Genomic DNA, 72,089 nt, shown 5'->3' with positions numbered 1-72,089 from the left:
GTGCCCTCATCTGTCCTGAACCAGCTTCTTGCTTTTGCTTCTCCTTCTGCTAGTCAAGTAATGTTTGCCACCAGCTCTGCTCCACTTTTCAGCGAGGATGAGCTTTGTGAGAACAGTCAGCAGTTACAGGCCAGCAAAGACTTGAAGGAGAGGTCCGCTGCAGACTCCTCTAGTCGTAGCAACTACCTATGATGACAGGTCAGGGACGTCCACAAGAGACAAGTAAGGGTGACACAAGTGATGACAAAACAGCTGTAGATGATGATGTAGCCATGTGGTAACCTGGTGAAGAGGTATCATCGTTATTAACAGAGGTTGAGGGTGGCAGCGTGCACGTGAGACCACTGGGTGGCAGCAGTGGGAGATCTGAAGTCAAACGCAGGAGGGTTACACCATCTGCTACTCAGGAGACTACTTATGAGGAACACACTAGCAGTGCAATCAGCGGCAAGCAAGCATCAAGCATGGTGGAGGGAAAATACCATACTTGGCAATGTGGGAATTTTTCACCAAGTCGCTGGGGGATGTTAGTATGGCACTATTCAGGATGAGTGGGCAAAAGGTAAGGCATAGCCACGGTGCTAGTGTTGGCATGACAGCCCTGCATCAACACATGGAGCAACACCCTAAAGTGGTATGGGAAAACCATGCCACTAATTTAGTGTTACAGCCTGATGCAGCAAACGCTGCATCTCCCACCAGCCCACAGTCCCTCTCCAGCAGTCAGGGCTTACCAACATCAGCAGAAATAAGCTGTTGTTCCTTCCCATCGACTTCAATGTCGTCTATTGCTCCTGATGCTCCTCCTACTCCTGTCACTTGTTTCGACAGCAAAGGCAAAATGCTCTTAACCAACATCGCCTGATAGGCAAATTTTCCATCCAATGGAACTCCACATTCCATATGTTAGACCACCTGTATCAGCAGAGGAAGGCGGTCACCAATTTCTTAATGCTTCAGATGGACAGGTCTACTTCCAAGTGTAACTTCCATGTTACAGCTCATACGTGACACATGCCGTTTGCTCGGGCCCTTTGGGGAGGTCACTTTATTTGTCAGTCGGCAGAACTACGGGATGAATTATGTTATTTCAGTCCACATCTTGGAAGGGAAGCTGGGATGCTAACAAATCTGATTGGTGAGGGGACAGAAGAAATGATAGGATGAACTGGCAGAGAAGGAGGAGGACATAAACACCCAGAAATTTTATACACAACAGGTGGTTTGTCTGCCCAAGCAACAGCAGAGGAGTAGGAGTAGCATAAGGAGCTGGAGGACGATGATGAAGACTATGCAGATGACCCTAATAGGTCATGGAAATATGTCGTGAAAATGGACGCAGAGAGTCCCCCCGAATCCCTGTTAACTAGAGCTGAGCGGACACGTGGATATTCAGGTTCGGCAGGTTCGGCCGAACTTGAAAAAAAAGTTTGGGTTCGGGACCCGAACTTGACCCGAACTTGAACCCGAACCCCATTGAAGTCAATGGGGACCCGAACTTTTGGCCACTAAAATGGCTCTAAAATATCCCTGGAAATAGCTAGAGGGCTGCAAAAGTCAGCAAAATGTGCTTAAGAGCATGGCAATTGCTCTGCAAACAAATGTGGATAGGTAAATGAATAAAAAAAAAACATAAAAGACCTAAAAAAAATTAATTGGATTGATGTAGGAGGAAGAGGTTGAGGAGGCGGTAAATGGGTGGATGTGGCGGTGTAGGCTCACGTGGCGGTCTAGGTGGAAGCGGCGGCGAATAAGGAATAGGTAGCCAACACAGATGTGTGTTATTTTTCATTTTTACATAGGGGTATCCCCCAAAATATTGGGACATATAAAAAAAAAATGGAATAAGTGCACTTGAGTACAAGGATGGATGGTTGAGGCTGTTAGAACTGTCAATTCTGCACAAGGTACAGACAAGTCTTGTGGGATCCAGGCCTGGTTCATTTTAATGTTGGCTGTGGACAGGCCGCTGCGTCTGTCTGTAATGACGCCTCCTGCCGTGCTAAATACACGTTCAGAGAGTACACTGGCTGCAGGGCAGGCCAGCACCTCCAAGGCATACAGGGCAAGCTCTGGCCATGTGGACAATTTGGAGACCCAGAAGTTGAATGGGGCAGAACCATCAGTCAGTACGTGTAGGCGTGTGCACAGGTACTGTTCCACCATGTTGTTCAAATGCTGCCTCCTGCTAACACGCTCCATATCAGCAGTTGGGGCCAGTTTTTGCGGCGAGGTGACAAAGCTTTTCCACATGTCGGCCATGCTAACCCTGCCTTCTGAGGTGCTGGCGCTGACACAGCTGCGTTGGCGACCTCTTCTCCTCCCCTGTCTTCGCCTTGTGCTTCCACCTGTCTCCCGGCGTCAGTCGGGAATGCTCTCAGGAGCACGTCTACCAGCATGCGCCTGTAGTCGCGCATCTTCCGATCATGCTCCAGTGAGGGAATTAAGGACGGCACATTGTCTTTGTAATGGGGATCCAGCAGGGTGGCCACCCAGTAGTCAGCACACGTTAAAATGTGGGCAACTCTGCTGTCGTTGCGCAGGCACTGCAGCATGTAGTCGCTCATGTGTGCCAGGCTGCCCAGAGGTAAGGACAAGCTGTCCTCTGTGGGAGGCGTCTCGTCTGCGTCCTCCGTATCCCCCCAGCCACGCACCAGTGATGGGCCCGAGCTGCGTTAGGTGCCACCCCGCTGTGAACATGCTTCATCCTCATCCTCCTCCTCCTCGTCCTCCAGTAGTGGGCCCTGGCTGGCCACATTTGTACCTGGCCTCTGCTGTTGCAAAAAATCTCCCTCTGAGCCACTTCTAAAAGACTGGCCTGAAAGTGTTAGAAATGACCCCTCTTCCTCCTCCTCCTCGTCCTGAGCCACATCCTCTTCCATCATCGCCCTAATTGTTTTCTCAAGGAGGCATAGAAGTGGTATTGTAATGCTGATAACGGCGTCATCGCCACTGGCCATGTTGGTGGAGTACTCAAAACAGCGCAACAGGGCACACAGGTCTCGCATGGAGGCCCAGTCATTGGTGGTGAAGTGGTGCTGTTTCGCAGTGTGACTCAGCCGTGCGTGCTGCAGCTGAAACTCCACTATGGCCTGCTGCTGCTTGCACAGTCTCCAGAATTTGTAAGGTGGAATTCCACCTGGTGGGCACGTCGCATATGAGGCGGTGAGCGGGAAGGCCGAAGTTATGCTGTAGAGCAGACAGCCGAGCGGTGGCAGGATGAGAACGTCGGAAGCGCACACAGATGGCCGGCACTTTTTGCATCAGCTCTGACATGTCGGGATAGTTGTGAATGAATTTCTGCACCACCAAATTCAGCGCATGCGCCAGGCAAGGGATGTGTGTCAAACCGGCTAGTCCCAGAGCTGCAACGAGTTTTCACCCATTATCACACACCACCAGGCCGGGCTTGAGGCTCACTGGCAGCAACCACTCGTCGGTCTGTTGTTCTATACCTCGCCACAACTCCTGCGCAGTGTGGGGCCTGTCCCCCAAACACATCAGTTTCAGAAAGGCCTGCTGAAGTTTACCCCTGGCTGTGCTGAAGTTGGTGGTGAAGGTCTGTGGAGGTGGTAGAAGAGGAGGAGGAAGCCGAGTAGGAAGAGGAGGCAACAGGAGGCAAATAATGATGCCCTGCGATCCTTGGCAGTGGAAGGACGTGCGCCAAACAGCTCTCAGCCTGGGGCCCAGTCGCCACCACATTTACCCAGTGTGCAGTTAGGGAGATATAGCGTCCCTGGCCATGCTTACTGGTCCACGTATCTGTGGTTAGGTGGACCTTGCCACAGATGGCGTTGCGCAGTGCACACTTGATTTTATCCAATACTTGGTTGTGCAGGGAAGGCACGGCTCTCCTGGAGAAGTAGTGGCGGCTGGGAACAATGTACTGTGGGACAGCAAGCGACATGAGCTGTTTGATGCTCTCCGTCTCGACCAGCCTGAATGACAGCATTTCAAAGGCCAGTAGTTTAGAAATGCTGGCATTCAGGGCCAGGGATCGAGGGTGGCTAGGTGGGAATTTACGCTTTCTCTCCAAGGTTTGTGAGATGGAGGGCTGAACGCTTCAATGTGACATGGTGGAGATGCTTGGTGACGGAGGTGCTGGTGTTGGTGGCATATCCTCTGTTTGCTGGGCGGCATGTGCCAACGTTCCTCCAGAGGCGGAGGAAGAGGCCGAGGCAGCAGCAGAAGAGGGAGCAGGAGGGGCCTGAGCCCTTTCTTTGTTTTGAAGGTGCTTACTCCACTGCAGCCCGTGTCTCGCATGTAGATGCCTGGTCATGCAGGTTGTGCTAAGGTTCAGAACGTTAATGCCTCGCTTCAGGCTGTGATGGCACAGCATGCAAACCACTCGGGTCTTGTCGTCAGCACATTGTGTGAAGAAGTGCCATTCCAGGGAACTCCTTGAAGCTGCCTTTGGTGTGCTCGGTCCCTGGTGGCGTGGCCAGTAGCAGGCAAACTATTTTGGTGATGGCTGCTCTGCTCTTGTACCCTGCTCCCTCTTTTGCTACGCTGTTGGCTCGGTCTCACCACTACCTCTTCCTCCGAACTCTGAAAGTCAGTGGCACAACCTTCATTTTATGTGGGGTCTAGGATCTCATCGTCCCCTGCATCGTCTTCCACCTAGTCTTCCTCCCTGACCTCCTTTTCGGTCTGCACACTGCAGAAAGACGCAGCAGTTGGCATCTGTGTTTTGTCATCATCAGAGACGTGCTGAGGTGGTATTCCCATGTCCTCATCAGGAAACATAAGTGGTTGTGCGTCAGTGCATTATATGTCTTCCACCCCTGGGGAAGGGCTAGGTGGATTCCCTTGGGAAACCCTGCCAGCAGAGTCTTCAAACAGCATAAGAGACTGCTGCATGACTTGAGGCTCAGACAGGTTCCCCGATATGCACGGCGGTGATGTGACAGACTGATGGGCATGGGTTTCATGCGCCACCTGTGCGCTTTCTGCAGAAGACTGGGTGGGAGATAATGTGAACGTGCTGGATCCACTGTCGCCACCCAATCGACTAGCGACTGTACTTGCTCAGGCCTTACCATCCTTAGAACGGCATTAGGCCTGACCAATTATCGCTGTCGATTCTGGCGGCTACTGGGACCTGAGGTAGTAGGTTCAGTAGGACGTGTAGCTGTGGCAGAACGGCCACGTCCTCTCCCTGCACCAGAGGCTCCACCAACACCACGACCATGACCGAGTCCCTTATTAGATGTTTCCCTCATAGTTAGCGTTCACCAAGCAAAGTAAAAAGGGGTTGAGTATGTTAAAAATAATTATCCGCAATAAAACCCTGATGTAGGGTATTGCGCTCTTTTTTTTTTTTTTTAACTCTATATGACAGCAGTATTTGTGGCCTAAATTTCACAGTAATTTATGCACCTCTAATCCCAGATGTGCAGTATATCAGAGTTTTTTTTTTAACCCCAGTACGCAAAAGCCGTATTTGTGGCAAAAATTCACAGTAACTTATGCACCTAGAATCACAGATGTGCAGTATATAAAACACAGTGTTTTTTCTACCCCGGGTATGCAAAAGCCGTATTTCTGTCCTAAAATGAACAGTCCCTTATGCACCTGTAATCCTAGATGTGCACTATATGAAATAGAGGGATTTTTTTCACCCAGTATGCCCCAGTATGCCAAAGCCGTATTTCTGGCCTAAATGTAACACTCACTTTTGGACCTATAATCCTAGATGCGCACTATGTGATACAGATTTTTTTTTTTTCACCCAGTATGCCCCAGTATGCTAAATCCGTATTTCTGTCCAAAATGTAACACTCACTTATGCACCTATAATCACAGATGTGCACTATATAAAACAGAGTGTTTTTTTTTTCACCCCAGTATGCCCCAGTATGAGAATGCCGTATTTCTGGCCTAAATTGAACAGTCCCTTATGCACCTATAATCCTAGATGTGCACTATATGAAACAGAGGGATTTTTTTCACCCAGTATGCCCCAGTATGCAAAAGCCGTATTTCTGGCCTAAATGTAACACTCACTTTTGGACCTATAATCCTAGATGCGCACTATATGATACAGATTATTTTTTTTTCACCCAGTATGCCCCAGTATGCCAAAGCCGTATTTCTGGCCTAAAAGTAACACTAACTTATGCACCTATAATCACAGATGTGCACTATATGAAACAGAGTTGTTGTTTTTTTCACCCAGTATGCCTCAGTATATTAAAGCCGTATTTCTGGCCTAAATTAAACAGTCACCTATGCACCGATAATCCTAGATGTGCACTATATGAAACAGAGTTTTTTTTTTTCACCCAGTATGCCCCAGTATGCCAAAGCCGTATTTGTGGCCTAAATTTCACAGTAACTTACGCACCTATAATCACAGATGTGCACTATATGAAACAGAGTTGTTTTTTTTTCACCCAGTATGCCAAAGCCGCATTTCTGGCCTAAATGTAACACTCACTTATGCACCTAGAATCACAGATGTGCACTATATGAAACAGAGTTGTTGTTTTTTTACCCAGTATGCCCCAGTATGTCAAATCCGTATTTCTGGCCTAAATGTAACACTCACTTATGCACCTATAATCGCAGATGTGCACTATATGAAACAGAGTTGTTGTTTTTTTACCCAGTATGCCCCTGTATGTCAAATCCGTATTTCTGGCCTAAATGTAACACTCACTTATGCACCTATAATCACAGATGTGCACTATATGAAACAGAGGTTTTTTTTTCACCCCAGTATGCCCCAGTATGAAAAAGCCAAATTTCTGGCCTAAATTGAACAGTCCCTTATGCACCTATAATCCTAGATGTGCACTATATGAAACAGAGTTTTTTTTTTCACCCAGTATTAGGGTTGAGCGAACCCGAACTATAAAGTTCGGGTTCGTACCGAACTATCAAGTTCGGGTTCGTACCGAACTTTTGGATTTTTGGACCCCGGACCCGAACATTTCTGTAAAAGTTCGGGTTCGGGTTCGGTGTTCTGCACTTTCTTGGCTCTTTTTGAAAGGCTGCACAGCAGCCAATCTACAAGCGGCATACTACTTGCCCCAAGAGGCCATCACAGCCATGCCTACTAATAGCATGGCTGTGATTGGCCAGAGCAGCATGTGACCCAGGCTCTATATAAGCTTGAGTCACGTAGCGCTGCACGTCACTCTGCTGTTACAAGTGTAGGGAGAGGATGCTGCTGGACTTGTGATTTCAGGGAGAGCATAGGAGAGAATCTAACTCAGCGATCTAAAGACAAATAGTTGTGTGGGTGCAGGGCACTATTGTTTTACTTTGCCCTGAGCTCATTGATCAAAAAATACTAACTTTTAGAATCTGTTAGTTAGGTGGGTGGCGGCGGCTGCCATTTTATGCATGCTCAGTGCACTAGCACTGCATCTGAGCTTTTGGGACATTGCAAATCACCATTTTTTGGGGGCAAACTACAACATTTGGATTAATCAGTGTGCAATTTAAGGTGGAAATACACCCATCATTTTCTGGATTATGAAAAACACACTTTTTTTCCCCCAAAAACAGTATTTTCCAGACCTGCAAGTGTTAAATTCAAGTTTAATATATACAGCTTTCATATTCTGTTAGCAAAAATAGACTTTTTTTGGCAATCTACAACATCTGTATTAGTCAGTGTGCAATTTAAGGTAGAAATACACCCATCATTTTCTGGGGTTATAAAAACACAATTTTTTTTTCTTTCAAAAAACTGTATTTTCCAGATCTGCAAGTGTTAAATTCAAGTTTAATATATATAGCGTTCATATTCTGTTAGCAAAAAAATTCTTTTTTGGCAATCTACAACATCTGTATTAGTCAGTGTGCAATTTAAGGTAGAAATACACCCATAATTTTCTGGGGTTATAAAAACACAATTTTTTTCAAAAAACTGTATTTTCCAGATCTGCAAGTGTTAAATTCAAGTTTAATATATACAGCTTTCATATTCTGTTAGCAAAAAAAATACTTTTTTGGCAATCTACAACATCTGTATTAGCCAGTGTGCAATTTAAGGTAGAAATACACCCATCATTTTCTGGGGTTTTCAAAACACACTTTTTTTTTCTTTCAAAAAACAGTATTTTCCAGATCTGCAAGTGTTAAATTCAAGTTTAATATATATAGCTTTCATATTCTGTTAGCAAAAAAATTATTTTTTGGCAATCTACAACATCTGTATTAGTCAGTGTGCAATTTAAGGTAGAAATACACCCATCATTTTCTGGGGTTTGAAAAACACACTCTTTTGACAAAAACACTATTTTCAGGTCTTGCAGCATCAGCACGTGTGAAATTACAGGCTTATATACTGCTTTCAAATTCAGTTTTTAAGCAAACACTCATTTGGGCACAAAAAATTTAGTTGGCAGCCTTTGATGCAGATGTCATTATGAGATACACCCTTAATACATTAGCGTTACATTCAGAGATTTTAAATACCACCATTTGGTGCACCAATATTGAATTCAGGCCTACAGAGGTTCAGGCCCTGTGAGATACCACCTCTACATACAGGGGTTTGAATTAGGCATTTGAAATTCAGCCATTTGAAATACAGCCTTTTCGTGCAAAGATATATTTACTTCAGGCCTACAGAGGTTCAGGCCCTGTGAGATACCACCTCTACATACAGGGGTTTGAATTAGGCATTTGAAATACAGCCATTTGAAATACAGCCTTTTTGTGCAAAGATATATTTACTTCAGGCCTACAGAGGTTCAGGCCCTGTGAGATACCACCTCTACATACAGGGGTTTGACTTAGACATTTGAAATACAGCCATTTGAAATACAGCCATTTTGTGCAAAGATATATTTACTTCAGGCCTACAGAGGTTCAGGCCCTCTGAGATACCACCTCTACATACAGGGGTTTGAATTAGGCATTTGAAATACAGCCATTTTAAATACAGCCCTTTTGTGCAAAGATATATTTACTTCAGGCCTACAGAGGTTCAGGCCCTCTGAGATACCACCTCTACATACAGGGGTTTGAATTAGGCATTTGAAATACAGCCATTTGAAATACAGCCTTTTTGTGCAAAGATATTTACTTCAGGCCTACAGAGGTTCAGGCCCTCTGAGATACTACCTCTACATACAGGGGTTTGAATTAGGCATTTGAAATACAGCCATTTGAAATATAGCCTTTTCGTGCAAAGATATATTTACTTCAGGCCTACAGAGGTTCAGGCCCTGTGAGATACCACCTCTACATACAGGGGTTTGAATTAGGCATTTGAAATACAGCCATTTGAAATACAGCCTTTTTGTGCAAAGATATTTACTTCAGGCCTACAGAGGTTCAGGCCCTCTGAGATACTGCCTCTACATACAGGGGTTTGAATTAGGCATTTGAAATACAGCCATTTGAAATACAGCCTTTTTGTGCAAAGATATATTTACTTCAGGCCTACAGAGGTTCAGGCCCTGTGAGATACCACCTCTACATACAGGGGTTTGAATTAGACATTTGAAATACAGCCATTTGAAATACAGCCATTTTGTGCAAAGATATATTTACTTCAGGCCTACAGAGGTTCAGGCCCTCTGAGATACCACCTCTACATACAGGGGTTTGAATTAGGCATTTGAAATACAGCCATTTTAAATACAGCCCTTTTGTGCACAGATATATTTACTTCAGGCCTACAGAGGTTCAGGCCCTCTGAGATACCACCTCTACATACAGGGGTTTGAATTAGGCATTTGAAATACAGCCATTTGAAATACAGCCTTTTTGTGCAAAGATATTTACTTCAGGCCTACAGAGGTTCAGGCCCTCTGAGATACTACCTCTACATACAGGGGTTTGAATTAGGCATTTGAAATACAGCCATTTGAAATACAGCCTTTTTGTGCAAAGATATATTTACTTCAGGCCTACAGAGGTTCAGGCCCTGTGAGATACCACCTCTACATACAGGGGTTTGAATTAGACATTTGAAATACAGCCATTTGAAATACAGCCATTTTGTGCAAATATATATTTACTTCAGGCCTACAGAGGCTCAGGCCCTCTGAGATACCACCTCTACATACAGGGGTTTGAATTAGGCATTTGAAATACAGCCATTTTAAATACAGCCCTTTTGTGCAAAGATATATTTACTTCAGGCATACAGAGGTTCAGGCCCTCTGAGATACCACCTCTACATACAGGGGTTTGAATTAGGCATTTGAAATACAGCCATTTGAAATACAGCCTTTTTGTGCAAAGATATTTACTTCAGGCCTACAGAGGTTCAGGCCCTCTGAGATACTACCTCTACATACAGGGGTTTGAATTAGGCATTTGAAATACAGCCATTTGAAATATCGCCTTTTCGTGCAAAGATATATTTACTTCAGGCCTACAGAGGTTCAGGCCCTGTGAGATACCACCTCTACATACAGGGGTTTTGAATTAGGCATTTGAAATACAGCCATTTGAAATACAGCCTTTTTGTGCAAAGATATTTACTTCAGGCCTACAGAGGTTCAGGCCCTCTGAGATACTACCTCTACATACAGGGGTTTGAATTAGGCATTTGAAATACAGCCATTTGAAATACAGCCTTTTCGTGCAAATATATATTTACTTCAGGCCTACAGAGGTTCAGGCCCTGTGAGATACCACTTCTACATACAGGGGTCTGAATTAGGCATTTGAAATACAGCCATTTGAAATACAGCCTTTTTGTGCAAATATATTTACTTCAGGCCTACAGAGGTTCAGGCCCTCTGAGATACTACCTCTACATACAGGGGTTTGAATTAGGCATTTGAAATACAGCCATTTGAAATACAGCATTTTCGTGCAAAGATATATTTACTTCAGGCCTACAGAGGTTCAGGCCCTGTGAGATACCACCTCTACATACAGGGGTTTGAATTAGGCATTTGAAATACAGCCATTTGAAATACAGCCTTTTTGTGCAAAGATATATTTACTTCAGGCCTACAGAGGTTCAGGCCCTGTGAGATACCACCTCTACATACAGGGGTTTGAATTAGACATTTGAAATACAGCCATTTGAAATACAGCCATTTTGTGCAAAGATATATTTACTTCAGGCCTACAGAGGTTCAGGCCCTCTGAGATACCACCTCTACATACAGGGGTTTGAATTAGGCATTTGAAATACAGCCATTTGAAATACAGCCTTTTTGTGCAAAGATATTTACTTCAGGCCTACAGAGGTTCAGGCCCTCTGAGATACTACCTCTACATACAGGGGCTTGAATTAGGCATTTGAAATATAGCCATTTGAAATACAGCCTTTTCGTGCAAAGATATATTTACTTCAGGCCTACAGAGGTTCAGGCCCTCTGAGATACTACCTCTACATACAAGGGTTTAAATTAGGCATTTGAAATAAACATTTTAAGCAAACACTCATTTGGGCACAAAAAATTTAGTTGGCAGCCATTGATGCAGATGTCATTGTGAGATACACCCTTAATACATTAGGGTTACATTCAGAGATTTTAAATACCACCATTTGGTGCACCAATATTGAATTCAGGCCTACACTGGTTCAGGCCCTGTGAGATACCACCTCTACATACAGGAGTTTGAATTAGGCATTTGAAATACAGCCATTTGAAATACAGCCTTTTTGTGCAAAGATATATTTACTTTAGGCCTACAGAGGTTCAGGCCCTGTGAGATACCACCTCTACATACAGGGGTTTGAATTAGGCATTTGAAATACAGCCATTTGAAATATAGTCTTTTTGTGCAAAGATATATTTACTTCAGGCCTACAGAGGTTCAGGCCCTCTGAGATACCACCTCTACATACAGGAGTTTGAATTAGGCATTTGAAATACAGCCATTTTAAATACAGCCCTTTTGTGCAAAGATATATTTACTTCAGGCCTACAGAGGTTCAGGCCCTCTGAGATACCACCTCTACATACAGGGGTTTGAATTAGGCATTTGAAATACAGCCATTTGAAATACAGCCTTTTTGTGCAAAGATATTTACTTCAGGCCTACAGAGGTTCAGGCCCTCTGAGATACTACCTCTACATACAGGGGTTTGAATTAGGCATTTGAAATACAGCCATTTGAAATACAGCCTTTTCGTGCAAAGATATATTTACTTCAGGCCTACAGAGGTTCAGGCCCTGTGAGATACCACCTCTACATACAGGGGTTTGAATTAGGCATTTGAAATACAGCCATTTGAAATACAGCCTTTTTGTGCAAAGATATATTTACTTCAGGCCTACAGAGGTTCAGGCCCTGTGAGATACCACCTCTACACACAGGGGTTTGAATTAGACATTTGAAATACAGCCATTTGAAATACAGCCATTTTGTGCAAAGATATATTTACTTCAGGCCTACAGAGGTTCAGGCCCTCTGAGATACCACCTCTACATACAGGGGTTTGAATTAGGCATTTGAAATACAGCCATTTTAAATACAGCCCTTTTGTGCAAAGATATATTTACTTCAGGCCTACAGAGGTTCAGGCCCTCTGAGATACCACCTCTACATACAGGGGTTTGAATTAGGCATTTGAAATACAGCCATTTGAAATACAGCCTTTTTGTGCAAAGATATTTACTTCAGGCCTACAGAGGTTCAGGCCCTCTGAGATACTACCTCTACATACAGGGGCTTGAATTAGGCATTTGAAATACAGCCATTTGAAATACAGCCTTTTCGTGCAAAGATATATTTACTTCAGGCCTACAGAGGTTCAGGCCCTGTGAGATACCACCTCTACATACAGGGGTTTGAATTAGGCATTTGAAATACAGCCATTTGAAATACAGCCTTTTTGTGCAAAGATATATTTACTTCAGGCCTACAGAGGTTCAGGCCCTGTGAGATACCACCTCTACACACAGGGGTTTGAATTAGACATTTGAAATACAGCCATTTGAAATACAGCCATTTTGTGCAAAGATATATTTACTTCAGGCCTACAGAGGTTCAGGCCCTCTGAGATACCACCTCTACATACAGGGGTTTGAATTAGGCATTTGAAATACAGCCATTTTAAATACAGCCCTTTTGTGCAAAGATATATTTACTTCAGGCCTACAGAGGTTCAGGCCCTCTGAGATACCACCTCTACATGCAGGGGTTTGAATTAGGCATTTGAAATACAGCCATTTGAAATACAGCCTTTTTGTGCAAAGATATTTACTTCAGGCCTACAGAGGTTCAGGCCCTCTGAGATACTACCTCTACATACAGGGGCTTGAATTAGGCATTTGAAATACAGCCATTTGAAATACAGCCTTTTCGTGCAAAGATATATTTACTTCAGGCCTACAGAGGTTCAGGCCCTGTGAGATACCACCTCTACATACAGGGGTTTGAATTAGGCATTTGAAATACAGCCATTTGAAATTCAGCCTTTTTGTGTAAAGATATATTTACTTCAGGCCTACAGAGGTTCAGGCCCTGTGAGATACCACCTCTACATACAGGGGTTTGTATAAGGCATTTGAAATACAGCCATTTGAAATTCAGCCTTTTTGTGCAAAGATATATTTACTTCAGGCCTACAGAGGTTCAGGCCCTCTGAGATACCACCTCTTCATACAGGGGTTTGAATTAGGCATTTGAAATACAGCCTTTTTGTGCAAAGATATATTTATTTTAGGCCTACAGAGGTTCAGGCCCTGTGAGATACTACCTCTACATACAGGGGTTTGAATTAGGCATTTGAAATACAGCCATTTTGGGCAAAAAAATAATTTATTGAGGCCTAGTCTGGTTCAGGCTGTGTGAGATACACCCTTTACATACTGTCGTTCTATTCTACTATTAATTAAACACCCATTTAGGGCAAGATCCTAAATTTAAAAAATATGAGGAGCGCGTCAAATAAGGGGCGTGGCCCAGGTCGTGGTGCTGCTGGTGGAGCTCCTGTTGCAGGGAGAGGACCTGATCGATCTGTGCCAGCTACTCGCACAAGTGAAACCCCTTCCTCAGGTGCGAGTAGGCGACAAAACCTACAGCGGTATTTGGTCGGGCCTAATGCTGCTCTACGAATGGTGAGGCCTGAACAAGTACAGGCAATAGTAGATTGGGTTGCTGACAGTGGATCCAGTTCCTTCACATTGTCTCCCACCCAGTCTCCTGCTGAAAGACCACAGTTGGCACCTGCAGCCCATGTCCATCAGTCTTTCACCTCACCCCCTTGCAAATCAGCCAAGCAGTCTGAGCCCCAAGTCATGCAGCAGTCTCTTCTGCTTTTTGTTGACTCTGTTAGCAGGGTTTCCCAGGCCCATCCACCTAGCCCTGCCCCAGAAGTGGAAGAGATTGAGTGCACCGATGCCCAACCACTTATCTTTCAAGATGAGTACATGGGAGGAACATCGCAGCACGGATGATGACGAAACACAGGTGCAAACTGCTGGGGCTTTCGAAAGTATGTAGACCGACAAGGAAGGCAGGGGTGAAGACTGGGTGGAAGATGATTTGGGGGACGATGAGGTCCTCGACCCCACATGGAATCAAGGTCATGCGAGTTACCTATGTAGTTCGGAGGAAGAGGCGGTGGTCGCACAGAGCCACCAGCACAGCAGAAGAGGGAGCAGGGTGCAAAAGCGGAGCGGCCGTCCTCTAGACAGTATACTTCCTACTGCCCACCGCAGCAAGAGACCGAGCACACCAAAGCCAGCTCCAAGGAGTTCCCTGGCGTGGCAGTTTTTCAGGCAAGTTCCCTGGCGTGGCAGTTTTTCAGACAATGTGCTGACGACAAGACACGAGTGGTTTATACGCTGTGCAATCAGAGCCTTATAACTTGCTTGGCCTCTCTCTGCCTAATCTTGTAGATTTCCTTATCTTCATTGCTCTGTTTTTTTTTATAATTACAAAATGCTAGCTTTTTATTTTTAATGATTTGGGCCACTTCTGCTGAGTACCACAGTGGTCTCCTCCTTTTTTTGCTTTTACTGACAGTAGATCAAGATACTCAATTTGGGACCTACTGATAGAACTGGTAAAGTGTAAATTTCTATCATTTATGTTAATCTCTTGTAAGAATTCTTCTAGAGCCGTGTCGGAATCTCTCCAAATGAAAATGACGTCATCAATATAACGTCGCCAGAGCAAGAGACTTGTCCCCAGCTTGGATTGCATGGTATCTTCTTCCCATTGCGCCATAAACAAATTGGCGTAGCTGGGGGAAAATCTGGTGCACATGGATGTACCCTGCTTCTGTACAAAAAAATCAGACTCAAATGAAAAATAATTATGATGGAGGATGTAATCAACCCCTTCCAATAGGAAAGTTATTTGATCCTTATGGAGGCCACTATAGTTGTTTAATTGTTTTTCTAGGGCCGACATGCCTTGTGTGTTTTCTATACTAGTGTATAGGGCAGTTACATCTATGGTGCCTAGAATCCAGTGGTCCTCAAATGTGATATCCCCAAGAGTTATAAAAAAATATCCGTTGTGTCTTTTATAAAGGATGGGATTTTTCTAACTGTAGGTTGTAGGAGTCTGTCAATATATTGTGATACGTTTGAGGAGATGGAGTCTATGCCTGATATAATTGGCCTTCCTGGTGTATTAATGAGGCTTTTGTGTATCTTGGGGATACAGTAGAAGACCGGAATCCGCTTTTGGGTCTCAATGATATATATCGACTCATTGATAGACAGGATCTCTTTATCCAAACCTCCTTTACATAGACAGGTCAGTTGTTGGTGATATTCCAAAGCTGGATCTGATGGAAGTTTATTATATGTCACTGTATCCATAAGTTGTGGCTTACACTCTTTTTCATAGTCTGTAGTGTTTAAGATCACCAAGGCCCCACCTTTGTCAGCAGGTCTTATTGTTAAATTTTGCCTAGACTGTAATTGTTTAATAGCCTCAACAAACCACACAACGCGCAGGAGCTGTGGACGGGCCTTGAACAACAGACCGTTGAGTGGCTTGTGCCAGTCAGCCTCAAGCCCGGCCTGGTGGTGTGCGATAATGGGCAAAATCTCGTAGCAGCTCTGGGACTAGCCGGTTTGACGCACATCCCTTGCCTTGCTGAATTTGGTGGTGCAGAGATTCCTTAAAAATTACCCCGACATGTCAGAGCTGCTGCATAAAGTGCGGGCCATCTGTGCGCGCTTTAGGCGTTCTCACCCCGCTGCTGCTCGCCTGTCAGCGCTGCAGCGTAACTTCAGCCTTCCCGCTCACCGCCTCATATGCGACGTGCCCACAAGGTGGAACTCCACCTTGCACATGCTGGCCAGACTGTGCGAGCAGCAGCCGGCGATAGGGGAGTTTCAGCTGCAGCACGCACGGGTGAGTCGCTCGGCGGAACAGCACCACTTCACCACCAATGACTGGGCCTCCATGCGAGACCTATGTTCCTTGTTACGCTGTTTCGAGTACTCCACCAACATGGCCAGTGCCGATAACGCCGTTCTCAGCGTTACTATCCCACTTCTATGCCTTCTTGAAAAAACGCTCTTGGCGATGATGGAAGAAGATGTGGCACAGGAGGAGGAGGAGGAGGAAGAGGGATCATTTCGTAGGGTTTCCAGCCAGTCATTCCCAAGTGGCTCCGAGGGTGGGTTCCTGCACTCACAAACCCAAGGTACACAATTGTCCAGCCAGGGCACAGTTCTGGAGGATGAGGAGGTGGAGGATGAGGAGGAGGAGATGGAGGAGGAAAAACCATGTTCACAGCAGGGTGGCACCCAGACCAGCTCATGGCCATCACTGGTGCATGGATGGGGGGATACAGAGGACACAGACGATACACCTCCCACAGAGGACAGCTTTTCGTTGCCTCTGAGCAGCCTGGCACACATGAGCGATTACATGCTGCAGTGTCTCCGCAACGACCGCCGAGTTGCCCACATTCTAACTTGTGCTGATGGATCCCCGTTACAAAGACAATGTGTCTTCCTTAATTCCCTCACTGGAGCTTGATCGGAAGATGCGCGACTACAGGCGCACGCTGGTAGACGCGCTGCTGGTGGCATTCCCACCTGACAGCGGGGGCACAGTGGAAGCACAATGCGAAGGCAGAGGAAGAGGTCGCCAACGCAGCTGGGGCACTGCCAGCACCTCAGAAGGCAGGGTTAGCATGGCTGACATGTGGAAAAGCTTTGTCAGCACGCCACAACAACCAGCACCACCAGCTGATATGGAACGTCTTAGCAGGAGGCAGCATTTCACCAACATGGTGGAGCAGTATGTGTGCACACGCCTACACGTACTGAATGACGGGTCTGCCCCCTTCACTTCTGGGTCTCCAAATTGGGCACATGGCCTGAGCTTGCCCTTTACGCCTTGGAGGTGCTGGCCTGCCCTGCAGCCAGTGTATTATCTGAACGTGTGTTTAGCACTGCAGGGGGCGTCATCACAGAAAAGCGCTGCCGCCTGTCCACAGCCAATGTGGACAAGCTCACGTTCATTAAAATGAACCAGGCATGGATCCCTCAGGACTTGTCCGTACCTTGTGCAGAATAGACATGTATACCGGCACTAAGCAGCCATTGTTATACTGCAGCACAATTGCTCATGTTTGTATTTTAGATATTTCACACTCTTTTGGAGTGTACCTTAATTTTACTAAATTAAATTAAAACCAAAAACCTGTGTTGGCTATCTCGTCCTCCTCCACCGCCGCTTCCACCTACTCCGCTACGTCCACGGCCTCCTCAAACTCCTACTCCATATGGAACTCCACCTCATAAATCCATTTTTTTTTTTGCACGTGTTTTATTTTATATAATTTCACTACTTTGTTATTTACATTTTCTGGTGGAATTCACCAATTTTTGGGTGTATAGTACCACTGCTCTACCTAGTAGGCCGGTTAAAATAAATAAATAAATTTGTATTAACATTTTCGGGTGAAATTCACCAATTTTTGGGTGAATAGTACCACTGCTATACCTAGTAGACGGGTTAAACAATAAAAACATTTTTTTCTTTTCTTTTTAAAATCTTTTTATTGATTTTATCACAGAAATGGGGGTGAACAAACAATATTGCAGACAGGCAAATTCTGCAAAGGTATACTAGTAAGTCCGCACAGAAGGTTTACAGCAATTGGACAAGGGTACAATTTGATACATTAGAACACAGCCTGGCCGACTAAGGCAGGTAGAGCATACTAAATTGCATAAAACAGTCATTATTGATAAGTTAACCATTACAACCTGCTCTGCTGGCCTCACTTCGTCCAATAAATCAAGGCTATTTCAAACAGTCTTTCCTGAACTGGGACGCGCGAGACCAAGATCCCTTTTTATTTCAAAGAAAGCCCTTGCCCGGATGGTGCAAGGAGCCGAGCGGACAGTACGTAGGCTTCTGACAATAAGAATAATAATATCAAGTGAAGTAAAACCAGAAAGGAAGAGAATAATCAAAAGGAAACTATAAATGAAATTGGGAGAAAAAGAAAAAACTGAACAATCAAGTAGGAAGGGGGGGGAAGGGGGGGGGGGGACGTGGCGGGTTGGCCTTCATTTACCACCGATATGAAGGCGGAAGACTAAACCTGCGGGTTATAGTATAAAACCAGTAATCCGTGAGCTATCTGGAGTGACCAGGCATCTCGTCGACACTGCGTGAGAAGTTGGTGTCAAGCATCCCACCAAAGGTAACGCACTGAGCTTAGGGTAATTGTGAGGTGGAACCTCATGAGCGGGGACTACAGAGAGGGAGTATCAAGTTCAGTAATCTGTTGAGTGGTGATGTAATCAGTATGATCTTTCCAGGGAGACCAGATTTTCATGTATTTATGATGCGAGCGTGTTTCCCAGTGTGACAACTCCTCTAGTCTGGCTAAAGCTTCTACTTTACTTTTCCACTGTGATATTGACGGTGTATGAGTTGACTTCCAGTTATGAGCGATTAGAAGTCTGGCTGCGGCCAGTAGGATGCTCAGAAGTGCTTTTTTTGGGTTATCTAAGGGATGCGTTAAAAGGGACAGAAGGGCAGTCTTAGGGCAAGTCGGGAGAGAGACTATACTTAGTCCCAGTATGACTCTAATTAACTTAAAGATTTTATCCCAATATGTCTGAATATATGGGCATGTCCACCAGATGTGTAGGAAGGATCCTTTCTCTACCAAACATCTCCAGCACCTGTCAGAAGAACTGCTATACATCAGGCTCAGTCTTACAGGGGTTAAGTACCACCTGGTGAGTACTTTATATGCATTTTCTTGTATTGTGACACATCTAGAAGACAGTAAAAACATTTTTTTTAATAAATTTATCTCCCTTAAATTTGGTCTCTATTTCTCACGCTCCCTCTCCGGCCTGGAACCCTGATTCCCCGCCATCCGTAATCACCATGGTAGGCGCATAAAAGAACATCGAAAGTTGATAGAGCAGATATCAAATTGGATTGTGAACATCACGGGGACGTGCGACATGGTGGGTGGGGCAGTAAGCATGCACACGCCTACACAAACTAACTGACAGGGGTCAGCCCCTGCAACTTCTGGGTCTCCAAATTGGGCACATTGCCTGAGCTTGCCCTTTACGCCTTGGAGGTGCTGGCCTGCCCTGCAGCCTGTGTATTGTCTGAACGTGTGTTTAGCACGACTGGAGGGTTATAATTCCCAATGTTTTGGGGTGTACCCTAATTTAAAAAAATAAATAAAAAATTAAAACAAAAACGCAGTGTAGGCTACCTCCTCCTCCTCCACCGCCACATCCACCGCCTCCTCAACCTCCTTCTCCATATGGACCTGGTCCTCCTAGATCAAGGTTATTATTTTTTATTTTTACGTATTTTGTGTTATTTTAAGTCATTTCCCTATCCACACTTGCCATGCTCTTAACCACATTTTGCTGGCATTTGCAGCCCTCTAGCCCTTTCCATGACATTTTTACAGACATTTTAGTGCTCAAAACTTCGGGTCCCCATTGACTTCAATGGGGTTCGGGGTCAAGTTCGGTTCAAGTTCGGGTCCCAAACTTGAACTTTTTTCCAAAGTTCGGCCGAACCCGTCGAACCCGAACATCCAGATGTCCGCTCAACTCTACCCAGCATGCCCCAGTATGCCAAAGCCGTATTTCTGGCCTAAATGTAACACTCACTTATGCACCTATAATCCTAGATGTGCACTATATTAAAATAAAGTTTTTTTTTTCCACCCAGTATGCCCCAGTATGCCAAAGCCGTATTTCTGGCCTAAATGTAACACTCACTTTTGCACCTATAATCCTAGATGTGCACTATATTAAAATAAAGTGTTTTTTTTTCACCCAGTATGCCAAAGCCGTATTTCTGGCCTAAATATAACACTCACTTATGCACCTATAATCACAGATGTGCACTATATGAAACAGAGTTTTTTTTTAACCCCAGTATGAGAAAGCCATATTTCTGGCCTAAATTGAACAGTCACTTATGCAGCGATAATCCTAGATGTGCACTATATGAAACTGAGTTGTTTTTTTCACCCGGTATGCCCCAGTATATTAAAACCGTATTTCTGGCCTAAATGTAACACTCACTTAGGCCGAATGCACATGGCCGTGTTCCGTGTCCGTGAATGGTCCGTGGTATGCCGGCCTGGATTCCTGCTGACAGCAGGAGCGCAAGGCGTCATTGGTTGCTATGACGCCGTGCGCTTCATGCCGCCGCTGCACTACAGTAATACACTCGTATGATCTATGAGACCTATACTAAGACCTTTACAGTAGAAGTCTCATTTTATCTTAGTGACTGGCTATGGAGCTATATAGTGTAGTGGTTAAAGTTCTGGGCTGTGATGCAGAAACTGTGAGTTCAAATATTGTCACAAACTTTTTCAGAAAAAGAGGCTAAACTATATATATATATATATATATATATATATATATACATATGTATATATTTAGTAATTACACATTTATTTTGTGCCATGCATTTTTTACAATTACTCCAAAAAATATAAAATATAAAAATCTAATTTAACCTGTATTTCTGAAAAAGTTTGTGATAGGATTTGCTGTGTGCCCGTACAGCAGTTTACAACCACAAATCAGGGTAATAAATATTGCATTTTGTTTAGCTGTTAACCCTTGCTTTGTTACTTGAAAAAAAATGGATTAAAATGGTAAATCTGCCAAAAATGTGAAATTTGGAAATGTCATCTACATTTTCCTTTATTTCTTGTGAAATACCTAAAGTGTTAACAAAGTTTGTAAGATCAGTTTTGAATACCTTGAAGGGTGTAGTTTTTAAAATGGGGTCATTTATGGGTGGTTTCTATTATGTAAGTCCCACAAAGTTACTTCAAACCTGAACTGCTCCTTAATAATTGGGTTTTGGAAATTTTCTTAAAAATTTTAAGATTTGCTTCTAAAGTTCTAAGCCTTCTAATGTCCCAAAAAAAGAAAATGTCATTTACAAAATGATCCAACCATGAAGTAGACATATGGTAAATGTAAAGTAATAATTATTTTAGGAGGTATCACTATCTATTTTAAAAACAGAGAAAAGTAAAATTTGAAAATTGAAAATGTTTCCATATTTTTGGTAAATTTGGTATGTTTTTATAAATAAAAATGAAATATTTTGACTCAAATTTACCACTGTCATGAAGTACAATATGTAACGAGAAAAACTGTTTCAGAATGGCTTACATAAGTAAAAGTGTTTTAAAGTTATTACCACATAAAGTGACACATCAGATTTGCAAAAAAGGGGTTAAATGTATTTTGTGGTTAAACTTCTTCTCAGCCGAAGTTGCATGAGACTTCGGTGAATTGCTTTGGTATTCCTATCTGCATATTTTAAAAAAATTAAATAGAAATGCACAGATAGAAATACTGTAGTAATTCATAGAAGTCTCGCACAACTTTGGCTGAGGTGAAGTGTAGCTCCACGATACAAATATATTTTAATGCTCTATGGAAAAGGCATTAACAACAAAGTTTTTAAACAAATCAACTTCTGACCTATGATCCAAAGCTATATTTGCTCAAGCCTAATTGTCACTGTTAGAGATGAGCGAAGTTTTAAAAAATTTAATTCGGATGATTTGTAGAATTTTTTAAAAAATTTGATCCGATCCAAATTAATTAGTCATGAAGTGCGTTAAAAATCAGCTCGGTGTACATAAATGGGCATTGCAGAAACATGCATAGCTAGTCTGCTGTCATAGTGAAACAGTTACTGTACTTCACTATGACAGGCAGGTGATAGGCGTCACTCATAGGGCTCATGCACATGAACGTATGTATTTTGCAGTCTGCAAAACACGGATCCACAAAAGAAAATGCGTATGCCGTCTGTGTGATGTCCATATTGCAACCATTTTTTTGTGGATCTATTTTAACAATGCCTATTCTTGTCCGCAAAACAGACAAGAATAGGACATGTTCTATCTTTTTTTTGTGGAACAGCCATGTGGACATATGGAAACAGAATGCACACAGAGTCTTTTTTTTTTTTTTTTGCGGACCCATTGAAGTGAACAGTTCCGTATACGAACCGCAAAAAAAAAATGAACGGACAACGGAAAAAAATATGTTTGTATGTTTGAGCCCTTGGATGACACTGGCAGCTCTGGCCTGTTTCTGCGACTGCTGCTACCACCCCACTTCTTCTTCTGCTACTTCTGCCAGCTCCAGAAACATTTTTGCCACTGCCCGTTCCCTTGGAAGGGCCTGGCACCTGTCGGTCGGACATACTGTACTGTAACAGTAACTGTAAGTGTAAAATAGCAGTAGTAATAGAACGCAATATAACCCCAATTACAGAATCAAGGATTAACAGGATTACTTATGTATAAAAGAAGGTAACCAGCAGCATTAGGTCCTGTGCACCCCACATCACCAATGCGGACCTATTCCATTAAATGGGTCCGTAATCGAGGAGATGCGGTGCGGTGTGTAACGGAAGCACGGATCGAAAGTCCATGGAAGCAATACGGAGTGCTTCCATGGTGTTTCTGTTCATCCTACTGCACCGCAAAAAAAATAGAACATGTTCTATTTTTTTTACGGTGCGGACGGATTATGGACCCATTGAATGGGTCTCGATCCGTCTCGTCCAGGGCACGGATGTTCCCCGTGCATTGGGGACCGCAAATTGAGGTCCCCAATGCACGTAACAGCCGCACAACGGCCCTGTGCATGAGGCCTTAGAACGTTTTTTAACTCCAATTAGTGCAACAAGGTGTAATAGAATGGCTTCTCTAATAGCCAAACTTTACACTGCTCAGTTGGCCTATTCACTCTCCCTATAGTGTGGATAAAGTCCCCCTATTATATCCCTACACTATCACTAAGCTGTCCCTGAACTGCTCAATAGTAATATTTTGTAAAGAATGTCTTTCCTAATCACTGTCCCTGTGCCAGTGCCTGTCAAATATCTCCCTGCATAGTAAAATGGATGACACCGGGCAGAATGGGTCTTTTTATAGGGTTGTGACATCACAGGGGCTGGCTATCTGCTGATTGGCTGGCTGCATGGCATTATGGGTGATCCTTCCTTCCAGGCATGTGCAGCAGCCATTTTTGAAAAAATTTGATTCAATACCACAAATCGCCTTGTGGCAAATCAAATTCTTCCTGAAATCGCATTTAATTCCACTTTGTTTACTTCGATTTGCTCAACACTAGTCACTGTCAGAGCTGCTGCCACCTTCCCCACTCTGTCATGGGACTCTATTGTCACTGTTACTGCCATTGCTGCTGCTCCCACCCTCCCCACTCTGTCATGGGGACACTACTTGAATCTTGGGGCACTGCCCATTTAATTCAACGGCGATAAATTAGACCTGATGCTAACATTTACCTGTAATACTGATAGAGATGGCCTTGCGGTTCGCCCGGCGGTTGTTTCGCTGTGAACTTTGGTCGGTCGCGATTCGTCGAACATGCAAACTAATGGCGATATTCGCACGCGCCATAAATTTGTGCATAGCGCCGAACTTTGACCCATGACAGGTGGGATAGGACAGCCAATTAACACATTTCAGCACATGGACATTATAAAGAAACCCGATCTGGCCGCCATTTTATATTCAGTCTTTTGCCAGTGTAGGGAGAGGTTGCTGTGTGGAGCAGGGACAGACTGTTAGGGACAACAAACGCTAGCTAATAGGGCCACAAAAGTCCTTTTAAGGACTAGTATAGGTGTACTATCGATAGGTGTGACTTACTGAGGGGTGTAATATACTTATAATATACTTTCTAACATAGAAAGTATATTATAGTGCATTTGTATTATGCAGCAGTTGTGTGCGGTTCTGCTGCGATACTGCAGGTATATAGAGGGACAAACGCTATTGGAACAAATAATTTATACTGGTGTGATATACCTGTTCCCCCCCCCCTCCCAAAAAAATAAAATAAAAAATGATTGAAGCAGGGGTGTGATATACCAATAATATACTTTCTATATAGTGCATTTAGGTAGTGCAGCATTTGTTTGAGGTTTTGCTGCATTACCGAAGCTGCACAGAGTGACAAATGCTATTGAAACAAATAATTTCAACTGGTTTGATATACCAGTTGCCCCACAAAAAAACTGATTGAAGCAGAGGTGTGATATACCAATAATATACTTTCTATATAGTGCAATTAGGTAGTGCAACATTTGTTTGAGGTTTTTCTGCGTTACCGCAGCTACACAGAGTAATTTATACTGGTGTGATATACCTGTTCCCCCCCCCCCCTCCCAAAAAAATAAAATAAAAAATGATTGAAGCAGGGGTGTGATATACCAATAATATACTTTCTATATAGTGCATTTAGGTAGTGCAGCATTTGTTTGAGGTTTTGCTGCATTACCGAAGCTGCACAGAGTGACAAATGCTATTGAAACAAATAATTTCAACTGGTTTGATATACCAGTTGCCCCACAAAAAAACTGATTGAAGCAGAGGTGTGATATACCAATAATATACTTTCTATATAGTGCAATTAGGTAGTGCAACATTTGTTTGAGGTTTTTCTGCGTTACCGCAGCTACACAGAGTGACAAAAGCTATTGGAACAAATAATTTCTACTGGTGTGATTTACCAGTTGCCCCCCAAAAAAAATGATTGAAGCAGAGGTGTAATATACCAATAATATACTTTCTATATAGTGCATTTAGGTAGTGCAGCATTTGTTTGCGGTTTTGCTGCGTTACCGCAGCTATACAGAGTGACAACTGCTATTGGAACAAATAATTTCAACTGGTGTGATATACCAGTTGCCCCTCAAAAATCTGATTGAAGCAGGGGTGTGATATACCAATAATATACTTTCTATATAGTGCATTTGGGTAGTACAGCATTTGTTTGTGGTTTTGCTGCGTTACCACAGCTACACAGAGTGACAAACGCTATTGGAAAAAAATATTTCTAGTAGTGTGATATACCAGTTGCCCCTCAAAAAAACTGATTGAAGCAGGGGTGTTATATACAAATAATATCCTTTCTCTATAGTGCATTTGGGTAGTGCAGCATTTGTTTGTGGTTTTGCTTTGTTACCTCAGCTACACAGAGTGACAAACGCTATTGGAGCTAATAATTTCTACTGGTGTGATATACCAGTTGCCTCCCACAAAAACTGATTGAGGCAGGGGTGTGATATACCTTCTTCGACAAATACTGCTCTTCTATAGGGACTTTTGTCACAGGGTCATTTTGGAAATGACAGGCAGAGGAATAGGCAGGCCATTCCACAGGGGTGTTAGGGTTCGGGCAGGTGCACCAGGCCAGAGCCTAAGTGGGAAGTTGCAGAAGGTGCGTGCGATTACGTCAAAGGACACACCAGACTTGGTTGAGTGGCTCGCTCAGCCTTCCGCTTCTGAACCCTCCTCATCCTCTCTATCTGCACCCTCTTCATTCTCTGCTGTGTGCACCCCCAAAGACACCACCACCACAACCACCACCACCATATCCCCTCTGCTTCGAGACAGAGGAATAATTTTCCAATCCATTCCAAGACCTTACCGATGCGCAGCCATTCTTGGCATCGGATCAGGAAGAGGAGGTATCAACGGTCGCCACCCAGCAGTCTGACGACAGTACCCAGATCAGTCCAAGGAGGGTGGTCCCCGCTGTTGCTGCCTACCCCTGTTGCTGCCTACCCCAAGATCTCTAATGTCTAATGGTGGTGAAGGTGACGATGATGACATTTCAAAGGACGTCACGTGGGTGCCCACAAGAGAGGAAGAAGAGGGAAGTTCAGAGGAAGAGACGGAGCAGCAGATATGGAAGGAGAAGGAGGCGAAGCAGGCAGAACTTACAGTGCACAGGAGGCAAAAATCAGACTGCTAATGTATCTGGAACGAGCCATCCACCATGCACGGTCACATCTGGTGCTCCCAGGACACCGTTACAGGGCTCCGCAATGTGGGCTTTTTTTACGTGTCTGCTGCTGACAATAGTGTTGCCATCTGCAGCCTGTGCTCTCAACGCATAAGTCACGGTAAGCCCAACACTCACCTAGGGACAACCGCCTTAAGAAGGCACCTGGCCTCCCATCACCAAGCCCAGTGGGAGCAACACCATCAGAACCCACAAAGCCACACTCCTGGTGCTCCATGTCCTGCCTCTTCTCCTCTCTCCTCTTTTCTGTTCATCTGGCACAAGGCAGGCTACACAAGCTCCCCAGAACCTATTCGACGTGCCAGTTGAGACGTCATGCTGTGCTGCGGCTGTTGTGCCTGGAAGCCAAGAGCCACACCGGTCCTGCACTCTTTTCACCTTCGCGGTCACAGGCCGATCAGTGGCTAACTCGGCTCAATTTGACAGTTGATAAAGTGGTGTGCGCGAATGGTGCCAATCTGCAGAGCACGCTAAAACAGGGTAAAATGACACACATGCCGTGCATGACACACGTCCTGAACTTAGTCGTGCAGCGATTTGTTGCCAAATACCCCGGGGTCCAGGACGTCTTGCGGCAGGCCAGGATTTTCCTGGGCATTTTAGAAGATCTTGCACTGCCATGGCTCGCCTTGCTGACGTTCAGTGGCGACACCACTTGCCCATCAGACGTCTGATTTGTGACTGCCTGACGTGATGGATCTCCACTTTGTATAAGCTTTATAGGCTGCTCCAGCAGAAACGTGCAGTTAACGACTACCTGTACTAACTGTGCGGCAGGACAGGTTCTGGATAGCTTTTTTTTTTTTCACCGCGCCAGTGGCTGCTCATGCGCAACGCATGCAGACTTCTGCAGCCATTTGATGAGATCACCAAACTGGCCAGTTGCAGCCAGGGCACCATCATTGACATCGTACCTTACTCCTTCTTTCTGGAGCGTGCATTGCGTCGTGTCGTTGATCAAGCCGTCGAGGAGCAGGAGCAGGAAGATGAGGAAGTCGCAATGCTGGATGAATTCCCAGTGGGGGCTACTCCATCTAAGACAAGTCAACAGGAGTCTGATGAGGAGTCAGAGGATGATGATGCCGGGGCAGAGGAGGAGCAATAAGAGCATGCTTTAAACTTTTCTGGGATCCCTGGTGTTGTCCGTGGCTGGGGGGAGGAGACTGAGGACAACATTATCCTGGACGATGAGCAGGAGCCAGGCCACTCCACCGCTTCCAGTTTAGTGCAAATGGGAGCCTTCATGCTCCAGTGTTTTAATAGGGACCCCCGTATAAAAAGCATAAAGGGCAAGGACCAATACTGGGTGGCAACGTACTTAGACCCCCGGTATAAACACAAAATGGCGGACATGTTACCAGCATCATAAAGGGCTGTCAGAATGCAGCACTTAAAGGCCTTGCTTCGATAAATGCTGCATTCAGCTTTTGCGGGCGCTGGCACAGGAATTTTCACAGAGAAACAGTTGCAGGTACCAATCCAACAGTGCATGCAAGAAGAGGGCGGTTTGAAGATGTGTTGGTCACTTCGGATATAAAATCATTCTTGCAGCCAACCCATCGACAGCCACCCGCTGTATCCAGCCTCAGGGAACGCCTAGACCAACAGGTGTCCGACTACATTGGGTTAACGGCCGATGTGGACACTCTGAGAAGTGAGGAAACCCTGGACTATTGGGTGTACAGGCTTGACCTTTGGCAGAGCTGGCACAATTTGCCATGGAATTATTGGCTTGCCCTTCGTCCAGTGTCCTTTCAAAAGGACGTTCAGCGCAGCAGGGAGAATCGTGACCGATAAGCGCACTCGCCTAGCTTACGACAGTGTGGACTACCTCCCATTTCTAAAAATGAATGGATCTTGGAGCAATTCAACACATGTGACGAGTCGACCAAATTTAATTGAATTTCCTCATGACAGCCCACAAATATCCGCCACTGCCCAGAACAAATAATGGTCCCAGTCTTAGGTAAAAACAGCGGCATAAAAGGCCTTTTCTGTCCGTTGAATGCCTAATGTTTTGAGCCTCGGAGGAATTCAACACCTGTGATGACCACGTGTTTCAACTATTATCATTAGGTGTTTTTTTAAAAGGGGGGATTTTGTTAGCCATGTTTTTAATCCAATTTTATATTTTTAGTTCTTTTAAACATATGTATTTGACCTGTATTTGTACTGGCCTTCAGAAAAATTTATATCCATTGACCGTCTAATAGACCTCCAGCCACATAATCACTTAATTTTTTTTGTAAGGTGAATGCATAATGTTTGTGGCCTGTAGTCCACTGGCCTGCTGTAAAATTGATATCCAATGACCGTCTAATCTACCTCCAGCCACATACTTACTTGTTCTTTTCTGTCCGCTGAATGCATAATTTTTGGGGCCTGTAGTACACTGGCCTGCTGTAAAATTGATATCCACTGACCGTGTAATCTACCTCCAGCCACATACTAATTTGTTCTTTTCTGTTCGGTGAATTAATAATTGTTGCAGCCTCGGAGTATCTCAACACCAATGACGACCACGTGTTATTATATTTCAACTATTATAATTAGTTTTTTTTTTCAAGGGGTGGATTTTGTTAGCCATGTTTTTAATCCAATTTTATATTTTTAGTTCTTTAAACATATGGATTTGATCTGTATTTGTACTGGCCTGCAGTAAAATTGATATCCATTAACCATGAAATATACCTCGGGCCACATAATCACTTGATCTTTTATGTCCGGTGAATGCCTATTGTTTGGGGCCTGTAGTTCAGTGGCCTACAGTAAAATTTTTATCTATTGACCGCATAATGTACCTCGAGCCACATAATCAGAATTTCTTTTATGTCAGGTGAATGACTATTTTTTAAGGCCCGCACTCCCGTTGCCTAAAATGAAATGTTCTAGGCTCCAACAGGGAACATTTAAGAGATTTTCCCTAATAATGTCCCCTGATTAAGACACACATATATATATATATATATATATATATTTTTTTTTTTTTTTAGTATGTCACTGTCCATGTTGTGGGGCTATTTGTACACTTCTACTAAGTATTTGGTGTCTGCAAATATGAGCTGAAGTTTTTTCAGGTACGCCTGCCATTAAAGTGAATGGGGCCTGCCGCGAACTTGCGGTTCGCAAACTTTCGAACGAGTAAGTACATCACTAACTACTGACACATACTAAATCTACAGCTAACAGAAGGGATTAAAAAGCATGTGTTTAAGCAGCCACGACATGCATTAAATGAGCATTTTTTTCCCCCACCACTTTATTGGTGCTGTATCCATTTATTTTTTTCCCACTAAAGAGTCATTTAGACACACCTCCTGCAGGGGTGCACACAGCTTTTGGCTTTACTGAAGGGTGCTGTATGCTTTTATGTTTGTTTAACAAAAGGGATTAGTTATGAATCTTGGTGCACTGCACAGTGATGTAGACGGCGATAAATTACATCTGTAATACTGACAGTACCTATAGAATGAATTAACTATGAATTTAGGTGCATTAGAACTTAATGCACGCGGCAATACACTCTCCCTGCCAACTCCCTGCAGTTAAAGTTTCAAGCCTTCACACTGAGATTGAGCCACTAGGTGAGATAAATATGATTAGCAGAGTGGCCTGGCTATACCTGATTTATCATGATTCGTGACAAATTAATTCCTAACAAATCAAATTTCTTGTCCAAATTCGGTGAATCGGAATGTCACCATAACTTTATTCCAGAGGACAGTACAATTATGTTGATACCAAATACCTAACTTTTTTTAAATTGTACTAATTTTCAAAATAAAAAGTCCTTGCTCCTAAATAAAACTTGCTTTGTGCTGCTATATTTTGACACATATACATTTATTTATTTATTTATTTATTGATGAAGCTGTGTTAGGTCTTTTTTTTTTAAGTGAGAAGAGCAATAGTTTATATTGACATCACTTTGGAATACACAAAACTTTTTAATCATTTTATGGCATTTTTTTGGTGGGTGGGGTGATAATAAAAAAATATTTTGGCATTGTGTAATGGCTTTCATTGTTTTAATAGTTTCTACTTTTACAGGCAATGCAATATCAAGTACGATATCTTAATTTTTTATTGTTTAGTTTTTTTCATGGTAAATTGGTATTTTTTTAAATATATTTTTATACTTTTAATCATATTTTGTACATGCAATCACTTGATTGCTTGTACAATACACTGCATTACATTTCTGCTTTTAGTGTTAAGAGATTGATGACCTCTGTGTTGGAGGTTCCATTCCAGCCCTCTGTTGCAGATTCCATCAAAAAGACTGGCCAAAAAAATTCCTGCATGGAAGACTTTTTTGTCTAGTGAAAAAAGATATGATCCTGAACAGAAATAGAATGGACTCCATTTTAGTCACTTGAGTCTGTTCAGTTCCATTTGTCTTATTGTTGTGCTAAATGCAGCACTTTTGTTATTTTTGTATTGAAGTACACAGTGGTGATGTAAACTCATGGTATATAATATGTACAGAAATTTAATATTCTGCAAATCCCGACAGTCCTGATCACTCCATATACCATTCTTTACTTGTCTGGACTGTTCTTGTAAAGCATATCTGTTGTCTCATGCTGAAATTAAAGTCCCCTGCATGCATTGTATGATATTTCCTTCCCATCTAGCTGCTCCTGCTTGTCTCCTTCTAAGAGCCTACCACAGCAAAGACTCCCTGGAAAAAAAAAAAATCCTCAAATCATGTTGAAATAATTTTTTTTCCCCACTGTTTCACATTTCTTCCCTAAAATGGTCTCCTCTACCTATTGAGTTTTTCAGCTCACCTGCCAAGATGCCATTGGGCAATGATGTTGATGCCGAGTAAAGCAGGTGCTGAATAAGTTCATTCACTACAGAGAAACAGATCGCCCCCTCAAGGGAATGTGACTAGTAATGTCCTTTTTACTGAGCAGTAACTGTTATCTAATTGCCCATAACATGTCACATGTCGAAAATCATAAAGGAGGCTCTTTTCTATATTTAAGTATTTTGATATATTGTTGCTTCTGATGCATAGAGAAAAATTGCTGAAAAAATGGACTTGGTAAACCCCTTTAATCCCTTTAAAGTAATGTGTCAGCAGTTTTGACAATGCTAAACTGCTTACAGCACTGAGTAGATGCTAGGGAGAGCAGTAGAAACATACCTTTGTGGAGATTTTATTATCAGGAGAAGTGTGAATAACTAAATATGAACCCTTTATTCTGCCAGAATTTGCTATTTAAGTGCACTGGAAGTGTAGCTTCACTGTGATGTGCTCTGTGCTATCTGCTTTAAGCTGTTTCATAGCTGCTGCCCTCTGCTCTGAGTGACAGCTTTATTGGTTTCCTTATGGGATGCTACAACTGTCACTGAGAGCAGAGAGGGGAGGCTGGAAGTAGCTGAAAGCAGAGATCACTTCTCAGTGAAGCTCCCCCTCCAAAGATCTTGCAGGAGCAGAGTCTGGCAAAGTAAAAATTCCTATTCACACTATTATAAATCAAGAAAGCTCCATAAAAATAAAAATAAATTCTACTTTTCTCCTCAGTCCCTACCTAGTATTGTCAACAATAGTCCAATTCACTGGAGACTTCCATTAAAACTTCAGTAGTTTATTAATGTAATCATTAAGAAACATTGCTGTTTGTGCCACAAATTACCTTTTTGAAGCCAAGCCAAGAGCAAACAGTGCTGTCAGCAGTTTAGCAAGGTCAACACTACTGAAAGATTCCCTAAAATGCACCATTACTAGGGATGAGCGAATCGACTTCGGATGAAACATTGAAGTCGATTTGCATAAAACTTTGTTTGAATACAGTACGGAGCGAGCACTCCGTACAGTATTAGAATGTATTGGCTCAGATGAGCCGAAGTTATTACTTCGCGAAGTCTCGCGAGACTTCAGGTAATAACTTAATAAATTAATTTCTACTGGTAAAAACATTTTCCAGAACTCAGGTTCAGTTCCAATGTATCACTAGGAACCGAACTTGAGTTCGGGAAAAGGTTTTTAACAGTAGAAATGCATTACCCAAAGTCTTGCGAGACTTTGTGAAGTAATAACTTCTGCTCATCTGAGCCGATACATTCTAGTACTGTACGGAGCGCTCGCAGAGTAAAAATTCCTATTCACACTATTATAAATCAAGAAAGCTCCATACAAATAAAAATAAATTCTACTTTTCTCCTCAGTCCCTACCTAGTATTGTCAACAATAGTCCAATTCACTGGAGACTTCCATTAAAACTTCAGTAGTTTATTAATGTAATCATTAAGAAACATTGCTGTTTGTGCCACAAATTACCTTTTTGAAGCCAAGCCAAGAGCAAACAGTGCTGTCAGCAGTTTAGCATGGTCAACACTACTGAAAGATTCCCTAAAACGCACCATGACTAGACTTCATGAAGTAATAACTTTGTAAAGTAATAACTTCTGCTCATCTGAGCCGATACATTCTAGTACTGTACGGAGCGCTCGCTCCATACAGTATTCAAATGAAGTCTTATGCGAATCACCTTCGGATGTTTTAACCAAAGTCGATTCGCTCATCCCTATCTATGACCTACCTATACATTAAGGAATCCCATACAATAAAAAGCCATGACATACAATGATTGTGGGGGAACAAGAGCTGTGCCAGCATGATCAACAGCAGGATTCCAGCTGTAACTGACAGCTGGCCTTCTGCTATAATGAACAGGATTAGAGAAACTTCTGATCCTGGCTGTTTAACCATTTTGATTCCAGAGCATTTATTGAGCTTAGCAGAGGTAGGGGACATAATCATGGGGTGCTGATCAAGTTACTTTGCTCAAAACTCCGGATTACTGTTATACGAAGATCCATCTCCATACAGCATAAAAATGTATGGCCTCCAATGATGCAAAGACAGTTATTTGTGAAGTCTTGTGAGACTACTGTGAATAACTTCGGTATTTGACTGGAAAACCAGTTTAAAACTTGGATCTAAACTCGGCTTTGGTTCCAACTGGTACCTCGGAACTAAAACCAAGTTTGCGAGACTTTGCAAATCGCTGACTTTAACTCATCGGAGGCTGTATATTTAAATGCTGTATGGAAAAGGATCTCAGTACAACATTAATCTGAAGTTTTGAGCGAAGCGACTTTGGATCTATCATCCGAAGCTTGCTTTGCTCATGTCTAGTTCTGAATTATTTTTCATGGTACCCAGGAGCCTAACATAAGTCCCCAAACCTAGCATATGTAACAGCTTACATATTGTAATTAAAGCTAAGTATTCAAAAATTAAATTTGGCTGCTTCACCAAATTTTACCAAAAAATTTGCTTTGTGATGAATTACTTCATCACAAAGAGCATTTCTTTGTAAGTATTGGGTGCAATGACAGGGATCCTCAATTAAGTTGCTCCACGTCATTGTACCCCTCAGATGCTGCGTTCATAGCGGATTGCGGCATCTGACAGTAATAAACAGTGTAAAATTTAAAAAAGTAAATAACATCATACTTATCTTATGCATTTGCTCGTAACGGGACGGCCGCCGCCATCTTGATTAAATATCGGACGCAAACTGTCATGCAGCCTGTGATGACGTCATCATGTCAGCTTGCATGGTGACATCATACATCACCGCTCAAGGGATTTTGTGTGAGATCTTCAAAAAAGATGGCGGCCACTGGACCGTCATGATGAGGTATGATTTTTTTTAACACATTACAGGGTAAATCAAGTCGTTACCATGAAGCACGAAGAAATTCGGCTTCATGGCAAATCGAATTTTCCCTGAAATTCAGATCAAAGTCCACTTTTTTTCATATTCTCAAAAAAAAGTTAAAAAGTTAATAAAAGATAATCAAAAACTGTATGTTACTCAAAATGGTGGCATTTGAAAATACAACAGCAAAAAACAAAGTCCACTTACAATTATATTGATTAAAACTAAAAAAGGTAAATTCTGTAGAAATAATAACATAACATGTTAAAGGGGTTGTCTCACCTCGCTCATTCTCAGGGCCTTGATTCCCAACTTGCTGGGGGCGGAGCTAAAATATTAGATGGATTGCACAGTGAGCAGGGCAGAGAGGATGCAACCCCGCCCCTTGCTTCTGCGAGAGCGCTCCCGAGGCTAATAGAATTATTTGCAGTCTCAGCAGCTTGTAGTACAACATCACAGATGAGGTGGCCAGGGCCGGGGCCGAGAATGGCTGCAGATGCTCAAGAATATGCGCGCTCCCTCTCATGAAACCTGGCCACCAGAGCAGCCGGCTAGCAGGGTTTCTATGCGCCTGCGCGGCCACCGCTGATAACATAGCAGCTGTGGCAGTAACCCCTGGAAACAAGCATGCAATTTGAAGCTGATTGAGGAGGAAAACATGGTGACAGAGGCAAAAGTGAACATTAAACTACTAAAAGTTGATTATTGAGGTGACACCTTTAAGTGCAAGCATCCTGCCTCTCTGAACAGAATATTTATACTTTCCTGCTCCGTGCTGGTCCAGTCCTCTGTACTGCCTCTGGTGTCTCCATCTTGTTCCCGCTGTGTCCACTTCACCATTGGCTGCAGAGAAGCATCTGACCATGCCGATGTTGTGCAGAATATCAACACTGTGGACTGGAACATGGAGACACCAGAGGCAGCACAGAGGACCAGAGCAGTGGGGATCAGGTAAGCATGAATCTTCTGTTCAGAGAGGTGGACTGCTGGCAAAACAAAAAGTTAATAGTCTTGAAGAACCCAAGGGGATATCTAGTCCTTAGGATGATGTTGGAGTAAATATTGTTTAGTATATAATGTTAAGGAACATTTTTAATGCTCTAGCAAAGTGTTTCAAAGTAGCGGAACAACCAGGGTCTGGAGTCTTTGAGTTACTATAGTTGATGATTAAAGTAATATGACTGCATTGCTATTTCAGGCTTGTTTCTAGAATCTCTAATTAGTTTTATCTCTTCAAACATGTCTATCCTATATGCATAATATTGTGAGCTATATATGTATCTCATCATCTCTTCAAAGCAATAACTGTGTAAAGGCACTAGTTTTAGGATGCAATATCTATAATGAAGAAAAAATTGATTTTAATCAAAATTTAATATTCTACCTGTTCTTCTGAAGAAACCATCAGTAGCTGAGAGAAAATCAAATAAACACAGATTTTTATCCTGCTTTGCATATAGTGCATGCAATATATTTTACAGTAAATGTGACAGAGTTGGACCAGGATTACAGTAGCCTTCAGTTTATATAATAGTAGTAGTAGTAGTAATAGTAGTAGTAGTAGTAGTAGTAGTAGTAGTAGTAGTAGTAGTAGCATTAGTATTATTTTAGTTTGCAATACTTTGCAAACATTTTAACTATGTAGCAGGTCATATTTTCTTTTTAGACTATTCTTTTGTATACCATGATGATTCAACTTATTAGGCTAACTTGGCAAATATGACCATAAAAATTCTGTTATTATCAGGCAATGACGAGCAAACCAGTTCGGACTGAACTGAATTCGGTCCCAACTTTGCTATTTTTTGGACTACAGACAAACCCGTAGCCCCATTTTAGTGCATATGTAGACAGGAAAAAAAAAACACTAGGGAGGAAGAAGAAGGGTTCTTCTCACATGACCCTGAGAGGAAGTTGGGGGAGGACTTGCCCTGATTATATCCCAGGCTGACAGACAGCCTGGATGAGCCAATCAGCACTGCAGCAGGCAGGGAGGTACCCTAACACAACGAGCAGAACACCATTCTGTGCTGGGCTGTGAATGATGGTGTTTGGGTCTTACAGTGTCTGCCAGAAAAACGATCTTAGGGAGTCAGGGAGATGAAAAATCAATCAGGGACAGTCAGAAATCAATCAATCAATCAATCAAGCTTATTGCCAGGGACAGTGAAGGGGAGGTCTAGGACTGCAAAGAAGAATTGTGTGTTCTGTGTGCAATAGAGTGAAGCAGGACAGCTAACAGACAGGAAAACCATGACATGGCCATGACATGAGACATGACCTATGGTTGTGCCTGCTATCGGAAGTGCAGGTGCACCACAAAAGCAGCTAAGTACCTGCAAGCAAATACTTTTATTTTGTTTTCCCATTTTCACAGAATTTTTAATTTTTTTTATAATTATGCAATCTACTTGTGTGTGTAAGTTGAAATTGAGCATCACACCTCAAATGTCCATTTATGTATTTTGAGTTTTCACAGAGTCACAATTATTATATTTTTTTTTTTAAGGGTGCTTTCAATTTAATGAAGCAGCATATATATGTGATTACTGCAGCAATACCGCCATTTTCTTACAATTCAGGCAAAGCTAAAGCCTGCAATGCATCAAGCCACTGCCACTGATGCCTGAGGGTCAGTTCCATGTACTCACTTTTCACACAGTTTTTATTTTCTTGGGGGGAGGGGGGTACATTTGTTTAAGGCACCTCATAAATGAACTGTATGTGATTACTGTGTTAATGCAGACACTTTCTCATAGTCCAAGGCAGGCTGAATGCTATCAATCGCTCTCCTTGCTGCTGGTGTCCCATCTTGCCACTCTTGCTGTCTGTCTGCCTATCTACCATCACGTTCTGTACCGCTACTGCTGTGGCCTGCATCATGCCACAAATGCCACTTGCCAACCATTACATTTCCTCAAGTTTTTTTTTTCTTTTTTGTCTTATAACACAGTTTGTGTTTTACACTTCAGCTGCTCCCAATCAGGGACAATTTTTGGAAGCTTTGGAATATGAAAAAACATGAGACATATGGTGGTGCAGTGTCTTTTTAAACACATTGTATGTTAAAGGCGTCAAATATGCGTTTACCCAGAGCTATGTATGTCAGTGTCACTCAGACATCATTTACTATTTTTGTCATTGCGTGCCAGAGTTTGGAGAAGTGGAGGTTAATAGAAATCATAAAAAATAAGAGATAAAAAGAGATAAATTTACCTAAAAGTTATGATTCCCAGTAGGGTACAGGGGGATATATACCAAATTTGAGGGCAATTGGAGAAACTTAGGTTCGGCCCAAATCTATTTGGGTCTGAACCAAAGTTTATTAAAAAAAATATGGTGAACAGGACCTGAAACAAATCTTGCCTGGTTCGCTTATCTCTGCTATCAGGCTAAATTGCTACTGTATTTTCAGTGGGACTAGCAAATCTAATATGTATTGGTGTATCTCCACTTTCTTCAAACAGCAAATGCTTACCAATGACCACAGGGGCTGACCCCATGGTGTATCTGGCTGCATGTGACCAAGCCACACCCACCTGCCATTGTTTGCCCTCGGTGGGCATGACCTGGTTGTACGCAACCAGCCACACCATGGGGTGAAAACTGAATGTGGAGATATTCATGAACACCACAACTGTGGAAACTATGTAAAAATTTAATAATTTCACCAAAAAATCCAAAGCAACAATAGCAGCAATGTAGCCAGTCAGTTGTCAGAAGCAACAGATCGGGTTTAGCCACACAGTCAGGTTTCCTGATGCAGTTTTGGAAGCCAAGATCAGGAATCATGAAAGGATAGAAAAGTATAACGGACATATATGACTTCTCCTCTTTTAAAAAAAAAATAAAAAATTCCTGAGCAAATTCAGTTAGTAGAGTAAGAAACCACAGTCATTGCATGTGCAATACTTGAATAAATATCTGATGGTCTGAAACCTTGAACCATCATTACTAGGTGGAAAACAAACAAACATCCTGCACTCATTAGTTAGCATTTTTGGTGCATTGTAACCCTCTGGCTTGATTAGTTTCATAATAATGGAATATTTTATTCTTAAGAATCCTATCAATACCTTAAAGCCCTAAACCTGTGCCAATCATATTCCTCAGAGAAGGGATACGGAGACCATCTGTATTGTATAATGTTGGAGATCATTGTGCCTCCAAATGCACCCCAAAGGCCTACAATCCATGAGACTATAGGAAAGAGTTGACAGCGATTATGTCAATGGCCAGGGGCGTAACTACCATAGTGGCAAACCATGCGACTGCTATGGGTTCCAAAGCAAGAGGGGGCCCAGTCTTAGTTGGGATTATTTCCTTTTCTACTGGAAGTGAAAACTTGGTCAGGACTCTACCCTCTAAAGGAACAACTTTTATCAAATGAGACAAGGGTTATTGAAAAGGGTTTAGGCAGAAACCCTTCTGTCCTCTGTGGGGGGCCTGGTTTGATCCTTACTTCTCTATGTACGCCACTGTCATTGGGCCATAGTTATAGCCAACAGCTGTATGGCACTGGCTGTGGGGGTCAGAACTGCATGGAAACATACAGCTTTAACGCCTCTAGAAAGTGAATATATGAGAATAATTCACTTAAAATATAAGATAAGTATGTTCATTGACCAGGGCTGGGTACTTTTTAAAATTATATTTCCTAGTTTTACTTTAATATAATGTCTAAAATTGTTTGATCTAATGTGTCATATTTATTGCATTTTTAGATCAAATTTGTTATATAATTTCCGCACATAATAGGAATCCTTTATAAAGTGATAATCTATATATAAAAAACTGCAGAAAAAACAAACAAAAAAAATAGTAAACTTGGCCTTTAATATGGAATATGGGAGACAATTTAGTTATTTGTCTAGAACTGTGCATTTTGTTTAATCAGATGGAAAACCACATGATTATGTGCAAATCAATTAATGTGATTTGAATGGATGCAAGGCAAAGTAAATCAGATTCGGAAAACAGATGCTGTTTCTACACTTTACAGTTTATTAACCTGCCATATGTCCTTAAATTCTGGAGTTAAATTAGGACTACATAGTCTAAAGAAAAACTGAAGGAAACTATTATCTAGAAATTAACCCCTTCAGGACCACAGCAATTTAGAAAATGTATTATATTTCCATTTTTTTCTTCTTACCAGGGTTGCCAAATTCCTGAATAGCCGGGAAAAATTCAAAACCTTTTCCTGTCTGTGAAAAAAATAATTGATTTTTTAGGGTTTATCATTGATTATGGCTTTCCAATTTGTCAGTAAAAATGTCAGTGGTCCATAATTTTTGGATAAAATGTACAGAAAAAGAATAATTCCAATTGCCAAACCTGATCCTTCCCATCCAAATGGCATGCCTTTTGTAGGATGCATTGTACTCTTGGAACCATTTAATGGCACAATTTAATGGCACCATTTAATGTTCCATACAGTGTGTTGCAGAACTCTGCCATTGTTTGGATTTTGTTTTCACAAAGTTCACTTATCTGAAAAAAAATAAAAATACCAAGACAACCTTATCCTGCTGGCTAGTAGGATTATGTGAATATTAAATTTATATAGTTTTATTATGCTTTAAAAACCTTTTCTAAAAACAAATGTGTTGTGCCATAATCTGGAATCCAACCTTTTTCGACTGAGAAGTGTAATGGCTCATTTTTTATTTATTTTTTTTATTTCATGCTTTTATTGATATAATTTTGGGGAACAGACAACTTTTTGACATTTTTTTTTCTCCAATTTTTGTGTGCAATATAAATGTTATATTTTGGTAAATTGGACATTTTCGATGTTGCATTACCAATTATGTTTATGTTTTAATAATTTTTTTCATTTTTATGTAATAAATGAGATAAGGATATTATTTATTTTTAAATAATTTTAAAATGTTTATTCACTATTGACCGTGGCATCTGAGGGGTTAAGCTACTGGGATCAGAGTTATCTATGATCTGAGTCACAGGAAGTGTATGTCAACTGTTTTATACAGCCAGTATCTACCGTGTATGGGGAGGGCTCAGCTTGAGAGCCTGCTCCATATACCTCTTGCTCACCTGTGAAATTGCATTCAGCTGGTAGAGGGAGCAAAATTCACAGAAAAGGAGATTAAACAATTTCAGAACATTAGTCCAGATTTAATATTTACTCTGCACCATGATTTTGTCTCTAAAATGTTGCCCCTTTTTTTTTTAACATTTACAAAGAAAAAAATTGTGCACTATAATGGAAAATGCAATTGACAATATATAGCTAAACCCTCACACTGATATGAGACTTTCGCCAATATAAACTTATTTCAAGAACATACCGGAGCCCGCGCACCCCGTTAAGGTATCTCAAAGTGGCATGGGACCTAATGCTAACCTACCTGTAACATATGGGCAGTTACAGGGGCCTCCAGCGTGAAATCACACATACAATGGGAGGAGGGAGGAGGCCTTGAGTCACCTATCGCTGACTCATGTGACGCAGGCTGAATAGGTGCACTTGAATGCTAACATTAGATCAAAACCAAGGCAAATTCAAACCTGGAGTTGCCACATCTCCAGGCATGCATGTACAGACACAATAAACAAAATAACATGGTCATAAAAGGCAGAAAGATGCTCAAAACCCCATATGCTGTTGTGTATATATAATAGGGGGAGCAAATCCTGTACATGTAATCTGTTGCTAACAGCAATCCCCAGCAATAATGCATACAATGGAGGATGCCGGCAGCGGACCACATGTGCCACAGAAACATCCTACACGTGGGAGCCAAATGTGTGGATGTAAAATTTAATTAATATGATTTTCTTAACTGGGCAATGTATCTGTATTAATTAATTTGTGTAGCGCTGAAAGTGGCTCTCCAGCAATAAGATAGCAGGGCTCTACTGGGACCCTAAGAAATTAGCTATAATCCGTAGGAGCACTTGACTGCAAATGTTCAACTCCTTATTACAAATTAAAATGATTGGGCTGTGACAGATGATACAATACTGGTGCAGTGTTGATTCATAATCCAGATAACCCAAATGGCATAGGCTAAACCATGGTATAGACTAAGGGATTATGCATTTATCACCCTATGTCCCTCATAAGGAGGGATGTACTTTCTCCCTGTGAATCCCAGGTTTACACTCACCAAGAGAAGTCTCAGATTGATGGCAGTGATGTAGCAGTAGCACACATAGTCCAATAATAGGCAGAGGCAACAATAGGTAACCAAAAAAAAAACAGCGGCAAAGACAATAACAAAGTCCAAAGCAAGTGAGGTCAGAGCCATAGAACCAAAAGTGTCAGCAATAGCAGCAAAGTCTTGAACAAGTCAGAGTCAAAGGCATATACCAACAGGTCTCAGGAATCCCGGGAGTAAACAAATAAACAGATCAGAGAGAAGTCAAAGGCGTCAACAATAATAAAGCATTCTGGAAATTGGGGTCAACAGGCAGAGACTAGCATTAAAGCTATAATTAGGCAAAGTCTGCAATAAGGACATTGTTTTAAATCTGCCACTGATGACATCATCTTCAGGAGCCCTGGCAATCTGAAGCTACAGTGCAGGAGAGGAAGACAAGGTTCTGGTGTATGCAGGAGTAGTAGAAGAGCCGGAACTGATGGATGGATGAGTAACACCCACTCTGATCTGCATAATTATGAGAATTTTTAATCTTAATTTTTTATCTTTGGACAGCATAGTACAATTTACATGTAGATTTAACCTATATAAAAATCATATTAATAACTACATAGTTTTATTCATTTTGTATTACAGCAAATTATTAGACAAAAATTGTTCCGTTACATAAGGAGGGAAGTGTTATTTTTACTTGTGGTGTTTTATAATCGTGACATACTGTATGAAAAACTAATTTCTTTCACTAAAAGGAAGGGCTGAGAAAATCTGACCATACACCTTCAATATATGTCAGATGAGTACTTAAATTTTTCTGGGACTGGCCAACCACATGCCGCATAAAGGGGCCTCAACATTCTCTCCCAACAGCAGTTGAAGGAGATAATGATTGGGCAGTTGTATTTCAGCTCACCAGATTTAGTTTTCGGAGAGAAAAGCCTCCGCCAGAAGCTTTTGCTGCCATTCGCAACACATGGAGGCTTGGCCAAGCAAAATGCACATATGTATTGGGGGATCAGGAACGATAGCTGTCGGCCAAGAGTTATCTCATGTATAGACAGCCTACGCCATAAGAATCAACAATCACTGAAGAGCTACAGTAGACAGCCAATTAGGGCATGCACTTCTATTATACAGGTATTATTAGTGACATGCCCACGTGAATTCACTGGATTTGCCCACTATCTGCTCGGTCTGTGACATTGCATGTTGAGTGTGGTTTCAATTTATAATGGCTAAGGAAATAACACTGTATGTTGAAATAGTAGTAAGCTGAATTTATTGTACTTGAGGGACCACTGTTATCTCTTACATATTGTATGTACTGATAGTCGAGCATAAAACAGTTATATAGTATTCCATTGTTACCTCTAAATTTCTAACTTCCAAGACATATTTCAATGTTTTCCATTCATCAAGGTTAATTGTAATGAACGGCAGCTTTCAGCTATATTTCATTTACTTAACAGTAAGTTCCAAATATTTTAGATAGTTTATATAGAACTATTGAGTACAATGGTTATTGAAGACAAGCTGCCCAGAATAACTAAGACATTTAAATTCATTTGTAGTTTCCACAATCTCAGCGTGAACAAAGCAGGAAAGTTTGACTAGATGAAAGTGCCTGTCAAAAGTGAACTTGGCTTCAGTTCACAGCTCAAAGTGATTTAAGATTAAGGTAGATTCAAGTCCCAGAATGTGATATTGATGAAAGTGAATATATATAAAAAAAATCCCCTCTGCTAGCAATTCTTTTGGGAAGCAAGTGCCATATCTTTGTGTAGAGTGCTACAAAAAACACCCTTCAGAATAATAGAACCATTGTTGGGGAAAGGGGATACATTCTGACAGCACTGCCCAAGTCCTTTCCCTTACATTTATTGCATAAAGTCATATAAAGTCAAAAACCGTCGGTTATAGTTTATATGTAAGAAAATAAAAACCCTGCAGATCATTCAATTTATTTCAGTAAGTAGTATGACAGGGACGATGTCAATTATGCACATGGTTTAGCAGACACAAAATCAACTAGAGACCTTAGAGCAGGGTCACTACGGAATCAACTTAAAGAGACATTACACTGTCATGAAACGTTGCTCAATTACTCTGTAAATAGCTATTCTAACAGTTGCTAATGAGACAAGTGACTATACAGAATACTTATATGATACTCTGGTGAAGCTATTCTTGCCCTCTGACCACAAACTGAGAAAAAAATATTATAAAATTGACTTCCAAGATGACAATTTTGTTTTAATCGCTTAGTGACCAAACCAACATTTTATTTTCCATTTATCTTGCTCTGCATCTTAGAAAACATTAAAAAAAAAATTTTTCCCGTTGATGTGGCTTTTTATAAGGCCTTGTTTTATGCTGGAGAAATTCTAACTTTTGTTTTAATTAGTGCTGTTGTCCGGAGGTACATATAAATTGTTTAACTCTTAGATTTATATAATTTATGTATATATTTTCAGTAGCATATGCAGTGTGTGTGTATATATATATATATATATATATATATATTTATTTATTTATTTATTTATTTGATTTGGAATGGATGGACAAACATAATTTTGTATTCTTCCAACTGTCATGGCACTCACATGATGCAGTTTGACAATTTTCTTGACCGAGATACAGCTATTGATGAGCTGGATGATGCTGTTTCTCTTTTCTTCGGAAATCTTCTTCATGGCTGCTCCTGAATTCAAACCAGTGACCTTTTGCTTGGGAATTAACCTATTAACACACTTAGCTATTAGGGAATGCTAGAACAGGTTGTAATTTGTAGTATACAAGAAGAGCAAAAACAGTAACAATGCCGTTACATGACAAGAATCTGCATAACTAATCATATGCTAAATAGTTGCAACTCCGATTTATGTATGAGATAGCCAAGATGATTGTCTATAAAATGATGGTAGTCTCACGTTTGAAGCTGGTGAGATATGGAGCCTGAAAGTGAAAAGTTCAAAACATTGTTACCCTTTTGCTCATATATATATATATAGTTTGTAACTCCTCTTGTTTATGCTTAGTGCAATTGTCTGTATTATGTATGTATGTATACCCCTTTTCATATGCACAGCGCTATGGAATGAATGGCGCTTTAATAATTAATAATAATAATATTTGCAAAACACTCAATTTCCAGCAAAGGTCCTCACTCCCCTATGGTAAGAGAATAGCTGTAAAATGTGTGTAGCTCAGCCTTCTGCCATAATTTTGTATATCCTCTGGGATAGAGCTAATATTCAAGGTACTATAGGGAGGAAGGACCCTTACTGGACATCAGGTATAGGAAAGCATCCAAAATAGAAGAGATGGACACTGCTCCTCCAATAATGTATTTTATGCAAGATAGTATTTTTTTGTAAGTTTTTTGCACTTCCATTTTATAACTTTTAGATCACATCAAGTGATTACTGTTTTAGATTTTTACTTTACACTTACAGTATGTTAGCATACTTTTGCATGCTAATACAGATACATTATTATATCTGCCACTTTGACACAGGTTGTGTAACGACAGTCCTGCAATCCTTTCTAGATTGCCAGGGCTGACCGCCTAGTGGTTTCCAATTTCCAATCATGTCATAGTAACATAGTAACATAGTACATAAGGCCGAAGACATTTGTCCATCCAGTTCGGCCTGTTATCCTGTAAGTTGATCCAGAGGAAGGCAAAAAAAAAAAAACTGTGAGGTAGAAGCCAATTTCCCCCACTTTAGGGGAATAAAAAATTCCTTCCCAACTCCAATCAGGCAATCAGACTAACTCCCTGGATCAACGACCCCTCTCTAGTAGCTATAGCCTGTAATATTATTACGCTCCAGAAATACATCCAGGCCCCTCTTGAATTCCTTTATTGTACTCACCCTCACCACCTCCTCAGGCAGAGAGTTCCATAGTCTCACTGCTCTTACCGTAAAGAATCCTCTTCTATGTTTGTGTACAAACCTTCTTTCCTCCAGACGCAGAGGATGTCTCCTCGTCACAGTCACAGTCCTGGGGATAAATAGATGATGGGATAGATCTCTGTACTGACCCCTGATATATTTATACATATTAATTAGATCTCCCCTCAGTCGTCTTTTTTCTAAAGTGAATAACCCTAATTTTGATAATCTTTGAGGGTACTGTAGTTGCCCCATTCCAGATATTACTTTAGTTGCCCTCCTCTGGACCTCCTCCAGCTCTGCTATGTCTGCCTTGTTTAAAGAAGCCCAGAACTGTACACAGTAATCCATGTGTGGTCTAACTAGCGATTTGTAAAGTGGTAGGACTATGTTCTTATTACGGACAGCTATGCCCCTTTTGATGCAACCCATTTTCTTATTGGCCTTGGCAGCAGCTGCCTGACACTGTTTTTTGCAGCTTAGTTTGCTGTTTATTAAAATTCCTAGATCCTTTTTAATGTCAGTGTTACCGAGTGTTTTACCATTTAGTATGTACGGGTGACTTTCATTATTCCTTCCTATGTGCATAACTTTACATTTGTCAGTGTTAAACCTCATCTGCGACTTATCTGCCCAAGCCTCCAATCTATCCAGATCCATCTGTAGCAGTATACTGTCCTCTTCCGTGTCAATTACTTTACACAGTTTAGTGTCATCTGCAAAAATTGATACTTTACTATGCAAGCCTTCTACAAGATCATTAATAAATATATTGAAGAGAATAGGGCCCAATACTGACCCCTGAGGTACCCCACTAGGGACAGTGGCCCAATCTGAGTGTGTACCGTTAATAACCACCCTCTGTTTTCTATCATTGAGACAGTTACTTACCCACATACAGACGTTTTCTCCCAGTCCGAGCATTCTCATTTTATATACTAACCTTTTATGTGGTACAGTGTCAAATGCTTTGGAGTAGTCCAGATATACAACATCCATTGATTCGCCTCTGTCAAGTCTAGAACTTACCTCCTCATAGAAACTGATTAAATTAGTTTGGCATGACCGATCCCTCACGAAGCCATGCTGATATGGCGATATTTGCTTATTTCCGTTGAGATGCTCTAAGATAGCATCTCTCAGAAAACCTTCAAACAGTTTACCCACAACAGATGTTAAACTTACCGGACTATAGTTTCCAGGCTCTGTTTTTGGACCGTTTTTGAATATTGGCACCACATTTGCCATGCGCCAATCCTGTGGGACATTCCCTGTCAGTATAGAGTCTGCAAATATCAGAAATAAGGGTCTGGCTATGACATTACTTTATTCTCTTAGGATACGGGGGTGTATGCCATCAGGTCCTGGCGATTTGTCTATTTTAATCTTTTTAAGTCACTGATGTACTTCTTCCTGGGTCAGACAGGACACTTTAATGGAGATTATTTTTTTTTTTTACATTCTGCATGTCATCTGACAGTTTATTTTCCTCAGTGAATACATTGGAGAAAAAAAATATTTAACATCTTTGCTTTTTCCTCGTTGCTCTCTGTGACTCCCCCCTCATTACTCTTTAAAGGGCCGACACCTTCAGATTTATACTTTTTAACATTTATATGATTAAAGAACACTGGGAAATATGTTTACCTGGGGAGACTCCTTGATCAGGCGACAGTCACTCTTAAACATGTTGATCAAAGTGGTTGAATGTTCCCAATTTCAGCCATTAGAGAAAAAGGTAGGCTGTCATTAGACAGCTGAACACTCACTCTAGGGTGCCCACTAGCACCCATGTGGCAAGTAGAACATATAAAAATAATCACACTGTAGCATAACACTCATTAGTGACTGACATAAAAAAAAACATATTAATGGTTTAATTTCTTTAGTCAAAAAGAGTTCCATTTATCTAAATGGGGATGTTTTGGTGGCAAGCGCATGTATCTACAAGTCCTATTGAAATCAATGGAAAAGTGGCAGAAATTTCTGCAATAGATCTGCAATGTATGATTATTATATACCCTAAGGCCCCATTCACAGGAGTGAGTTTTCCACGCGGGTGCAATGCGTGAAGTGAATGCATAACACCCGCACTGAATCCTGACCCATTCATTTCAATGGGTCTGTGTACATGAGCGTTGGTTTTCACGCATCATTTCTACGTTGCGTGAGAATTGCAGCATGTTCTATTCTCTGCATTTTTCACGCATGAAAAATGCATTGCATTCGGATGCAATCTGGATACAGTCTGGATATAATTCATTTTTAACTGATGGTTGCTTGGGAGATGTTGTTTGTAAACCTTCCGTTTATAGTTTTTTTTTCACTCGCGTGAAAAACTTATCAAAATGCATTGCACCCACACGGAAAAAACTGAATCACTAAATGCAATCGCAGACAAAACTGACTGAACTTGCTTGCGAAATGGTGCGAGTTTCACTGAACGCACCCTGAACGCATCGTAACAAAATCTGTATCGTTCGTGTGAAAGAGGCCTAAATGTTATTATAAGTAAAATAGATAAGGACTCATGCACACGGCCGCAATTACAGTCCCCAATGCACGGGCAAAGACCCATTCAACTTGAAAGACACAGAAAGAAACACCACAGAAGCACTCCGTAGTGATTCTGGTGTTCCGTTCCGTGACTCCATTCCGCATCTCCGGAATTGCGGACCCAATCAAGTGAATGGGTCCGGATCCGTCATGCGGAGTGCACACGGCTGGCGGCTGTAGATTGCCGACCTGCCGTTTGCGGGCTGCAATACTGCCACGGTCGCCCAACGGCCGTGTGCATGAGGCCTAAGAGAGATGTCTTACAAGGGATCATATCTTTCCTCCACCTTTCTAATGACTTACAAGCTAAGTAGTAGGGCTGTTACTTGTATGCACAATGTTACAAAACTACATTCCCTCCAACAGTTGCATCTTGTCCCTCATCTTCCTCCCATTCAACAGCACCGTCCAGCCTCCTCACCACCTCAGAGGTGTCTGTGTGTGCTCCATAGCCAATGGAGCACATGGATATAGCTGAGATGACATGTTAGCTGTGATATGGATGAAATCTATAGGTTGATGTATTTATCCCCATTTAATCCCCAAATCCTGTCATCCTGACTGCACAACAAATGCTCAGGTTTGTGCGGACACTTTCCTGATGATTGACAGACAAGCAGAAAGAAGGGCTTATGTGCTGTATCCCATCCTGCTGCATTAGTTCTCCATTATATTTTTATCTCCTTTGTAGTTTCCATTTAAAACAGAAGCCATGAGGCAGTAACAGATCAGTTGCATTGTGGACACCAGTGTCCAGTATATGTCTTATAATAAATCAAATATGATTGAAAAGTATGTATGTATTCTGTGTTGTAGGCTTTGAAAGAAGTGTCTGACTCATACACATGGACAAAATTGTTGGTACCCTTCTGTTAATGAAAGAACAACTCACAACGGTCACTGAAATAACTTAAAACTGACAAAAGTTATAACAAGTAAAAAGTTACTCAAAATCAGCTAATGTAAATCTGACATTGCTTTAGAATTGTGGTTCAACAGAATAATTTTAAAAATCAATAACAACATGAAAATGGCCTGGAACTAAATTTATGGTACACTTAACTTAATATTTTGTATTTTGTTTGGGGCAATCACCGCTGTCAAGCGATTTCTGTAACTCGCAATGAGACTTCTGCAGCAGTATGGAGCAAATTCATTGTTAAGAAAAAACTGTCATTTAAAAACACACTGACACCTGTATTTTTTTCAATCCAAACAAAAAATCTGATGTATGTCTATGGGACAAAACACCAGACAATGAGGGTAAAAATGCCAAAAGCAGAGCACCAAAAAAAATTGTGGATGACACCAACCTTAGGCTACTTTCACACTCGCGTTTGGTGCGGATCCGTCATGAATCTGCACTGACGGATTAGTTCAGCTAATACAACCGCATGCATCTGTTCAGAACATAGCAAAGATGGATCTGTCAATGGGGGACAGATCCGTTTTCTATTGCGCCATATTGTTTCAGTGAAAATAGATCCGTCCCCATTGACTTACATTGTGTGTCAGAACGTATTTGTTTGGCTCAGTTTCGTCAGATGAAATGGAGGCGGAACGGAGCCAAACTGAACCAAACTGATGCATTCTGAGCAGATCCTTTTCCATTCAGAATGCATTTAGGGCAAAACTGATCTGTTTTGGACCGCTTGTGAGAGCCCTGAATGGATCTCACAAACGGAAACCAAAACGCCAGTGAGAAAGTAGCCTTAGGCATGAGGCAGGGGTCAACATGAACTTCAGAAGGCTCCTAGCTGCCATATGACCTGAATGACTTATGTGATCTTGCTGTAAGTCATTTGGGCATCAGAAGCAGCCTGCTCCCAGAAAGTGACCTTTTGCTTACGAGTGGAGTGAGCTAAAATACAGTACCTGTGGACAGGGGCATAGTCTTATTGAGAGTTACACAAATCGCTTCATTGCAGTGATTGCCTCAAAAAGTTGTGGAACAAAAAAATAAATTACAGTTATCATCTTTTTTGTCCAGGCCAGTTTCATTAGTTTGTTTTATAAAATATTATGTTGAATCATTTGATTTTCAGTATTTCAGTTGCTATTGTTGTTTTTTCTTTCTTTAACGGAAGGGTGCCAACAATTTTATCCACTTGTGTATGTGAATTTAGCCTTTCCTAACTATAAACCCTTGTGTTCATCCTACCCTTGCCATAAATTTCTCTTTACCAAATCGTGCCATAGCTCACACAGCTCACAGACTGTCAATATGCTGATATTGATATAATGCATGTATTCTTCATCCATAGACCTCCTGATAATACAGGTGAAACTCAAAAATTTTGAATATAGTGCAAAGTTCATTTATTTCAGTAATCTAACTTAAAAGGTGAAACTAACATATGAGATAGACTCATTACATGCAAAGCGAGATATTTCAAGCCTTTATTTGTTATAATTTGGATGATTATGGCTTCTAGCTTATGAAACCCCAAAGTCACAGTTTTGATGACCCTTGGCTCAGGGGAAAGGGATTAATTAGCTGACTAGAGAGTGATACTTTGAGCCTAGAATATTTAACCTTTTCACAAAATTCTAATTTTCAGCTGCATTAATGCAATTCCTTTTAATTTGCATTACTGAAATAAATGGACTTTTGCACAATATTTTTCGAGTTTCACCTGTATAAACTGTTATTGAGCTCCCAATAGTATGCTCAGTTTTTCTCTCTTTTCTGTCGGAAATGTTGTTAGAGCTACAGTATAGCAACTTGCTGATTGGATTGAATTTCCCAGAAAATCCCTTCAAGACCGTGTGATTTTACATTTTTTATTTTCCGTTTTAACTTAAAGTCCTCCCAAGGCCATAACTTTTTTATCTTTTAAATCATATAGGAACTAGTGTTGATCGAGCACTATAGTGTCCGGGTGCTCGGGCTGAACACATCAGGATGCTCGCATGCTCTACCGAGCACCAGAGCACAATGGAAGTCAATGGGAGAACCCGAGCATTTAACCAGGCACCCCCTGCTCTGAAGAGGGGAGGTTGCCTGGTTCATAAGAATAGGTCAGAAATTTATGGAAACACCACCAAAATGGTTCGGGAACAGCATGGGGAGGATGCCTGGATGCATCTTGGACTCCCAGGTCGCTGCTGGGAACGATGTTGTCCGAGTAGTATGCCACTTTTACAGACAGACAATAATACGCACAAAACCGAAGATAAAATACATTTTAGAGGAAAAAATGTTAGAAAACATTCTTTCCTGTATATCTACTTGTGTATAAAGTGCAAGTGCTGCCAAAAATTACAAGGAAGAGGCACTCCGATACAACCTGTATATCACATAAAGGAGGGCCTCATTCACACTGTGGTACAATTGTTCAAGTAGTGGGACTCCTACACTCATAAAGCCTATGCACTAAGGGAAAGGGCTGCCAAAAAATACAAGGAACCGGCACTACAATACACCCTTTATTACACATAAAGGAGGGCATCATACACAGCCTTCAAAAATTATGATTGATGGCCTGCTGGTGACCCTCAAAAACTATTGGAGCAAGGGCCTGCTGATCTGACCATCTAAAACATTATGGGCGAGGGCCTGCTGCCGCTTTGGTGACTCTAGATAACCTGGGGCCCATCGCACGTCCCCGTGATGGCGACGATCTATTCGGATGTCTGCCCTATCAACTTTCAATGTTATTTTCTGTGACAACCATGGTGACCACGGGTAATGGGAAATCAGTGAGCCTGAGAAACGGCTACGGCTACCACATTCAAGCAAGGCAGCATGCTCGCAAATTATCTATTAGGTATAATTAGGTGAGGGCCTGCAGGTGAGCTGACCCTGTAAAAGATTTTAGGTGCGGGCCTGCAGATGAGCTCACCCTGTAAAAGATTGTAGGTGAGGGCCTGCTGATGAGTTGACCCTCTAAAAGATTGTAGGTGAGGGCCCGCTGGTAAGCTGACCCTCTAAAACATTATATATGAGGGCCTTCAGGTGATCTGACCCTCTAAAAAATTATATGCGAGGGCCTGCTGCTGAGCTAACCCTCTAAAACATTATGGTTGAGGGCCTGCTGCTGAGCTGACCATTTAAAAAATTATGAGAGAGTGCCTGCTGCTTAGCTGACTATTGAAAAAATGTAGTGTTCAAAGCAGGCCGGGTCACCTGAATACTTCAGCTAGGAAAAATGGAATAGGACTCCGGTTCTATTCTGTTGGTTTTCGGAACTGGAGCCATGATTAAGAGGGATGGCCGGGGCATCCGTATTAAGGTGGAAAAAAATATATAAAACATCCTGCACGATATGATAATGAATGTTGCAGATGTACATGGGTTAGATGTGTTTTCATGTGCTTAGATGTGTTTTGATCAAAATGTATTGACCAAGTGTCTCAGGTTTTACCAATAGAGTGAGGGCTTAGTCCATATGTTATGCTTGCATCTATTATTATAGTGCATTATTTTCTGTGACTGTATAAATGTAGCCATGTACAACATTCATTATCATATTGTGCAGGATGTTTTATTTTTATTTTTTTTTCGTGATTTGTTTAACTTGTCTTGAAGGAGTGGTACCTTCATTTGTGATTACGCTCCTATTTTGGGAGTAGAATTCATGTGCACTTTTTCCCCACCTATCTAATAGGCGACCTTGATTAATGTGGTACATATAGTTGTATGTGCTCCTCCCACTGGTTGCTGCTGCACATGGAGGTAACTAGGAGCAACACACTATAAGTGCGGGGTCTGCGCTCCTGAACATAAATGCATAACGGCATAGGCAGGCTTAGCGTAGGACCCGCCTGAACTGAGACCACCTTGTCGCTTGTTAGGTGGGCTTAGATGTGTTTTGATCAAACTGTATTGACCAATAGTGATGTCCCGAACTATTCGCCAGCGAACAGTTCACGGCGAACATGGCTTGTTTGCGTTTGCCGCGGCGGGCGAACATATGCGATGTTCGGTCCGCCCCCTATACATCATCATTGAGCAAACTTTGACCCTGTACCTCACAGTCAGCAGACACATTCCAGCCAATCAGCAGCAGACCCTCCCTCCCAGACCCTCCCACCTCCTGGACAGCATCCGATTTAGATTCATTCAGAAGCTGCATTCTTAGTGAGAGGAGGGACAGTGCTGCTGCTGATGATTTAATAGGGAAAGCGTTAGCTAGGGCAGTGTTCTGTGTCCACAGACTCATCTGCTGTAAGGACAGCATCCTGACAGCACCCCAAAAAGCCCTTTTTAGGACTGGTACATCAGTCTGCTTTTTTTATATATATATACAGTATATATATATATATATATATATATATATATATATATATTGCAGTTGCCTGCCCGTGTGTGAGAGGCTGCAGGCCCACAGACTGTACTGTGTGCACACCACTCATATAGGGTGTCACAGACAGTACCTTGCAGATAAAAAAAGTCAATTTATTATATTTTTTTTTTATATAATCGCAGTAGCCAGACAGTGAGAGGCTGCAGGCTCACAGACTGTACTGTGTGCACACCATTCATACAGGGTGTCACAATACCTTGCAGATAAAACTAAAGTCAATTAATTTTTTCTCTGTAATAAATATAATCGCAGTTGCAAGCCAGTGAGTGTCTGGCCCACAGACTGTACTGTGGCCACTGGCCAGGCCACCACTCATACCGTTACAGGGTGTCACAATACCTTGCAGATAGAACTAAAGTCAATTAATTTTTTTCTCTGTAATAAATATAATCGCAGTTGCAAGCCAGTGAGTGTCTGGCCCACAGACTGTACTGTGGCCACTGGCCAAGCCACCACTCATACCGATACAGGGTGTCACAGTACCTTGCAGATAAAACTAAAGTCAATGTATTTTTTCTCTGTGATATAATCGCAGTTGCAAGCCAGTGTGTGTCAGGCCCACACAGACTGTACTGTGCCCACTGCCCACCACTTATATAGGGTGGCACAGTACCTTGCACGCATAGTACCACTTATCTAAAAAGAAATGACAGGCAGAGGCAGGCCACCCCGCAGGGGCCGTCGTGATCTTGGTGCTGTGATTTCCACTGGCCCTGGAATAATGCCCAGTGTTCAGATGCCACGTACCCTGAACCCAAAAAATTCTGAGGACATAGTTGACTGGCTTACACAGGACACCCAATCTTCAACAGCTTCCGCTAAGAACCTTGAAGCACCATCCTCCTCCAGCTCAGCTTCGGTCACCTACTCTCAAGTTACCACTCTCCCGCCCGTCACCACCACCACTACCACCACAGCCACCACAGCCGCTTCACTTGATCCGTCAGAGGAGTTATTTACACATCAGTTGGATGAAATTAGTGATGCACAACCATTATTGCGAAAGGATGTAGATAACAGGGATATGTCTCAGTCAGGCAGGATTATACACATAGACGTACAGTGTGATGATGATGATGATGATGTTGTACCCGCTGCTGCTTCCTTTGCTGAGATGTCAGATACAAGTGAAGTGGTTGATGATGACGATGTGTCCGTGGATGCCACGTGGGTGCCTGCTCGAAGAGAAGAAGAAGAGGGGGAAAGTTCAGAAGGGGAGACAGAGAGAAGGAGGAGACAAGTTGGAAGCAGGGGGAGGTCGTCGCAAGGAGCTAGTGGCACAGTCAGACAGCATGTATCGGCACCCGGGGTCAGCCAGACAGCAAGCCAATCAACGCATGCTGTTGCCACCACCAGAATTCCGTCATTGCAAAGCTCAGCAGTGTGTCATTTTTTTTGTGTGTCTGCCTCTGATAAGAGCAATGCCATTTGCAACCTGTGCCAAAAGAAACGGAGTCGTGGGAAGTCCAACACCCACCTCGGTACAACTGCTTTGAGAAGGCACATGATCTCACATCACAAACGCCAATGGGATCAACACATGAGTACAAGCAGCACACAAACTCAAAGCCACCATCCTCCTCATGGTCCAGCATCTTCAGCCACGTCAACCACTGCCGCTAGATTTGCGACAGCCCGACACGTTGGAATTCAACACTCCTAATGTTCGACCGCCTGCTCCAACAAGAAAAAAACGTCAACGAGTATTTGTATGACCGGGGTGCTAGGACAGCCTCTGCAGAGCTGGGAATTTTTTTGCCACGTTACTGGACACTCATGCGCAATGCCTATAGGCTCATGCGTCCTTTTGAGGAGGTGACAAACCTAGTCAGTCGCACCGAAGGCACCATCAGCGACCTCATCCCATTTGTTTTCTTCCTGGAGCGTGCCCTGCGAAGAGTGCTGGATCAGGCTGTAATGAGCGTGAAGAGGAAGAGTTGTGGTCACCATCACCACCAGAAACAGCCTTGTCATCATCGCTTTCCGGACCTGCGGCAACGCTGCAAGAGGAGTATGAGGAAGAGGAGTCAGAGGAGGAATGTGGCTTTGAGGAGGAGGAAGACCAACCACAGCAGGCATCCCAGGGTGCTCATTGTTGTCACCTATCTGGGACCCGTGGTGTTGTACGTGGCTGGGGGGAAGAACAGACCGTCAATGACATCAGTGAGGACGAGGAACGGGAAATGAGTAGCTCGGCATCCAACCTTGTGCAAATGGGGTCTTTCATGCTGTCATGTCTGTTGAGGGACCCTCATATAAAAAGGATGAAGGAGAACGACCTGTACTGGATGGCCACGCTACTAGACCCCCAGTATAAGCAGAAAGTGGCGGAAATGTTACCAATTTACCGCAAGTCGGAAAGGATGCAGCAGTTCCAAAATAAATTAAATGTATGCTTTACACAGCGTATAAGGGTGATGTCATAGCACAACGGGAAACTAACAGGGGAAGAGGCGAAAGTAATCCTCCTCCTACCACGATCACGCGGGCAAGGACAGGACGCTTTACAGATGTGTTGTTGATGGAGGACATGCAGAGCTTTTTCAGTCCTACACATTGCCACAGCCCTTCGGGATTCAGCCTTAGAGAACGACTCGACCGACAGGTAGCAGACTACCTCGCCTTAACTGCAGATATCGACACTCTGAGGAGCGATGAACCCCTTGACTACTGGGTGTGCAGGCTTGACCTGTGGCCTGAGCTATCCCAGTTTGCGATAGAACTTCTGGCCTGCCCCGCTTCAAGTGTCCTGTCAGAAAGGACCTTCAGTGCAGCAGGAGGCATTGTCACTGACAAGAGAAGTCGCCTTGGTCAAAAAAGTGTTGATTACCTCACCTTCAGTAAGATGAATGAGGCATGGATCCCGAAGGGACTGACAGTGGGGGATACGTTTGACTAACAAAAGGCCTGATGACATGCCTTGGCCTCAAAATGGTCCCCACGCTGCTGTATTTAATGTCTGCATACCGGAGGACTTTCGTGAATTCTCCACCACCAACTAGGGTTCAAGCCGCAATGTTTTAGTCACCTTTCTGCCTGGAAAACATAATTTTTTCCGGCCGCTGCTACAACAGCGGCTGCAACAATACCATTATTTTTCAGGCATGTGTACATGCCTAATTTTTCTGGCCTCTGGTGATGCACTGTGGCTGCAAAAACAAAACAAAAAAAAAAAGGCACATACAAGTGTCAATTCCCCTTCGTGATCATTACCTTGTTGTGGTGAAGGGGCTTGCGTATCACAATGAAGCGGTCATCACCTCTATGAGTGTGTTGGCAATGTTACCACACCACAGATGATAAGGCCGTTGCTTCATTATGATCAGACCAAAAACGATCGGCTGGATAATTTTTCATAGAAAAAACATTATATTTATTTATTTTTTTAAGTTGTATGGGTTTTTAATACATAAAATAAAAAAAATCATAATAAAGTCTCTTAATACTGTAGTTTATTAGAAATAATGCAGACAATTTAAAAAATCCCCATCAATTCCAATGCAAAGCAAGTACAGAGCTCAGAACTAAATTATTTCAGGATGTCGTAATGGTTCGTTAATTCGACAATGGTTAATCAATTCTACACACGTCCCCGGATAGGGGACGTAACAGGGATTAAACTGATAGGAATAGTACTAGTTAAGACACCACTCATATAGGGTGTCACAGCACATTGCTCTGTGCACGCGCAGTGCCCCATCTTGGGAGTAAGAGGACCGACCAAGCTGCTTTTTCCATCTCCCGGTTCCTAAAATCAATTCAACACAAGTCCCCGGATAGGGGACGTAACAGGGATTAAACTGATAAGAATAGATAACACACCACTCATACCGTGTGGCAGAGTACATTGCACGGCGCACGCGCAGTGCCCCAAATTGGAAGTAACAAGAATGACGCACACAGATAAATCACATTTCTGCAAGGAGTTTGTCAACTTTTGACAACTGTTTGCGGTTGTCTAAAATCCATTCAATACACATCCTGATAGGGGATGTAACAGGGATTAAACTGATGAGAATAGTACTACAGAAAATACCAGTCATATCGGGTGTGACAGTAAATTGCACGGCGCAGATGCAGTGACCGTGGATTAAAACAAAGGGGAGGGAGCCAGCGTTTTTTTAACCATCTCCCCGTTCGAAAAATCTATTCAATAAATGGTCCCCAGATTGGGGACGTAACAGGGATTAAACTGATGAGAAGAGAACTAGAGAAAATAACACTCATATCGGGTGTGACAGTAAATTGCACGGCGCAGACGCAGTGACCGTGGATTCAAACAAAGGGGAGGGAGCCAGCGTTTTTCTTAACCATCTCCTCGTTCGAAAAATCTATTCAATAAATGGACCCCAGATTGGGGATATAACAGGGATTAAACTGATGAGAAGAGAACTACAGAAAATACCACTCATATCGGGTGTGAGAGTAAATTGCACGGCGCAGACGCAGTGACCGTGGATTCAAACAAAGGGGAGGGAGCCAGCGTTTTTTTAACCATCTCCCCGTTCGAAAAATAAATTCAATAAATGGACCCCAGATTGGGGACGTAACAGGGATTAAACTGATGAGAAGAGAACTAGAGAAAATAACACTCATATTGGGTGTGAGAGTAAATTGCACGGCGCAGACGCAGTGACCGTGGACTCAAACAAAGAGGAGGGAGACAGCGTTTTTTAACCATCTCCCCGTTCGAAAAATCATTTCAATTCACCTTTCGGGGACCCTTGGTGTTGTACGTGGCTGGGTGGAGGAAGAAACCTTCAATGACATCAACGGGACATGGCTAGCTTGGTATCCAACCTTGTGCAAATGGACTGTTTGCGGTTGTTTGCGGTGCATTAAAATGGGAGTTTGGTCTGTCAATGTCTGTGAAGCGGGCGTAACCCTTACACTACCTGATCGATACAACATCATACCTGATCGTATACACATACTGGATGTTTTAAACCAAGTTGTTCAAAAAAATTTTGGATTGTTAGGTGATTTATGCCCTTTATGGATTAAAACCCAACTCTGCGTCAACTATGTAATTTTCCATGGGAGTTTTGCCATGGATCCCCCTCCGGCATGCCACAGTCCAATTGTTAGTCCCCTTGAAACAACTTTTCCATCACTACTGTGGCTAGAAAGAGTCCCTGTGGGTTTTAAAATTTGCCTGCCTATTTAAGTCTATGGCGGTTCGCCCGTTCGCGAACATTTGAGGAAATTCGCGTTCGCCGTTCGCGAACAAAAAAATTTATGTTCGCGACATCTCTATTGACCAAGTGTCTCAGATTTTACCAATAGAGTGAGGGCTTAGTCCATATGTTATGCTTGCATCTATTATGGAGCGAACCACATTGTGGATACGATGAGGGGAGCCATGATGTCACGACACCCCTCATAGTATAATACATATTAATTACATATATATATATTACTTACCTGCTTTTAAGGTTGGAATCACTTAATCCTCTGGCTCCTGCGTCTGCTTGCGAGGAATTGAAGTGTTTTGATTGGAGAAATCTTCAACAGCTATTTGGGACCTATAAAAGAAGAGTAACAACGACATCAGCGCATTCACATAAGTATTTTTCAAGATACAGACCTGCTCGTCGAATTGCTATGGAAGAATTGCTCAAGCAGTTCATTTTCAAGGCCACATCACAAGGGGGCAAAGCCTGGCTGTGCAGATGTCTTCAGTCGGATCCGGAACAAGATGAAATACATCTACCAGCAACAGATTCTGCCTGCTGCGTAGGACCCAGCGCGAGCCCAGAGCGCATCAATTCCAACTCTGTCACTGGCGCGCGTCTGCGCAGTAACACAGAGGATGCTTTGCCGGTCAAGAAAAGACAGCGAAAAGATAAGAGGGCATATTCCCCTCCACAATATGCGCCTCCTACTGGAAACAAGATAGTTATCCACCCGGCATCTTCATCTAGCAAAAGGAATAGGAATATGCAGCGTCACAACAACCCTCCAACCGGAACCCAGATATCACATAATCCATCAAATGTCAACTGTCCTCCTACTCAATCTACAAGTGGTGAGCTACCTTTAACAAAAAAATTAAGTGACTGCACTCCGCAGGGCACTATTAATTCGGACTTACCATCTGTTAAAATCGAATCTTCTTCTCTGAAGATTCAACTGTTTAAAGAATTTATTCAATTTTTATCTAAAAATCCTGATACACCTGTTAATGTGTGGTCCGTACCTTCTAATGAGAATCTGACTCACATTAACAGAAATTTCACTGATGCTATGCCATCCACTTCTCAGCTCACACATTCCATCAATTTACCCATCCCCAACCCTGAGCTTATCTCTGTTCTGGAGCTCGAACATTGCTCAGGAATTAAAGAGACTTCAGTTAAAGAGGTACTAGCATGTCAAATTTCACCACTAGGCTTCCATTTACCTCAAAGTGTGAAAGAAAAAATCTGGAGGAAGGAATAGATATTTTTTCTCTATTGCCCTCCTCCAATGAAAATTTGAAAGGTGATACTGTTAAGTACAAAAATCCCGATTCGGATGATAAAAGGAAGCCGCATCAGAGGTCCTTTTTTAACTGGCTTCAATCCTTTTGTATATATGCAGCGGTTTTGGGAGAGAAATTTACCACCCTCTGTACCGGCTTATTTTATCACATCGATTCCATTCTAGAAGCATACAAGAATTTTGGTGGTATCGGCTGGTGCTCTTATGATGAATCTTTTCATCAGAAACTAGCCGTTTACCCCAATTTAAGTTGGGGTAACAAAGACGTAGGGTTATGGTTAAACCTTATGCTTCCTAATAAAAATCATCTTTTTCGTCAGCAAACCATCAACCCAAATATTAAAAAAGGTATCTGTTTCACATTTAATGAAAGGTTTTGTAGATGGCAATTTAATTGTAGATACCGACATAATTGTTCTTTCTGCGCCGGATCCCATCCCGCTTCTAAATGTTTCAAAAAGCAGGGAATCCATTTTCCAAACCACATCAGAGATTGTCAACCATATCAGCAAAGTGACTCCATTGAATTTACCAAGGCTAATTCATTGGTAAGCCACAATCAAAACATACAGATGGCTAATCTTTTGTCTACAAGTTTCTCCACAGGTTTTTTCATACCTGGATTTGCTGGTCCTGGATGTGTTAGCATTTACAAAAAAGTTGTGGTCAGAAATCTCCGCGGGTAGAATAGCTGGTTCTTTTGTTTCCCCTCCTTTTCCTAATTTCTGTATATCTCCTTTAGTTTTAGTGCCTAAATAAGAACCTAATTCTTATTGTTTAATACACAGTTTATCATATCCAAAATACTCCTCTCTAAATAATGAAATAGACAAAAATAAAGCGAGTGTTAAATATTTGTCTTTTGATCAAGCCTTATCATTTCTTCAAAAAGCGGGTCGACACGCTCTTCTTGCCAAAGCGAACATCAAGTCTGCATTCAGATTATTGCCTATACATCCTATGGGAAATAATTCTTTGGGTTTTAAATTTCTTAACTCTTTCTTTTTCGACATGGCCCTCCCTATGGGATTCACACTATCTTGCTTTTACTTCAAGGCATTCTCTACCTTTTTACACTGGGTATTAGAGATTCATTCGGAATCTGGATTTATTTTACACTATCTAGACGACTTTTTGTTTATTGGTAGAAAAGATTCCGAAGAATGCATGAATCTTCTTCCCAAATTCATGGATATAGCTAATTATTTTAACATTCCCTTGGCCATATAAAAAAAAACGTTTACCCTACTAATAGTCTAAAATTTTTGGGTATTCATATCAATACCGATTACATGGAATTCAGCATACCAAGGAAAAAAAAATTGCAAACGATTCAACATTTATTCCTTGTTTCTAGAAAGGAAAAAACTACTCTCAAGCAACTTCAGTCTTTGCTTGGTTCCTTGAATTTCATTTCCTGTGTGATTCCTATGGGAAGGGTCTTTTCGAAAAGATTATATTCCTCTACGTCAGGTAAGTCGTCACCTCACGCTCACATCCGAGTTACTAAGCAATTAAAAGATGACATCAATGTTTGGTCACAATTCTTAAGTAATCTCAATGGACATACTATTTGGCAAGAAGAGTTTGTCGATTACGGCATTATAACCCTTTATACTGACGCATCTGGCGCCATAGGTTATGGAGCCTATTAACAGCTCATGGTCTGCAGAAAGGTGGCCTCTGAATTGGATCAATGATAATAAATATACAAAAAAAATTGTTTTTTCTGGAGTTATTCCCTATTCTGGTTCCATTGACGATTTGGTCTAATGATTTTCAGAATAAGAGAATCCTTCTACGCTCAGACAACATGGGGGTGGCATTTGCGATAAATTGTTTGTCTTCTTAATCCCCTCTAGTTTCTTCATTACTACATAAATTAGTTCTCCATTGCCTCAAATTTAACATCTGGCTAAAGGCTAAATTCATATCTGGAAAATATAACTCTATTGTTGATTCTCTACCCCAACAGCGCTTCACAGAATTTTTTACGATGGCACCACGAGCCTCCCGAATGAGAGTCCCCTGTCCTATTCAGCTTTGGAACATAACGGACGACTAATTAAAGAAATTTTATCCAACTCGTTAGCCAAGAATACATGGGCAACTTATTCTGCTGCATGGCTCGATTGGAAAGAGTTCTGTGAAGTTCAAAATTTATCCCCATTTGAATTTATGACAGAGCATTTCATTTATTTTACATTGCATATGTGAAAAAGGGGTTTACAAGCAGAATCTATTTCTAAAAAGATATCTGGCATTTCCTTTTTCTTTAAATTGAGAGGTTTCAACTCCATTATGGACAATTTTAGGCTTAAACAGATTATCAAAGGTATTAAAAGAATGTCTGTGCCTAGAGAGAGAACTAGGCCTTTGTCCATTGATTTATTGCATACAAAGTTCTTTTGTTTTCAGCAGCATTCTCATTAGCATTTTTTGCCACCCTCAGCATAAGTGAGATTACAGCTGATAATAAACATTCCCCACTCTTAATTTCTGACATAGTAATGGGGAGCAGCTATGTGAAAATACACATCAAAAAATCTAAGACAGATCAATTGGGTAAAGGTACTTGGCTTCACATGAATAGTTTTTCAGTGAAGTCTATTTGCCCAGTAGAGAACATGGTCAATTGGTTACGGGTAAGGCATACCAAGTTCTGTGCCCTAGTCGTACACCTTAGTGGTAGTCATTTAACCAAATACCAGTTTAATTATGTTATTCGCAGATGTCTTAATAATTTAAGCTATTCAGACTTTAAACTCTCCGCACCTTCCTTCCGAATAGGAGCAGCTACTTATGCAGCTCAAATTGGTTTAGATGATACCATTTGTAGGAAGGTAAGGTAAGGGCTTCCCTGGGACGGTCCACTGAGTACTCCAGCCGTAAGGTCGGAGTCATGTGTATACATGGGGACTTAAAAGACTACCCTACTGCTATAGTGTCTCTGTCCACGGTTTCCGGCAGGTGGACCCACGAGGTGGCTGTCGCAACCAACCTACACTATGAACTTATAATAGGGAGAGACTTCCCGGGCTTCCCGGCACTGTGGCCTGTTCCAAGAGTAACTGATACCCATGAAACAGGTGTAACCCTAGCAGAGTGGCCCGGCTCAGGGGGGAGACCAGAACCCTGGGAACCTGAGTCTGAAGGGCCAGTGGTAGGGGTGACCGCCACTTCGGTGGAAGAGGGGGAAACAACCCCGCTAAGTGTAATGGTGGGAGACATGGAGGACTTGTCTCCAGGGCCTGAGCTGGCAGACCTTAATGTCTCCGGGGATAATTTTGGTACTGCACAACACAGGGATCCAACCTCATCCCGAGCCTGGGAAAATGTACTAATAATCGATGGTGAACCACAACAACCAGGGGCAGAGTCTGTGTTCCCCCATTTTGTGGTTCATCAGGATATGTTGTATCGGGTAAACCAGCTGCAAGGTGAATCCATTGAACAGTTGGTGGGGCTCCAGGCTTATCGCAAACTCGTGTTAGAGTTAGCCCACCAGCATGTTCTCGGGGGTCATCTGGGAATGCAGAAAACACAGGACCGTATACTACAACTGTTTTACTGGCCCAGTGTGTTTAAAGGGGTGGACAAGTTCTGTAAGTCTTGCCCGACCTGCCAGGCAACTAGCCCCCAGCACCTTTTTCGCAGTCCCTTGGTACCTCTCCCGATCATCGAGGTACCCTTTGAGCAAATCGCTATGGACCTAGTAGACCCAGTACCAAAGTCCACTAGGGGACACCAACACATCTTGGTTGTCCTTGATTGCGCCACTCGGTACCCGGAGGCAGTGCCACTGCGACATACATCGGCAAAAATTATAACTAAGGAGCTAATGGAGATGTTCTCCCGAGTGGGGCTTCTAAAAGAGGTTCTGACTGACCCCTTTTATGTCCAAAGTCATGAGGGAACTCTGTAAGTTGCTGCATATTAAACAGATACGGACGTCCGTGTACCATCTGTACCACTTTAACAGCCTCATTGACAGTGCTCTCAAAGGGACGGAAGTCCGTGATAGTCCGCTGGAATGACCAGGCGGAAGAGGCTTTCTCCGCTTTAAAGTCAGCCCTGTGTGGATCCCTGGTTTTGGTGACGCCCGACTTCAAGAGGGAATTTGTGGTACAGACCGATGCCTCTGAAGTAGGCCTCGGTGCGATACTGTCTCAGAAAGTCAATGGGGAGGAGCACCCCATTGTCTTCCTCAGCCGTAAGCTCACTCCAGCGGAGACCTGGTACAGTATAGTATAGAGAGAGTGCCTGGCCATCAAGTGGGAACTTTAGTCTCTCCGCTATTATCTTTTGGGGAGGAAGTTCCGTCTGGTGACCGACCACTCCCCTCTCAAGTGGATGAGCCAGGCCAAAAAGAGGAATGCTCGGGTCACCAGGTGGTTTTTGTCTCTACAAAACTTTAGGTTTACAGTAGAACACAGGGCAGGCCAGTTACAGGGAAACGCGGATGCTCTGTCCCGAGTACACTGTCTGGCGTGTGTTCACCCCTCAGGTTTAAACAAAGGGGGGGTATGTAGGAAGGCGCAGGGGTCCTTCATTGACAGAAGGTACGTGTCACCGAGGTTCCTGGCCTCGGTGAGATAGGAACCGGTAGTTTAGTGTGTCAGCAGCAGCTAGGCTGGCTGACAGTGTTTTTACCTAGTGTGGCTGTAAAGCTGATCTGGGCCGGTTCTTATTGGGAGCAGCCAATGGGTGGCTGTTCCCCACGTTCCAGGCCAGGTTTTAGGCTGGGAATAATAACCAAGCCAGCAGTCACAGCTGGGTGTGGATTACCCTGCATTTTCATAGTGGAGCTGTGAAGTACTATAGTTTTGGGTTCCAACCAGTTGGTAGCGTGTTGGAGAGCCGCATGCTGAAAATCAGGCTCCCTAAAGCCTGCGGTGGACGGCTGTGGATTGCCATGGACAAAGCAGTCCGCCAGGTGACACGTTTGTGCTGTGGACTTTGTGTGGTGTGAATTAACAGCAGGACTCTGCACAGTGTTGTTTTTGCTTTATTTTTTTTTGTGTGAATAAACACTGAACTTTTGCTTTATTACCGTGGTCTTGCCTCTGTACTGCGTCCGCTTACCCTGCCTACCAGAGCAAATCCCTACACATTATAAAACGTATAGGCAGATGGAGGTCCAATTGTTTTAACTCTTATGTTCGACCTAACCTTCTCATAAATTAATTTCAGGAACAAGTAAAGTTGTATGGATTCTAGGAGACAAACTTTTTAACCCTGAAGAAAAGATCTACCATTAGACAATCTACTCAAAATTTTGTTTTTTCTGAAGATTATTCAATAATATGGAGAGCAGTTTCAGGATTCAAACTTTCAATGTTATTCCAATCTTTAGAATATGATAGAAAAATATATTAATTAATTGGTTTGCGATGCTTATTGGGCCACTTCGCTAACGATTTGGCGATGTGGGGGTTAAGTCACTCTTTCGAGTGGACTGCAAGGTTTGTGGTAATTCTGGTTGAAAATGGTTAATACATATATTTATTATCTATTTGGTTATTTAATTATTAAGTCATCTAATTAATAATAATTTAATAAGCATTGCGGCCTTTTAAATACCCAACGTCTAAATAAAGATTCTCTTAATTAATCCTTCAATGTGTGATGGTGGTCTCTATTTGTCTGGGTTTATTAATGGTGGCCTATGACATCATGGAGCAAACCACATTGTGGATACAATGTCATGACATTCCTCATAGTATAATACATATTAATTACATATATATATTACTTACCTGCTTTTAAGGTTTGAATGCTTTAATCCTCTGGCTCCTGCGTCTGCTTGTGAGGAATTGAAGTGTTTTGATTGGAGAAATCTTCAACGGCTATTTGGGACCTATAAAAGAACAGTAACAACGACATCAGCGCATTCACGTAAGTATTTTTCAAGATCTCCCCCCATGCCTTTTTATTTAACATTAAGTCGCTTTGCTTATTGACGGGGGTTAAGTCACTCTTTCGAGTGGACTGCAAGGTTTGTGGTAATTCTGGTTGAAAATGGTTAATACATATATTTATTATCTATTTGGTTATTTAATTATTAAGTCATCTAATTAATAATAACGTAATAAGCATTGCGGCCTTTTAAATACCCAACGTCTAAATAAAGATTTTCTTAATTAATCCTTCAATGTGTGATGGCGTCTCTATTTGCCTGGGTTAATTAATGGTGGCCTATGACATCATTATAGTGCATTATTTTCTGTGACTGTATAAATGTAGCCATGTACATCTGCAGCATTCATTATCATATTGTGCAGGTTAAAGAGGTACTAGCATGTCAAATTTCACCACTAGGCTTCCATTTACCTTAAAGTGTGAAAGAAAAAATCTGGAGGAAGGAATAGATATTTTTTTCTCTATTGCCCTCCTCCAGTGAAAATTTAAAAGGTGATACTGTTAAGGGCAAAAAACCCGATTCAGACGATAAAAGGAATCCGCATCAGAGGTCCTTTTTTAACTGGCATCAATCCTTTTGTATATATGCAGTGGTTTTGGGAGAGAAATTTCCCACCTGTTTTATATTATTTTTTTTTCCTGTGATTTGTTTAACCACCTCAGCCCCCAGTGCTTAAACACACTGAAAGACCAGGCCACTTTTTACACTTCTGACCTACACTACTTTCACCGTTTATTGCTCGGTCATGCAACTTACCACCCAAATGAATTTTACCTCCTTTTCTTCTCACTAATAGAGCTTTCATTTGGTGGTATTTCATTGCTGCTGATATTTTTACTTTTTTTGTTATTAATCGAAATTTAACGATTCTTTTGCAAAAAAATGACATTTTTCACTTTCAGTTGTAAAATTTTGCAAAAAAAACGACATCCATATATAAATTTTGCTCTAAATTTATTGTTCTACATGTCTTTGATGTCTTTGATAAATATCTTGGTCAAATGCCAACTTTGTATAAAAAAAATGGGAAAAGTTGTCTTTTGCCAAGATATTTCTCTCACCCAGCATGGGAATATGTAAAATGACACCCCAAAACACATTCCCCACCTTCTCCTGAGTACGGAGATACCAGATGTGTGACACTTTTTTGCAGCCTAGGTGGGCAAAGGGGCCCATATTCCAAAGAGCACCTTTCGGATTTCACTGGTCATTTTTTACAGAATTTGATTTCAAACTCCTTACCACACATTTGGGCCCCTAGAATGCCAGGGCAGTATAACTACCCCACAAGTGACCCCATTTTGGAAAGAAGAGACCCCAAGGTATTCGCTGATGGGCATAGTGAGTTCATGGAAGTTTTTATTTTTTGTCACAAGTTAGTGGAATATGAGACTTTGTATGAAAAAAAAATAAAAAATAAATAAGCATTTTCCACTAACTTGTGACAAAAAATAAAAAATTCTAGGAACTCGCCATGCCCCTCAAGGAATACCTTGGGATGTCTTCTTTCCAAAATGGGGTCACTTGTGGGGTAGTTATACTGCCCTGGCATTTTCCAGGGGCCCTAATGTGTGGTAAGTAGGTAAATGACCTGTGAAATCCTAAAGGTGCTCTTTGGAATATGGGCCCCTTTGCCCACCTAGGCTGCAAAAAAGTGTCACACATGTGGTATCGCCGTATTCAGGAGAAGTTGGGGAATGTGTTTTGTGGTGTCATTTTACATATACCCTTGCTGGGTGAGAGAAATATCTTGGCAAAAGACAACTTTTCCCATTTTTTTATACAAAGTTGGCATTTGACCAAGATATTTCTCTCACCCAGCATGGGTATATGTAAAATGACACCCCAAAACACATTCTCCAACTTCTCCTGAGTACGGCGATACCAGATGTGTGACACTTTTTTGCAGCCTAGATGCGCAAAGGTGCCCAAATTCCTTTTAGGAGGGCATTTTTAGACATTTGGATACCAGACTTCTTCTCACGCTTTGGGGCCCCTAGAATGCCAGGGCAGTATAAATACCCCACATGTGACCCCATTTTGGAAAGAAGACACCCCAAGGTATTCAATGAGGGGCATGGCGAGTTCATAGAATTTTTTTTTTTTTGGCACAAGTTAGCGGAAATTGATATTTTTAATTTTTTTCTCACAAAGTCTCCCGTTCCGCTAACTTGGGACAAAAATTTCAATCTTTCATGGACTCAATATGCCACTCACGGAATACCTGGGGGTGTCTTCTTTCCGAAATGGGGTCACATGTGGGGTATTTATACTGCCCTGGCATTCTAGGGGCCCTAAAGCGTGAGAAGAAGTCTGGAATATAAATGTCAAAAAATTTTTACGCATTTGGATTCCGTGAGGGGTATGGTGAGTTCATAGAAATTTTTTTTTTTTGGCACAAGTTAGCGGAAATTGATATTTTTAATTTTTTTCTCACAAAGTCTCCCGTTCCGCTAACTTGGGACAAAAATTTCAATCTTTCATGGACTCAGAATGCCACTCACGGAATACCTGGGGGTGTCTTCTTTCCGAAATGGGGTCACATGTGGGGTATTTATACTGCCCTGGCATTCTAGGGGCCCTAAAGCGTGAGAAGAAGTCTGGAATATAAATGTCTAAAAAATTTTACGCATTTGGATTCCGTGAGGGGTATGGTGAGTTCATGTGAGATTTTATTTTTTGACACAAGTTAGTGGAATATGAGACTTTGTAAGATAAAAAAAAAATAATTCCGCTAACTTGGGCCAAAAAAATGTCTGAATGGAGCCTTACAGGGGGGTGATCAATGACAGGGGGGTGATCAATGACAGGGGGGGTGATCAATGACTGGGGGTTGATCAATGACAGGGGGGTGATCAGGGAGTCTATATGGGGTGATAACCACAGTCATTGATCATTTCCGTGTAAGGCTTCATTCAGACGTCCGTATGCGTTTTGCGGATCCGATCCATCTATCAGTGCATCCGTAAAAATCATGCGGACATCCCAATGGAGCTTTACAGGGGGGTAATCAATGACAGGGGTGTAATCAATGACAGGGGGGTAATCAATGACAGGGGGGTAATCAATGACAGGGGGGTGATCAGGGAGTCTATATGGGGTGATCACCACAGTCATTGATCATGCCCCTGTAAGGCTTCATTCAGACGTCCGGATGCGTTTTGCGGATCCGATCCATCTATCAGTGGATCCGTAAAAATCATGCGGACATCTGAATGGAGCTTTACAGGGGGGTAATCAATGACAGGGGTGTAATCAATGACAGGGGGGTGATCAGGGAGTCTATATCGGGTGATCACCACAGTCATTGATCACGCCCCTGTAAGGCTTCATTCAGACGTCCGGATGCGTTTTGCGGATCCGATCCATCTATCAGTGGATCCGTAAAAATCATGCGGACGTCTGAATGGAGCTTTACAGGGGGGTAATCAATGACAGGGGGGTAATCAATGACAGGGGGGTGATCAGGGAGTCTATATGGGGTGATCACCACAGTCATTGATCACGCCCCTGTAAGGCTTCATTCAGACGTCCGGATGCGTTTTGCGGATCCGATCCATCTATCAGTGCATCCGTAAAAATCATGCGGACATCTGAATGGAGCTTTACAGGGGGTTGATCAATGACAGGGGGGTAATCAATGACAGGGGGGTGATCAGGGAGTCTATATGGGGTGATCACCACAGTCATTGATCATGCCCCTGTAAGGCTTCATTCAGACGTCCGGATGCGTTTTGCGGATCCGATCCATCTATAAGTGCATCCGTAAAAATCATGCGGACATCTGAATGGAGCTTTACAGGGGGGTAATCAATGACAGGGGGGTGATCAGGGAGTCTATATGGGGTGATCACCACAGTCATTGATCACGCCCCTGTAAGGCTTCATTCAGACGTCCGGATGCGTTTTGCGGATCCGATCCATCTATCAGTGGATCCGTAAAAATCATGCGGACGTCTGAATGGAGCTTTACAGGGGGTTGATCAATGACAGGGGGGTAATCAATGACAGGGGGGTGATCAGGGAGTCTATATGGGGTGATCAGGGGTGATCAGGGGCTAATAAGGGGTTAATAAGTGACGGGGGGGGGGTGTAGTGTAGTGTAGTGGTGCTTGGTGCTACTTTACTGAGCTACCTGTGTCCTCTGGTGGTCGATCCAAACAAAGGGGACCACCAGAGGACCAGGTAGCAGGTATATTAGACGCTGTTATCAAAACAGCGTCTAATATACCTGTTAGGGGTTAAAAAAATCACATCTCCAGCCTGCCAGCGAACGATCGCCGCTGGCAGGCTGGAGATCAACTCTCTTACCTTCCGTTCCTGTGAGCGCGCGCGCCTGTGTGCGCGCGTTCACAGGAAATCTCGCGTCTCGCGAGAGGACGCGCCGGCGCGTCCACCCAGAAGAGCAGGGCCGCCGCAAAGACGCAATCCTGCGTACGGCGGTCCTGAGGAGGTTAACTTGTCTTGAAGGAGTGGCACCTTCATGTGTGAATGCGCTCCTATTCTGGGAGTAGAATTCATGTGCACTTTTGCCCCACCTATCTAATAGACGACCTTGATTAAGGTGGTACATATAGGTGTGTGTGCTCCTCTCACTGGTTGCTTCTGCACATGGAGGTACCTAGGAGCAACACACTATATGTGCGGGGTCTGCACTCCTCAACATAAATGCATGACAGCATAGGCAGGTTTAGCGTAGGACCCGCCTGAACTGAGACCACCTTGTCGCTTGGTAGGTGGGCTTAGATGTGTTTTGATCAAAATGTATTGACCAAGTGTCTCAGATTTTATCAATAGAGTAAGGGGTTAGTCCATATGTTATGCTTGCATCTATTATTATAGTGCATTATTTTCTGTGACTGTGTAAAGCGCACACGTTACACTGCAGATGTGTCCCTGGCATGGTCACTGTCAGAAGCGGACACCGTCCGTGGAAAAATTGCACTGTATGTCACAGATACATTTTTGAAGTGCACACGTTACACTGCAGATGTGGCCCTGGTAATGTCACTGTCAGAAGTAGACACCATCTACAGAAAAATTACAATGTATGTCACAGATACATTTTTGAAGTGGACACATTACACAGCAGATGTAGCCCTGGTATGGTCACTGTCAGAAGCGGACATCGTCTACGGAAAAATTACAATGTATGTCACAGATACATTTTTGAAGTGCACACATTGCACTGCAGATGTGGCACTGGTAATGCCACTGTCAGAAGCGGACACCGTCTATTGAAAAATTACATTGTATGTCACAGATACATTTTTGAAACGCACACATTACACTGCAGATGTGGCCCTGGTGTTGTCACTGTCAGAAGCGGACAACGTCTACGGAAAAAATACACTAGATGTCACTGATATTTTAGGGATGCGCACACTTTACACAGGAGATGTGGCGCAGCTAATCTCACTGTCCGCAGAGGACACCGTCGATTGAAAAAGTACACTGGATGTCACAGATATTTTTTGGATGTGCACACTTCACACAGGAGATGTGACGCGGATAATTTAACTGTCTGCAGCTGACACCATCTACGGAAAAAGTACATTGGATGTCTTTGATATTTTTGGGATGCGCACACTTTAAACAGGAGATGTGGCGTGGATATTTTAACTGTCCGCAGCGGACACCGTCTACGGAAAAAGTACACTGGATGTCACTGATATTTTAGGGATGTGCACACTTTACACAGAAGATGTGGCGCAAACTGTCCGCAGTGGCCTATTACACAGTATTTAGCGCAGGATGCGCTAAAAATATATATTTCTGCTTAAAAGGACTTTTGGGTCTCTGAAAAGTTTTTTGTATAAAAATCTTTCTATTACACTCCCTACACTGTCTGTTAGTTCCTATGCGCAGCTCTCCCTAGCACTGAGCAATTTAGCGCAAGTTGCGATACAAACATATATTGCTGCTGTCACACACAATAGTCCTTACAAGGACTTTTGGGTCTCTGTTATGAACCCGTGCACTGCTAATGTGTTCCTCACATGTACTCTCCTGAGTAGCAGATGGTGTACCCCTCTCACTTTTGACTCCAGATCTTTAACTAAACTTTAGCTAAATTGCAGTCTATATGTGTATTTTACGAATATTCGCTATATTGCAATATAGTCTTGTTTTAGAATATGATGAATATTCAAAAAAAACGAAGTTATCGCAATATAGCGAATATTCGTAAAATACACATAATGTATCGCATGTAATCGCTCTTCTTTCTGCCCAAGGGGTGGCATTTCAGATCCACATGGGCGCACACACGCGCCTCAACCGCCGTTTTCAAGCGCCGCCCAGCTCATCAATATTCACTTCGCTGGGCGGCTTTTGCTGTCTCCGACGTTCCGAGATCCCATAGCTTTCTATTGGGCATGCGCGGGATCTTGGAACGTCGGGGACAGCAGAGGCCGCCCAGCAAAGTGAATATTGATTAGCTGGGCGGTGCTTGAAAACGGCTGTTGGGGCTCGTGTGTGCGCCCATGTGGACCTGAAACGCCGCCCCTTGGGCAGAAAGAAGAGCGATTACATCAGGTTATCAAACATGATTTTGCTGTATTTATAAGGTGGACAAGGGTTATACTTATATGTTTTTAATACACATTAGAAGACCTATGCATGCATATATATATATAGCTAAATATGCTTATTGGGCCTGTCAGTGTCCCTTTAAGTTGCTTGTGGGCCAATGACTCATTGACCCACAAGAAAGAAGCAGGGAGGAATCTTGTTTTCAGATGTAAAAAAATGACAAATATTCAATATAGTGAATATATAGCACTATATTCAAAATATTTACGAATTAGCAAAGTTGCAATATTCGCGATTAATATTCGCTATTTGAATATTTGCGCTCAACACTACTAACTAACT

Source organism: Bufo bufo, chromosome 2, assembly GCF_905171765.1.
Source record: "Bufo bufo chromosome 2, aBufBuf1.1, whole genome shotgun sequence".
NCBI classification, from domain to species: domain Eukaryota; kingdom Metazoa; phylum Chordata; class Amphibia; order Anura; family Bufonidae; genus Bufo; species Bufo bufo.
This window is presented reverse-complemented; position numbering follows the sequence as displayed.